This window comes from Malania oleifera, chromosome 3 (assembly GCF_029873635.1).
Source record: "Malania oleifera isolate guangnan ecotype guangnan chromosome 3, ASM2987363v1, whole genome shotgun sequence".
NCBI classification, from domain to species: Eukaryota; Viridiplantae; Streptophyta; class Magnoliopsida; order Santalales; family Ximeniaceae; genus Malania; species Malania oleifera.
This window is the reverse complement of record NC_080419.1, coordinates 119839916-119912004: the sequence shown is the minus strand read 5'-3', so window position 1 is coordinate 119912004 and position 72089 is coordinate 119839916. Positions and strand designations below refer to the sequence as shown.

General features: G+C 37.0%; 4 protein-coding genes and 1 long non-coding RNA gene across 7 annotated transcripts in view; 2 read left to right on the top strand and 3 right to left on the bottom strand.

Moving 5' to 3' along the window:
• Nucleotides 1-11880, bottom strand: part of LOC131151134 (uncharacterized) — a 22136-nt gene extending 10256 nt beyond the window's left edge. Inside the window, exons 1-3 of one of the 2 annotated variants that reach the window (XM_058102373.1) lie at nt 11698-11880; nt 10099-10217; nt 9223-9305 (exon numbers count right to left, since the gene is read on the bottom strand). In XM_058102373.1, the coding sequence (XP_057958356.1) occupies nt 9223-9305; nt 10099-10217; nt 11698-11767 (272 nt within the window). In that variant the 5' untranslated portion in view covers nt 11768-11880. The remainder of the gene's footprint in view (nt 1-9222; nt 9306-10098; nt 10218-11697) is intronic. The other variant, XM_058102374.1, reaches the window with a different exon arrangement.
• Nucleotides 11881-17205: 5325 nt separating this feature from the next.
• LOC131151132 (ATP-dependent zinc metalloprotease FTSH 4, mitochondrial) lies at nt 17206-49674 on the bottom strand. 2 transcript variants are annotated; one of them, XM_058102371.1, is made up of 7 exons: nt 49366-49674; nt 48133-48220; nt 21937-22200; nt 20238-20486; nt 20010-20134; nt 19263-19739; nt 17206-18424 (listed from the first exon to the last, which is right to left on the bottom strand). In XM_058102371.1, the coding sequence occupies exons 1-7, from the start codon at nt 49390-49392 to the stop codon at nt 17489-17491; spliced, it is 2166 nt and encodes a 721-aa protein (XP_057958354.1). In that variant the 5' UTR covers nt 49393-49674; the 3' UTR covers nt 17206-17488. The 2 variants fall into 2 exon arrangements, with proteins under 2 accessions (XP_057958354.1, XP_057958355.1); XM_058102372.1 differs by having other exon boundaries at nt 20238-20477; nt 49366-49608.
• On the top strand, nt 31758-38722 carry LOC131151131 (uncharacterized). Its single transcript, XM_058102370.1, has 4 exons — nt 31758-32002; nt 32082-32145; nt 33217-33278; nt 33982-38722. The coding sequence occupies exon 4, from the start codon at nt 33983-33985 to the stop codon at nt 36401-36403; it is 2421 nt and encodes an 806-aa protein (XP_057958353.1). The 5' UTR covers nt 31758-32002; nt 32082-32145; nt 33217-33278; nt 33982; the 3' UTR covers nt 36404-38722.
• LOC131151133 (uncharacterized) lies at nt 38835-40532 on the top strand. The gene is made up of 3 exons (XR_009135696.1): nt 38835-39091; nt 39171-39234; nt 40307-40532. It is a non-coding gene; the product is annotated as an uncharacterized LOC131151133 (long non-coding RNA).
• Nucleotides 49675-67942: 18268 nt separating the features above from the next.
• LOC131151528 (ricin-like) lies at nt 67943-69808 on the bottom strand. Its single transcript, XM_058102768.1, has one exon. It carries the CDS (start codon nt 69806-69808, stop codon nt 67943-67945), a length of 1866 nt encoding a protein of 621 aa, XP_057958751.1.
• Nucleotides 69809-72089: the final 2281 nt, after the last annotated feature.

Genomic DNA, 72089 nt, shown 5'->3' with positions numbered 1-72089 from the left:
TACTCGGCCTACCAACAACTTAACCTCAGGAAGCTACAGCCTACCCCGGTCACATTGTGTCTTGCTGATCGATCCATAAAGAAAACCCGGGATGTGATAGAGGATGTAGTAGTCAAGATGGAGGAATTCCATTACCCTACTGATTTTGTTATCTTAGACATAGAACCATCCACGAATCCAATTCATGTCCTACTGGGTCATCCATTCTTAGCCACGTCTAATGCCTACATTCAATGCAGGGCAGGGCAGGGATCATGGGCATCTCCCTTGACCATAGGCAACAACGACTGAACATATTTCATGCTTCCCAACATTGATTGATAAAAATGTTGGGGGAGTGGATCCTTTACTTCTATGGAGGGACCCTTTGGAGAGAACACTTCGGCTTGAAAACCTTGCCACCTCTGAACTGGAGGACCTCTATGAGCAACCTTCTGCAAACCATGATTCAGACTCCAATCTAGAGGAAAAGTTGGGGGTATGCAACACAAGGTGTGATGAGGAAATGAGGGAAGAAACCATGAGTTTCGAACCAGGGTGAGTTCAATATGGGCTTTGGTGCGTCCGGCTGAAGATAGTAAACTGAGCGCTTCCGGAAGGCAACCCGAGAATTTTTCTTTATTTTTGAGTCCTTAGATTGTGTATTGTAGGGTAATTAGGATTTAGAGTCTTTAGAATAAGTTTTAGGTAAAGTTGGGGGTGAGGCTAGAGGGGCGACCAGCACACGCACGGGCGACCTGGTCCAGTCCCTGAAATCTGCTGAAATTTGAATTATCGAGAGGTTCAACAATGTCGGCGACTAGCATTGCCGGCTAGGCGTGATCTGTCCGAGAGTAATGTTTCCCTATTAAAGCAAATCGGTGCGACCACGTGCGACTAGCACAAGAGCTGGTGCGCTCAGGTTGAGAAGGTCCAACGTCATTTAAATTCCTGCTTTGCACATGACTCTTCAACTCCCGCCCTCATCGCCTCTTGGTCGACTCTCGTTGTCCTCTCCTCACCCTCGTCGCCAGGGCCCCACGCACCATTTCTGCTTCGTTGAGCTCCCTCAATAATGTCTTCTCCACCTGACTCATCTCGAGAATCGTCTTAAGCATCATCTCAACCTGCTGCCAAATAGCTGCGGCTTCGAGCCGTGCCAAGACGAGGTTCCTCGTCAATAGGTCGGCCGACTTCATGGGCACAAGGAGAGGCCTCGAACGTGGTAAGTGTAGAGACCCGAATAATTATAGTAATTAAATAATAAAAGAAATAAGAGAAAATAATTTTTCAGAAGGGATTTCAGCAGGGTCTTGTCAACAAGTGAAGAAGTGCTCGTCAACGAGCAGGGCTCTTCGGCTCGTCGACGGGAACTCGTGCCTCATCGAGGAGAAAGTACCGAGAGAACTTCTTCCAAAACCTGAAACTCATCGATGAGAAGAAGGTGTTTGTCAACGAGACTATCGCTTGGACTCGTCGACGAAGAGATGTGACTCGTCGACGAGGCCACGTGGATTAGCATCTTATAAAAAGTCAAGAATCCATTTTTCCTACGAGAAACATGCAGGAATTCTCTCTCTCTCTCTCTCTCTCTAACTCCGACCCCCTCTGCCTTCTCTCTTGGTTTTTGGCCCGATTGTTCGCCGGTTCGACGATCCAAAGCCACCACGTTACTCTTGCGAAGATTCTCTACAAATTTGCTAAAGTTATTTGTTGGTTAGGCCAACTTGGGCACCATCCCCAAAAATTGGGTAAGTTGATTATTTTAAGTTTTATTAAGGTAGTTGGTATTTCTGGACTGAAAAGTATTAGATGGCTTTATACCGAAATTTTGTTGGGGGAAATGTAAATTTCAAAGTGTTGAGCTGGGAACACCACAGGTGTAATTTTGGAGTAATTTGTGAGCTTTTCAATAAACCAAGTAAGGGGATAAACTAAGTCAGTGTTTTTCATGAAATTATTTACAATATTACAGCATTTATTTTCAGAAATTATGTATGCATTAGCATAGTGTTTGGGAATATTGCAGTTGAACAGGAAAATGGATATAATGTTATTTATCAGGAAATATGATTTCATATCAGGTTTTATGCTTGAAACATTATTTATAATTGTGTGGCATGAGTATAATTTTCATGAAATTATGTTATATCAGAATATTATGATTTCCTCAGAATAAATATGTTTTTCTCAGTTTTCAGGAAAATTAATAAACAGTACAGAAACCATGTTTTACAGATATTATGTAAATCAGTACAAGAATTCCATGTTTAGTATGTTATGATACGCCGGCGCAGATGCCGTGATTTTCATGTTATGATATACCGGCACAGATGTCGTGATTCATGTTGGCTCAGATGCCGCTATTATGTATGAGATGCAAGATTTCTTGAAATATTAACATGTCAGGCATTATTATGATTATGAAACAATTATGTACCAGTTTATGAAACGTACTATATGTTATCAGAACCCAGATGGTCTAGTTTAGATTTCACGAGCATAGTACCGTAGCTACAAGTTCAAGTTCAAGTTCAAGTTCAAGTACAAGTTCATGATAGTGCTACCACACATCTTAAGTAGAGTGTGGGAGATGGCAGTCGATGTGGCTTCATAGTAGTGCAAGCGCTCCCTTGGCAGTCCGGACCAGGTGGAGCAAGCTTATCGTACTAACAGATTCACGTTTGACTTAGCGTGGTCGACCAGCCATTACTAGGTCCTGCCTTCGAGCCGCACAATCCAGTCATGTGGGGGTAATACATGACATCAGCTAACTATCCATCCTAGGTATTATTCATGTATTATACAGTTATATAAGATGATTTTCATGTACAGTAATTTAGTACGCTATATCATGTTATGAGGTATCATGTTTTATTCAGATACGATATCAACAGTTTTTACCAAGTATGATTTATAACTGATATTATGTATAACATGAAAATACTCATGTTGCCACACACTGACGTTAGTTTATTTCCCTTACTGAGAGGTGTCTCGTCCCAACTTACAAAACATTTCAAGAAATCCAGCTAAAAAGGCAAACCGAACTCCGCGTCAGTAGAGGCAGTTTATACTACCCCGGTGGGAGGGTGAGTTACTGAGCTAGGGTCAGATGATTTTTGGACTATAATCCTAGATTTATCTTTTTGGTTTTTTGAGATGTATATATATATATATATATATATATATATATTTGACAAATTAGTAGTACTCTGGTGTTGTAACTGTTGCAAGATATGTATGCAATTTATGTTTTCCGCTGCTTAGGTATTAGAAATTTATGACAGGTATATCCCTGGTACCCATGGGTCCAGGTTGATCATAATTATGTCAGTTTAGCAGATTATGAGGATCATTGCATGTGTTTTTTTTTTTTTTTTAAATTTGGTAAATAGGTAGGTCATTACAATAAGGGCTCCGCGTGTATGGCTATGGCAACTATCGTGACGGGGTTCGGCACCGCGGCCAGGAAGTTCAGCACTGTCCTTGAGGATGCCATGGGCGCCAAATGCGGACTTACAGTTGCATCCACCGCTTTCTGCGGAACCTCCTCCTATCAACTAGCCCCAATATCTTTCCCCCAGGTTTCAGGAGGTTAGGTTTCCCCAGCCACTAACGTTCCACACATTCAACTCAACCTTGCTATATGATCCTATCACGAGGCCTCTAGGGCCCATGCCTGACCAGCCAGCCCCATTCCTAGTCCTCCAGCCGCATCGATCACGTCCTCCTCTCTCCCCTACTCGGCTTCAGTATCTGAGGGAAACGGAGCCTGCCCGTGACACTGTGTTGGTCGTACCATTGATATTCTCGGATTCTGACATAGACTCCAACTACAATCAGCTTGGTCGCCCTTATGATCATGTCACTCACTATTGGACTTTGTCTAGGTTGTGCTTCTATGGCACACTTTCTTGTTCTTCTATTTTATTTTCTTTGCTGGGAATTTTCTAGTATGCGCTAAACCATGTTTGTGATGACCGTCCAATGCTTGTAATGATCCCGACTTCTTGTACTGTCTTTGACATTAATGCAATTCTCATGACGTTTTTGTTGAAGTCTTTTGTGCTACAGTGTATTATTGCATGCATGCGGTTTCTGGATTCTATATATTTGATGCAGGCACACTAATTGCTATTCATTGCACCATACAATGTCCTCTCCCATTCCCAGGTTCTGTTATTTCTTTCCACACTTCAGTGAGGACACTGAAGTCTTAAGTTGGGGTAGAGGGGTAGGTGAACACTGCATGGCAAATATTTCAAACGCAAAAGCAAATATTTCAGGCACAAAAACTGACAAACTTTAAAAGACAAACTTTAAAATTTTCAAACTTTTAATGAACATTGTTTATCTTATGTCATGCTAGCACCATTTACACTCTTCACATACTTTTATATCACTTACATGTTACATGCACAGGTTTAGCCATTATATGATTTTATTATGCTCACTAACGAAGTAGTGAGTTACTTGAGTGTTAGTCTTACATAATGTGGTCCATATATGCTATGAAACTCTGGTATAGTTGACTAATGATTCTTTCGTGTTAATATGATGGTGTAACAGGTGATATTTAGATGGTATCTCACGTGGCCAGAATGCACTTACACGTGATTTGTCACTTGGGGTTCCTTGAGAGCACTGAGAGAACAACTGTGGAGACTATGACACCTTGTGAGGTACTGTTGAGCCATACGTTCATTTCCTGAGTTGTTGATGTCAAAACTCTGAGTTTTTGAAACTCAACTTTCCTTTTTCTGGATATTCTTTGTATACTAGTCATTATTCTTGCATTTGCTAGCCTAGAGGTGACATCAAGTGGGAAGATAGAAACTTAGGTCATGTAACCTACTCAAGATGTGAAAACTGAGTCACCCCTAGAGATAGACATAGTTTGCGGACTCCTATTCGAGTTTAATTCCCATTGATGATATGAAGACAACAAGAAGATTGTAATGATTGTCCTAACTGACCATAAAAAGAAAGAAAATGAAGAATGAACAAAAGAAAAGAAAAAAGAAAAAAGATACAAAATAATGAAATACACCTGCTCTAAATGAATGTTAAAAAGGTCAAGATAGGGGCACAACACCACACCATTACACGTATGAAGAGTCTTCAGCTGACCTATGCGCTTGCTGTATTCACGCCAAAGTCTATGAACAAGTTGATCTAGGCTGGTCTTGGTTGGGTGTGGCGAGTAGGTGAGAAGATGCTAGGATGAAGGACCCGACACCTCATGTATAGGCTGGATTCCTTCCGAGACTAGTTCACTCCATATTTTTAGCGTCTGTTCCGTAAAGTATGTGGGATGTTTGATCATGACACTCCTCACATATGACGAGTGAACCCATCTTCTTGAGTGTTCTAAGGATATACCAATGAGGCTGAGTCAAAACAACTGTTCTGTAGGTGTACAAGGGTATCTTGACTGTGACAAATCATGCACCTTACACATTTCTTGTGAAATTACCTATCTATACTTGGATTTACATGACTATATTAACTCTGAATTGAAATTGCTGGTTGACTATTAGTGACTTGTGCTTTTCCTGAGGATAATATTGTATTAAGACTTACATGGGTGATTTTTTTTGGAATTGTGTGTTTAGTGGAGTCCTGTGTGACAGAGCCTGTGTGTAAATATGTGATATATTTGTATATGAAAGCGTGTGATAGGGCTGCATGTGTTTCTGTTGTTCATAGGAACTGGTGTTTGTGGGTATCGCCCTAGAAACCCTCATGAGATTACAACTCGTCCACTAGGGTCAACCTAGGGGTTTAAAGTCTTGTTACATATGGTAATGCAACTGTGTTTCCCACGAAAGAGGAGGTAAATAGGATTCGATAGTTTTCTTAGTTTTTGCTTTGCTCGAGAACTAGCAAAGTGTAAGTTGGGGGTTGTGATGAGTCCTAAAATGCATGATTTTAGACCCTCATTTACCTCTGTTTATCCTTGTTTTATTATGTATTTACCCAGTGTTATCATCGTTCGGAGCTATGCAAGGTTTGTTGGTCTTTTTAAGAAAAACAGGTTAAAACCGAGGAGTTAGGCGTACGAGAAGCTAAAGGAGAATTTGGGAACACGCAAAGCTCAAATCAAATGCTCAGCCAAACTCTTGAAACTCCATATTATCAAAGGAAAAGAAGGTTTTGCTCGACCAAGTGGTGCGACCAACATCACAAGGGGCTACCAAGTCCTCATCAGCAAATTCCAAGGTTCAGACTGAGGAAGAATTGCTGCAAGGTTCGACCAAGTCCTCAACCAAGTGACTCTTCAGGGCGACAATGTCAAGACACTGAGGCAAAACTGAAACCAGAATTATCGAGAGCTTCAACGGAGTGCTCGAGTAGAGAAACCATGAAGGGCGACTATGTCAAGTTCTTGAGATTCCCTGAAGTTCGAGATCTTGCAAGCCTCGACCATCAACTCGACTAGCAAGACACGATGGCGCAATTGAGTCGACGATGCTGAAAATTCAAATCCCTGTTTTCCCGAGAGAATGGACCAGGGGGCGATCAAAGGAAGCATAAGGTCGACTTGGTCGACAGTGTCGATCTTCTACGCGAGATTTGCTGCAAACTTTCCTAAAAACAAACTTTGTAAACCCTAGAGCCTATAAGTATTCACTATGAACATGAGCTATGGGTTCCTTTTTGGCCTCTCTTAGGTTAGTAAGAGACCTAAGACGTCATTGAGAACCAAGTTAGAGTAGGAGTAGATTAGATTTCAATTCCTGTTTTTGCCCTGTGCATGAAGTGCTCGACGGCCTGTGACAACCGGCGGCGTTTATGTGCTTTCTGTGTATATTACACGATCATTCTCTTGTAACTTCTGGCGTTAGTGACAGACGTTCTGAATACTAAAGGGATGATCTTTTTACTTGCTTTCTCCTTTACTGCTTTCAATTTACTGCTTTCCATTTACTTGTTTTGATTTATTGTTGTGTGTGAGATGAAAGGCTGCATATAAAGATAAGCACTACTACGTTGCAATCAGAGGGAAATAGTCGGCTACGGATTTGCGGAGGTGTCCATGATCGTAGAGACAGCGTATACACCGGTTCCCGACCGTGCTCCGGACGGTTGGTGCACCCTTGCTACCCTGTGCCCTCGAATGACCCTCTCCCACTTTGGCCTGAGATTCTTGGGTTAGTACTTCTACGAAGTCTTAAGGAGCATAGTCAGAGGCATGGCGTCCAACGTCTGATTCAAACCTCAACATCGCTTTGTAGGAGTAGGGTAATATAGATTTTATTTTCTTTCTTTTACATGCTTTCCAGTAGATTGTTAGAATACATCCATTACAAAAATACCACCTTTTACTTCTTTTAACACAATGCTATAATAAATTAATTTGAAAGTGGTCTAATAATTGCGCTTTAAGTCTCCGTGGATCGACACCCGACTTCTCCCACTTTCTATTGAACTTGGAATTAGTTAGGTTTTATAAATTTTATCTTTGGTAGTTAAGTACCCAAGCCTTGGCGAGCCTACCAAATATTAAGTTTGTCCCACAAACCATTCAAAGTGCTATAATATTCATAGATGTCCTATATTCTTAGTCATATTTGAAAAACTTCTTACACAGGTTAAAAACAAGAGTTTGATTTCTATCTTGTGAGAGATTCTATGAAACATCATGTTCACAATAATTCGCGGCTCCATGTTATTCCATGTCCTCACAAGAAATATGTCATTTCTTTCATTGAATTTCATGATTCTTGGAGTCCGGAGATGGAGGACAACGTAGCACATAATTGGACTACACTTTCACATTAGTATAAACATACACTACTTGTAACCATATCAAGTAGTTGGAGGATCCAATCATATCAGTGATTTGTCTGTTAACGATATCTGTAGAGGCCATTACAACCATCTCTGATACACCACAATCAGCACACAATAGTGTCAGGGATGAACAACAAACAACAATGCAGAATCAAGCAACACACACTAGCATACAACACTCCAAAACTTCAAAGGGCAAGAACTTCAAGAGGCAGCTACAACACAACTAAAGTTACAGCATCCTAGAAGAATCACAAACATAAATAATCTCTAATTCATGCTGCCAAAGTTCTCTTTGACCATACAAAATAGAGAAAACCACACTTCAACCACACAAAACAGAGAGACCACAACAATGCATCGCAACCACTTAAACAGCAATGCAAACACTCAATGAACAACCTGGCAGCAGCTAGAAGCATATACGGCATGAAAATAGCAATCACATCATAACAGTACATCACTCAACCACCAGTCAGACAAACCATCAAAACAGCGTCAGCTAGAAAAGTAGGTTGTTGTATTTAGATAAGCAAACTACCATGAGCCACACAACACCCACAAGAGTGGCTCACAGTTGACAAGAGAAGGATATGGAATAGGCGACTCCCAATTAGAAAAGTTTAAAGTTGAAAAGTTAGAAAATGAGAGAGGAAGAGAAGGTCAATATCAGATTAATCAAGTTCAGAGAAGTTCAGTACTCTGATATCATGTTGTAAATCTGAAATAAATTGAAGATTCAATGGAGAGAGGGTTAGAGAAGGAGAAAAGAAGATGGGAGGAAGAGAACAAAGGCAGCTGTCTCCTCTCCTAGAGCATATATACAGCTCCAAGACAACCCACTTATGTATTGATAATCACACCATCTAATTACTAAAAGAACATATTCTTTTCTAACATTACCCATCAAAGCCACCAATAGATCCTGCACAAATTTTAGACAATTTTTGGTACTTCAGGTTTTGTTCAATTTAAATCCAGCCAACCTAGAACTGACAGAAACTGTCTAAATAATATGAAATTATTTAATTTATAATGTAAATTATATATAAACTGATAACTGCTGCAGAAAATACCTGTTACTTTACATTTTTTTAAATAGTAATAATGATAATTATTTATAAATTCTACATGTAATTTAACCCTGCAATATTGTTGGTTTGAGCTACAGGATTCCCAAGGAATGTCATGGTGTACCATCATGTCACTTTTCAGCCCCAAAACAAAATAAGAATAAAATACAATAGACATCACTTCCAGGAATGAAAGAATTCTATGAATAAAACACCACCTAAATTGTTTAATTTGTGCAAATAGATCAACCTAAAATAAGAACCAATTTCAATTTTGGAAGACACAGATGGTTTGAGTCCAAAGTTTTCGCAAAATTGTCTGAACCCAATTTAACCGAGTTTGGTGCGCTTCAGGGTACAAGTAGCTCACCCATTTCCAGCAAAGTCAAAGTGGAAAGCACTGATCCCTTGTTTCTCTAATGCAGCAGCAAGGTTTGCCATAGGCTTGCGTTCCTAGAGATGAGGAGGAAACAGTGAAATCAATTTCATCCAAAATTTTCAATTGAAGAAAGAAAAGAAAAAAAAAAGGAAAAAGAGAAAAATAAAAAAATAATGATATATGCAAGATGGGAATATGGACATTGCAAGCTATGAAAAAGATAACATGCTGCTGCCAGTTGACAATGCAAAGCATATATATAAAGTCAAAATGTTCCAGCTATAGCTAACTTGAGCTCAATACATGCATACTCTATTCCCCTAAGGGACTTTAAAGACTATGGATGGAATAAATGAAGAAGAATTGCACGAGTATGGTGGTATTAGACTGAATAAAGAAAATTGACATCATACAAATGTCACAGATAATTCATTTCCAGGACACAAAATGTGCATCATTTTGCTTCTATTATATATATATATGATGAGGAACCCCAACCCACCAAAGAACAAGCAGCTAAACTCCACTTGCTGGCTCTACAAATCCCTACCAGCAACCAAGTAATGGGACTGTATTCAAACCCTTGACCATTGTTACATTGTCAATAAATTTGCCAGCAGGCTCGCCCACTGGGAATCCTAGAACTTCAAAATATCAGACTTTAGCGAATGGAAAATTGTGGAGATTCTATGTTTTATATATCATTCCTCTTGAACACTCAGTGCAGAGTGCAAACACAATAGCACCATCTCACACACACAAACTCCATGGCAATGGCTTGAAAGTGTCAGGCACAATATGTTTGCCAGTGAAAACAGCATTAATACAGTTATAATACAAAATAAAGCTGAGAATGTTTTGGCCAACCTTGGAGGATCCAAATCCATGACACAAGATTACAAGCTCCTCACAACCTGTTTCGTGCAAGATCCCGACAAGCCCTTCACCATGCTTGTTCTGTACTATGACTCTCTGCTGTTGAATCACTGTAAAGTGATGAAGGAAAAATAAATAAATAAATCTTGTAATGCATATATATTACTTAAAAAATTGACATGATGATCCTGAATGAAACAGCATGCAAAAAATACAGGCAGGCATATGTTAAAAGTGTATCTGAAAGGTTTTGCAGACAGCAAGGTAAATGAATAATCCATACATCTCAGATGTTAACCCAAAAAAAAACACAGGCCTTAAAGGGGGAAAAGGCAGTAAAAAGAAATCAATGAAGCACACACTTATTGACAATTTACATGGTTTGGCAATTCACAACATCCAAGATGCGGATTACAGCCCTAGAACCTCGAATGGGCTCCAGATTTGAACATAGTGTTGAATGTACTAATCTAAAGCTAAAGACATTCAGCCTTCAAGAGCTTGGCTCAATTTGGATCCTTCACACCCCCTAGAGTGAGATCAAATCCACTAAAAAAGGGCGTCCCCGGGCCACAAGGCTCCCCGCTTCATGAGGGTAAGGGGAGGGTACGCAACCTTATCCCTACTTTTGTGTAAAGAGGCTGTTTCCTTAGACTCGAACCCATGACCAACCGGTCACAAGGATTTACAAATAACTCTCCACCTGTCCACTCAACCAAATGACAAAACTAGCAACCCCATAATTTTGTTCTGAAAAACTATTAAAATGACCCAAAATTTTTCACCTGAGGACCTTGGTGCATGGTGCATATCAAGTTAACAACTGTACAAACCAGATTATATACAATTAAATTGAGACAAAAAGCCTTTTTTTGTTTTTTTCTGGGCTCGTAAGAATAAATTAACCTTATGGACCAGCATGCCCAAGGAAGTAACAAATTATTTAAAGGGGCAATGCAACCAATGCAACCAAATGCTTATGAAGAAAATCCTTAATGCTGTGTTTGGGAGCATAAAGTTCGGGCCTTGGATTTGAATTTAAGTAGATTTGGACAAATTACAATATAATTTTATATTACATCTTATCCAACTCCAATGCAAATCCAAATCCAAGGCCTTTCCGGTAAGTTATTTCTTAGCAGGAACAATTAGCTTCAAAACTATAGCAACACTAACAACAACGAGTTCTTAAAAAAATTTTAGAAAAAAAAAATAGAGGAGAAAGTAAACCATAGATTTTCGTTAAACGAACAACAATTGTGAAGCTGAATTTAAGTGATAAAAAACCCATTAACCATAAACTCGAATAGCCCACGCACAATCGATCAATTTCGAATAACAAAAAGAACATACAAAATGGCCGAAAAATATACATGTATAATAATGATCAAGCTGCAATTGTTCTCGTGTTTTGATTAGGAACCCCAACAAGGAACGGGCGCGAACGTCGTTGGATCATCAAAAAGGTAATTCATTTCAGAATGCTGTTCAAATGGGTATTGGCAGATTTCATCCATTTTCTCAATCAAACTCGTAAAATTACAGAGAAAGACTCGAGTATGGATTCTGGGCTTTGATTGTATCGCTTACCAGGGACATTGTTGCTGTGGAGGGTGTGTTGAACTGCTTGCTCTCCTTCAACAGGCCTCGACCGCGTCATGGAAAGCTCAACTCGCGCGTTTCAACTCCGAAGAGAGAAGCTTACACGTTGCAGGCGAGGCAGCCGAGCAAACTTCTGTTATGATTTTGAAAGATACCTTTTGGATGGTTTTCAAGCATTTTAATATAGAGTTGAAAAATATTTAAGTACTCTTTCAACCCAACAAATATTTTTGAAGTAAAAAATACAAATTTATTTCAACAATTCAAATTTATTAACAATTAAAATATAAAATATAAAATATAAATAAATTTTTGCTTTAAAAAAAATGTAATTCAACTTTTCGAATAGATGTATTTTATTTTACATTTTACTTTCTAATATGAAATAACCAATAAAATTCATAAAATTAAAGTATTTAAATTAGCAAAAGGATATAAATTTTAAATATAAAATTTGCATTTAAATCCTTTAAAATTCTTTTTGGTTAAAAAAAATTACTCAAATAGAATTTACGGCTAGAAGAGCTTGAACTAAGACAACTTATGTAATAATTAATATTATATACTTAAAATTTAATTAAATTTAAAATTTGCATTTTTGGATAGGATTCCAAAAGCACTTATTAATGTCTTTGATATCCAAATAAATATTTCTTCGTTTGGATAAAAAAAATTTACAATATTCAAGGTCAAACAATTGCATATTAAATGGGACAATATGTCTAAAATAAAAGACTTAACTAATATTTAAAGGTGTTGTTGAATTGTGGCTAATAGTTAAATATTTAAATAAATAAGAAATTTTATAAAACAAGCAAATTAACATTTAGATAATTAGAGTATTCAATTAGAATAATACCAAATATAGTAATTAGTAAGTATTGTTAAACCTTCAATTTACATTACATCGAACTAATTTTTAAAATTAATTAATTTCATGAAAATTGATTGTTTTTATAAAATTTATTGTGTAGAACTAATTATTAATTAGAAACAATTAGCAAAATATAAATACTATTTAAAAGGAATATTTAAGTAAAGTTAAATAGTTTTTAATTAAAATATTCACATAAAAATAAATTATTTGTTTATTTTTCTAACTACACATGTTTCTTTTTGCTCAAAAATTAAATTAATATTTAATTTTAGGAAATAATAGGAGAATAATGTAGGAACGAGCAAGTGTTTTACCAAACTAGCTCGAGAGTCCTCACTACTTCTTACCGTAAAGTCATGCCAAAGTTAATTGACACAAAGAAATCAAACTTCTTGTGATTGTGAGATGTCTGGGCTTGAAGATGTAGAGAAGAAAAACTTGTTACGATCTCACTTTGAATTTGAATTTAAAAGGTTATACTTGTCAATATTTAAGGGGTTAAAATATAACACTTCAGTCTAAATTTTAAAACAATTGAGAAAGAACTAAGACAAGAGAAGGACCTATTTAAATTGTTGACTCCAGCTTAGAATAAACTTTCAATTGATCAAAAAGAAAATATATCGTACTTTTGTCGTGCTAAAATTGTTATACTTAGTATTAAAAGTCGTCTTGGAGTATGAGATGAGTGCTACATAGAAGAGTGACCCTTTAAGGATTGAAGATTTTTGTCCCAATTTTACATCAAATACTTACCCTATACATCTTAGGAATTAAGATCATCCTTCAACATTGATGGGTATCTTTTTTGGAACAAATTCATATAGTCGAATAGGTTGCTTTTTGATAATCTCTCAAAGTTTTTATTTTGCACACTTGCACTCATATTCTTAAAAAGGTGCAATTTTGATGGGAGTAAAATCTAACAATACTCTTAGAATTTTTTGAACATGCTACTCCATCCACTCAGTTTTTAAAAATTATGAAAAAAAATTTCTAAAATTAAATTTTATTAATAAAGTAAAGTGTTAGTCGACAACTAATCAGCTATTATATTTATCTAAAAATACAAATTTTATTCTTAATGATGTGACATTTTCCCTCTTCTATTGTGATAGGGTTGAGAAAATTGTTAATTAAGTATAATCTTTGGGAATTCAAACTAGTAAGTGAATCGAAACCTTGATTTTCGAATTGATTGAACCAAACTGGTCAAAAATGGTTTGATTTAACCTGTTGACATTTAACATGAGAACATAAATCTATATTATTTCAAAAAAAAATTTAGATACTTGAAAAAATTAAGAATTACTAATAAATCATAAAAAAAAAAATACATAATAATTGTAACACTATAAAATATTCGTTGATCAAATTGGGAGTTGTGCTGGGATGGGGGAATGTCATATCTTGTAACATAATAATCCTAATAAAATTAAGAAAAAATGGTGAAGTAACCAATCAATTCGAATAAATCAGCTCAAATTGTAGGATCAATCAATTAATATGAATTTGTTTATTAATTTATTATATAACTTTTATACCAGAAGAACAAAAGTTCATTTTTTTAATATAAATTTCAAAATTTTGAATTTTGAATTTATATATATTTTTCTAGCATTATGTTTGATAAGTTATTACAACTTAAAATATTGAACTATATTTATTTATTTTTGAGAAATATTTAATCACTTAATTTGCATAAAAATTGAACGTAAGAAAAATTTCGAACAATATAATTATCTAAGTTTTTTTTTATTACTTACTAGTATTTTTCATTAATTTTTCTTTTTTACATATTTTTAAATTTTTTTAAAACAATAACATAATTATTTTGTCATACTTATGTTAACTAACTTACTCGAATCAAGATTAGAGTTGAACTAATCAATTTGAAAATTAATTAGATGTACAATTAGCTTACGAGTTCAATTTTCAGAATATTGTACTTAATTGATCAAATACCCAATTTAATTGATTAAATTGATGTAATTTCCTAATTTATCTTAAGGCAATTGAGTGAAAGGGTAAATTTTTCATTTTATTAAGATAAAAAGTTTTTTCACGTGAACTTAACGATTGACTGATTTTTTGTTAAATCATTTTTGAAAATAGTCGTGGAATTCAAAGGATTTTGTTTTTGTTTTTTTATTTTTTTTGCTAGAGCACTCAAAAGGAGGCCATTTAAGTGTCATATTATAACTACACTTTCCAAGAGAATAATGTATGTATTAATTTTCGAAAATATGCTTGCTTATACTCTTGAATTATGATCTCAAACTTTTAAACATAAAATTTACATTCACATAAGAAAGAGAGTTTAGACATAACGATAAAGTTGTAATTGTGTGATAAAGGTCACGAGTTCGAGGTATGGAAATAGTCTCTTACAAAAATGTAAGGCAAGACCATACTATAAACTGATTGTAGTCTGCTCCTTTCCCGAACACCGCATATGCAAGAACTTTGTGCATCAAACTGATCTTTTTATATCTTTCAAGTTACAAAGAAAGAACAAAATCAAGCAAGAACCATTAATAACTTTTTTTTAAAGACAATCACTATGTTATCTCTATCAAACAAAGCAAAAGTAAATGTTTGGTTTTTTTTTTTTTTAACCACAACATAATCAAGAAGAACTTATAAGTTAGATATAGTAGTGGTTCCATTTATTTTCACTTCAACTACGTTTCTACAAAAATTTTGAAAATTGAAGCTTAACATTTCTATGTTTATTATGGGCTTAAGGTCTGTTTAGGGGTTGGAAAATGTGAAGGAAAGAAAAACAAAATATGGAGAAAAGTGATAAAGAAAACAAAAAATATTCCAAATCAATGAATAAAATTCTAATTTCAAATCTCATCAAAATCTTTGATCCAAACAAACCTCTAAGAAAATTACATAATTAAAAGCAATGCCTACTAGCTAAGCTAAGACGGTCTACACAAGAGATAGAACTACATTTAAAATTCTTATTTATGTTTTAGGGTTTTTTTATTTTTTTGTTAAGCGTTGGCAAAAATCACTATTTTCAAATTCTATAATTGTATTAAGATTGTATATGAAAGTATAAATTTCAAGTCATGAATTTGAATAAAATGCAACACATGATTGTATTGAGTTGTGTTTAGATTTAAATGAATCAAAAGAACAACTTAACGGGTACATCAATACACACTTTTAATATAAGGTCAAAGTCAATTAAAAAATTCGCTAACTTTTTATCAATAACAAATCAGTCTGCTCATTTTAACTCAGTGCAAAAAGACACTAATTTTTACAATTAATTTTGTAAATTATTCTATCAAAAAAAAATGTTAAAAAAATAACAAGAAAAACACATAAAATTCACTAACTTGTTTCTTTTATATTTGAGTTAACTTATTTTAACATTGATTCAATTTTATGATCTTACTACTTATTAATAATCTTGTTTTACAATTTTATCTTTTTTAAGATGATAATTCTTTATGACTTTATCAAATATTTATTTAAACACATTGACATATATTAAAATTTTATTTTCTTATTTATAAATAACTTATAATAAAGAGTTATTATTCATCATATGAAAGTATCACAAAATGATGTGTCACCAATTAATTAACTTTTTCTTACTGAATAAATTCTAATAAATCTCATAATATCACACGTAATTTTTTTTTTCCTTGTGATAAATAAAATTTTCTTACGTCCAAGGCATGTTTAATGAGATTTGGTTTAAAAATAAAAACATATTTCTCTTCAGATTTTTTTTTTTTAAAAAAAAAAAAGGTAAAAGAAAGAAAACAAAGACCTACCTAAAGGTTTCAAAACTCCTATGAAATTCACTTTGAGATTTCAAATTTTTCATAAACCTCCTCTAAGTGTCCTAAAAATCAAATGTTACAAACATTTTGTAAAATTTTAAAAATCTCCAAGAAGGTTCATAAATTTTTAAAATCTTAAAGGAGATTTCTCATCTTTTTATCAAACTCGAAGGAAAGTTTGTGTCCTTTAACTCGATAGGAGGATATACTCAGAAGTAAAATGAAATTAAAAATATCATTTATTTTAACCACTATCTGTAGCTTCGGGCGGGGCGTGGAGGGGAGGGGGCATTCACAATCAAACCAATCTTTGAGTCCCCACTAGGTGAGATCTACCTTCGTCAATTTATGTGATCATAAACAATTTCCTTCAACAAATTCAAGACTATTAAAATCCATACTATTTCTAGCAACCCCTTCTACTGCCCCTTACAATACCTAATTTACTTTTCCTCACTAATGCACTATTTGGTCTACATTTCAAGTGCACTCTTTTGCATGCTATAAGGGACAAAAGAAAAAAGTAAAAATTTCAATTTTCGACAAAAAAATAGAAGAAAATGAACCTTTGCATGCCTCCATGACGAATCAATCTAAAAGATTATTTTCGACAATAAGCAACAAAATGCATATAATTGAAACAATACCAAATTCATAGTATCTTTGATAGGTGGTACTTCTAATGTTCTATTGTGGATCTTCCTAAAATTATGACTCCAAAAAAAAATGTGCAAAAAGGGGAATAGAACAATTTAAATTAAGAGATTACAGAGAGATGGGGAGGTAAAATTCAATGAAAGAAAAAAATGAAAACAATAAAATGAAAAGACATTTTTTTTTTTAAATGTATAATGAAAAGTGAAAAATAAACAAAAAAGGGGGCAGAAGGTGTTTCCCCAAGAGCCTTAATTATAATAGCTACACTTGACATGTCACTGCCATAGATCATCTACAGCATGCTGTTAATACCAAACTCAAGGTGATACAGAGAAGGAATCCTATTGACTGCAATCAAACTACAATGCCCAAAAAATAAACAGACTGGAGGTAAAGTACTATATGTGCACATTAAATCAGAAAAGCACCTTTCCTGCTAAGATCCCACAGGAGCAATGCCTTTGGCCTTGGCTGCTGCAGTTGCTGCTGCAGCTGCTGCCGCTGCCGCTGCGGCAGCAGAAGCTGCTGCATTAGGTGGTGAAGGCGGCACGGCAGTGGGCTGTGAACTGCTCTGTTGGGTGACGGTTGGTTGTTGCTGTTGCTGCTGCTGGTGCTGCTGAGAGTTTACCTGTGCAAGAAGAGCCTTTATCTGACCTCCCGTAAGCGTCTCATGCTCGAGCAAAGCATTAGCAAGAGCATGAAGCTCCCTACCGTGGGTGGTGAGAATAGTTTTAGCATTATTGTAAGCCCTCTCCAAGAACTCCTTCACCTCCTTCTCAATAAGAAGCCTGGTTTCCGTGCTCATACTTTTTCCATTGTCATTATAATTGTGAGCGACAAGCCCAACTTGTTTGCTCATACCATACTTTGTTACCATTGCTCTTGCAAGAGATGTTGCTTGCTGGAGATCAGAAGAAGCACCAGATGTAACTTCACTTTCACCAAATATGAGCTCTTCAGCAACACGACCTCCCATGCAAACATCGAGGCGGGCAAGCATCTGTTTACGAGAGATACTTGTCTCATCCTTGTCAGGCAGTTGGGAAACCATGCCAAGAGACATTCCACGAGGAACAATTGTTGCCTTATGAACTGGAAGAGCCCCATCAGTATGGATAGCCACGAGAGCATGACCACCCTCATGGAAAGCTGTGAGCTTTCTTGACTCATCGGAGATAACAGCAGATTTACGCTCACTGCCCATCATGATCTTGTCCTTTGCATACTCGAGATCAGTCATGCTAACTGCTTTAGCACCGTCCATTGCTGCCTTGAGAGCAGCAATGTTGACCAAGTTCGCAAGATCAGCACCAGAGAAACCAGGAGTTCCTCTAGCAATGATCATCAGATCAACATCATCTGCCTTCAAAACCTATAGGGAAGTAGTGTTTAGATCCACAAAGTTAAAGTCAGCTTCGAGTCAATACTCTACTGCACAAGAATGATGTAATTTCAAATATTTTTCACACAAAATCCCAAGTGTCCAACAACATAACATGCAAACACAGACAATAAGATTATGAATGCCTTCAACTGGTGTTGGCGAGTGATCTCCCAGCATATAAGGCTCATCCCAGCTTGCATTGAACACAGTTCAAGCCTCATTATCCAACCAACCCCACCCCCCAACTCAAAACACATTAACAAAAAATATGAGAAGGTTCCTGCAGCACCGGCTGAGATTATTACAATTCAAAGAAATATCATCAAACGCAGTGAAAATTACTATATAAAAGGCCAACAGCTTCACGAAATGTAAAATAATTTTTGAAATAATAAATTAACAGGTTCCCTAAGGGTACGTGTTAGCAAAATCTTAATACAAATGCAACTCTTAAAACCCATTGCATGACAGCACCAATGTGTTGATCAACATTAACCACCACTCCCCACACCCCCGCCCCCCAAAATGGGAAAAAAGCAGCCAAGTGAAAGCAGGTTTCTGTTAGGGCAATGCATGTTCATACATGACCATATTTCGCAGCTGACTGATCCAAGTTGTTAAGTACCATAAAGGCTCAGATCCCACACCCCAGCTAAATTCTGTATGTCGAGCATTAATGACACAGCCATAGATTAAAAGGAGAGTTTATTCCAGCATTCCTTTACATAGATCAGTCCAAAATCATTTCCAAGATGAGAGAGAGAGAGAGAGAGAGAGAGAGAGATTACAAATGCAACATAATTTCCTTCTTAAAAAGTAGTGATACCTTAGACATATGGGATTCCATTATCTGCCTCCTTCCTTCAACATCTGGATTAGGAACAACAATGTGACGATCAAATCGACCTGGTCTCACCAGTGCCTTGTCCAATGATTCAGGGAAATTAGTAGCAGCAATCACAATAATCCCCTCATTTTGTTTGAAGCCATCCAGCTCAACAAGCAACTGATTCAGGGTCATTTTCATGTACTGCTGGTCCTTCGGGTTTCGGCTTCCTCCTATTGCATCTATTTCATCAATAAATATTATACAAGGTGACCGTTTCTTCGCAGCTGCAAAAAGATCCCTCACCCTTCGGGCCCCAACACCAACAAACATCTCTTCGAACTCACTGCCACTGCATGAAAAGAAAGGCACCCCAGCTTCTCCAGCAATAGCTCTTGCTAACATAGTCTTCCCAGTGCCAGGAGGACCAACAAGCAAAACACCTTTTGGAAGCTTGCCACCAAGACGAGTGAAGCGCTGTAACCAGATAAAGCTAAATGAGAAAATTTCAAACCTTTCCCCACACATTTATAACAAATAATCTGCCTTAATTGCAGCATTTTGACAGCTTAACTATCAACTAGGATGGGAGCTAATCAGATTCAGATTCATTTGCTCAAAACTCTGCAGAATGCAAAACCCCACATGCTATTGCATGTGTAAAGATGCATATGCATGCTCTCTCCACCTGTCCATGCCCGCAGCCACATACAGAATAATTAAAGATATATCCAATAATGCGTTTACCTTGGGATCTCGAAGATAATGAACAATTTCTTCTAGCTCAGCCTTCGCTTCATCAACCCCCTTCACATCATTAAATTTTGTGTTAGATTCCATGCTAGGTTGCACCTCTTCATTTAGACCAAGTCCTGAAGGACGGAAAACAGCAGTATTAACAGAAAAGATTCATCTATTTTAAAAAAAACATGAAATAAATTACAGAGCACCTGAACGCTAAAGACGTGACCATACCTTTACTGATTCCTCTATCTTCAATTAAAGCACCCACACCAGAAATCAAAAGAAAAGCCAGTGCAATGGTGCGGAATGTACGCCACAACTGCTCTTTGAAATGCCCTCCTTCTGTAGCCACCATATGAATAGGAGCACTAGCAGTTCCAAGAACAGCACCATCTTTTGCAGGTTTCCCTACATTTCTAAGTGCTGCAAGACCTCCAATGCTTTCTTCCTCTGTAGCATAGTTTGCAGTGCCTGCAATTCCTGTACAAAGCTCCATTTAAGCCTATCCCTTCTGTCAAATTAAATTTTGTTACATCTTTTCCTACCACCTTGACCCTTGCTCTTCTCGGTCCTCATCTTGGGGAAGACCAATTATAAAAAGGGGCAGCCCGGTGCACAAAGCTCCCGCGTATGCCGGGTCTGGGGAAGGGGCGGACCACAATGGGTCTATAGTAAGTAGCCTTACCTCCAGGTCACACGGTGCCTAAGCTCCCCTTCGGGGAAGACCAATTATAAATAAATAAATAAATTTCTAGATAAACAAAAGAGACTGCACTATGTTTAAAGAGAGAGAGAGAGAGAGAGAGAGAGAGATGCAGTGTTTTTAATAAAAAATCTACATTCTGGAATTTGCGAAACAATAGGTTGAGCGCCCTTGTCAAGGAAATATAAAATAACAGAAATATTTAAATTAGTTTTATTTTTTATTTTTATTGGATCATAAAAACCTACCTATTTCTTAATTTAATCTAGATTCTGGATTTTAGGATAAAGTATACAGTTGAAATCATCCAAAACTATGCCTACAACTTTCAAGGAAAAAAAAATTGAGAAAAGAAGTGATAACTGTGAAATTAAGGTTCATTTATAAAAAAAAGTTAGCAGCCTGCTGGGTTTTTCTGAAGAGGATTCAACAAGGCTCAATTATTTTTACATCAAATAGAAATTGAGGTCCTTAAGCAGCCCCTAAGTTCCAAAATTATATTCTGACGGACAATCCTGTATCTGAATTTGGCAAATGCCTAATTTTCAGAGAACGTAATAATAGATTAATATAAGCATGGGTACTGACAATCAGGCATCCAGTCTTTTCTTCCTAAGTAGACGTTCATCATGAAAGCATCTCACATATGTTAGCTTCAATTCTGCAACCTCTTTTAAGTATGCACAATGCATATTAAAATTCTATTAGAGTCATTTTCTTTCATAGGGAGTTACTGTAATACTTTTACCATTTTAAAACACAAATTTCAACTTTAGAAATGGAAACTATTTCCCTTCGAGCAAAAAGGGATATAGCATTTGACAATGTGAAAGTTTTTCTCTTGATTTATAAGGACATAATACAGAAAGGGATCACAAGATTATACATTTTTAATATAAAAGAAAATTAAACATAAGATGACAGGCTTTCATTCTCATAAAAGGTTTTCAAATCAACCACAATATTTTGAAATCAAACCTCTTAAAAAATCTGACTTCAAACATTTTTTAGAATTGTATCTTAATCAATTAAATTTCAAATATCCATCACTTTTTTTTTTCTAATTATAGACAAATTGATGCAAGAAACAATATAACCTAGTTCTTTCCCAAGCCTAAATGTTACAATTTTAAACTCGTACACCAAAAGGAGGATGAATAATGGACGCAACAATGAACAAACAGGATAAATATGCAACCAAAGGAGCAACTTCATTCCTACACCCACCTCTCTGCAACGTCCTGAGCAACTCACTTCCGTCCAACCGCTCAACTTTCACTAATGCTTTAACATATTCAGAAAGAGCTGAAGGATTAGAATGCAATGATGGCTGACTTTCAAATAATCTTATCACTGCTTCTGGATCATTTCGATGGTAAAGCTCTTTAAGATGGGCAACCTCACTGGCTTCATCTGCATCCCGTACTCTGCGAGTAAAACTGCCAACATAGCTTGATTGAAATCTTTCTTGAGCGCGTGAAATCCTGTTACCTGCAGAAGACATTAAAAAATGATGAAGAAATTTCCACCCAAGTTCAAATTAAATGAAAAGAGATCATTTGTCTTCCACATAATGTCTCACAAAAGAGACACTAAAAATAAGAACTGTGATTAAAAGAAAAGATTCATAGCAGCATATTTTCAATTTCATGTCAACTACCTATAATAGATTAAATAAATATTGACTCATATCTGAAATATTTGTACAAAAAGATCCAATTGGAAGGCAGCATCAAGTGCCAGCTGAAGATGAAAGGTTCAGATACCCCAACAGGCAAACAAAGGAAAAAAAAGCAAAAAAAAAAAAAAAAGAAACAAAAACAAAAACAAAAACAAAAGAACATCAATGCTCTGATTTTTCCTTTTCTTTTTACCCAATTTTCAAAGATTATGAGGGTCTCTTATCGTCCTCTTTTTTGTATTATTTTGGTTCTCTCTTATCCTTCACAAGTCTCTTCTTTCATCAAGGGCAAAAATGCCATGGAATTGTCTTGTCTTCATGATTATCTTCACTAGAAAAGATACATCTGCTTCTTGGGATGGTTACAAAAATTAGCATTCTGCTCAACAGTTGCAGACATTTTGGATCTTAAAGAACATGTAACATGTAACGGATGCCACTTCCATAAATTTGCTTATGGCATTAGACATATATCTTAAATGATTTCTACCAAAAATTTAAACCAAGTTACACATAATATCACACTTATTCAACATTCCATTGGTATTTCGTTGCTAAAAGAAGAAAAGCCTCATAGCTGTTCTATTTACTTTTGTATCGAATATAAATCTAACCTAAACTAAGAAATTATGAAATGATGAAACATAAATGATGAATATATTTATATTTCATATTTCACAGCATAATCACTCTACCACATTAGTATCTAGTTAAGGGGTAAGATAATGGAGCAAAGAGACTACCTGCATTCATATTTAAGTTCTACTTGATTATTTTAGAAATTGAAGGATGTCAATGCATTTTATTAAAATAATTTATAATCAGTAGGGAAAAAAACTTCCAAAATATGATTTTTGCTCTCCCACGCAGTAAACAGTTTGTTTACCTTCACTTAATTTGTGTTTTATTCTCCAACCATGTCTCTTATCCAAATCTCTTAATCATCTACTCTTTTATTTCAAATTCTCCAGCCCATGGGAATATCCATCAACAACATGCACTTGAGTTTGGCTAATTTCTCTGTGGACTCAGCATTTACATAGGGAAAGGTTCTTCTTGCTGTGAATATTGCTTTTCTTCCAAATGATTTTACTCCTCTTTCCCAACTCTAACTAATCATTTTAATTTTGTTCATAATTTTTTGTACTTAATACTGATAAACTGATTCTTTTTCACTATCTCAGGATTATGCATAGGATCAAAATAATGGGTTTATAAATACAAATCTCACTTAGTTAACTAAACTTTATTCTGGAGAAATGGATAAAAGTGCAGTTCTCTTGATTTTTTTTTTTTTTTTTTTACTTCATCACTATGAGGAATTATAAAATACCTCATGGAGAATTGTCACTGAAATCATCTTTTTTTTTCATGTAATAGTAACCATTTTAAAGTTAAAGTTATGACAGGATCAATTCAGTTAGTTGGATTGAGCAGGAACAGGGTATATTTTGCCCCTTCTTTAAGTTTTCGTCAGTCTTCCAAGAGAGAGGAAATTTCTTTAGGATCGATTATCTTATAAGGCATTTTTAAAGCGCGTCTCTCCCTTTTACCAGTCTTTCTCAGAGCCAAATGGGGCTAAATGCCTATATATTTGCGTAATTCACATATCTTACCATCATTGAGGCAATATAATTCATAAATTAAGAGTAAGAGTCCATAATATTTCACAAAGAATGAGTGTTTGTCCTCTGGATTTTGAAATTGGTTGAAAATGCAGTACTTCTGACTAATGTCATAATTATATCTTGGCATTTCCATGCCATCAATATTTGAAGCAAGAGTCTGAAATGAGCTAAAAGGTACAAGAATTTTCTTGTACAAGATACAAGGCTGATTGTCCAATTTTTTAAAAGGTAACACAAATTCTAATAAGATTTCAGCTTCTTCTTTTTTTTTAAGAAGGTAAGAAGAATATATTAGTTCACGAGGAAAACAGAAAAAGAGGCTTCAAAGCCTTCATGAGAATTACACCAATAAATCTCATCCTAAGATCGAGCAAAAAAATATGCTTTGACTGCATGGCTAGCAAGCAAAGGAGAGGTGCAAAAATATCACGATTTTTATAGCATTTCGTATCTCGTAAATGATTGCACCCCATACCAGCTTGCAAATGACATTTTGATGTCTGCTTCCTAGAGAAGATAACCAATAGAGATCAGAATCCCAACAATTAAAAGTTTTTGGAACATTGAGACAGGTTAAGACCTTCAAATATGAATTTAGTAGAGCTGCAACCAGAAAATAGGTGATCCTATCTTCAGTAGTCTCATTGCAAAGAAGATAAGAAGGAGAATTAGCTTCACCCGAACAAAACAGTATTATCCATAGCAGAAAGCCTATTCAGAATGGCCAACCAACAAATGAATGAGTGCATAGGAATATGACATTTAAATCAAACGACTGAAACCCAGTTAACGCCACCTTCTTTGCTCCTTCAAGGATTTGAGGAAGAATCAAAAGAAAAAGAACCAGAGAGGAGTTGAAAAAAGTGTCAGCAGCAGAGCTCTTTGGAAAGAAGCCCATCATTTCTTTTTAATTCATTAACCTTACTTGAGATTCATCTTGGCCAAGTTCAAGTATTACCAAACAACCTCAGACACTTTAGCATTGATGGGTAGCCTGAATTCAAAAGATATATGAGGTCCATAAGTTTCAAAGAAGGGTCTTCACAGAAGGATTTCAACATTTTAACCTAATAAGAAGTGAGTATATTTTGATTCTGTTTTATAAATAGGAGAATTATAGATTTGTTCTGTTTGAGAGATTTTCTTTGGTCAAGGGTAGGAGGTTTTAGGGATCTTTTGGTGAGTTGGGAGGTAGTATGTAGGTCTAAACAAGAAAGTGGTTTAGATCTTGGAAATTTGGTGTCTAAAAGCATGGCTCTCTTGGCCAAATGGCTTTGACAGTTCCCTTTAGAGGATTCTTCTTTGTGGCATGAAGTTATTAAAAGCAAGTTTGGACTTGACGAGAATGGTTGGGATACCAATCTGGTTTCTAGATATTCTTTAAAACATCTGTGGAGAGCCATTTCTCATATTTACCCTCTCTTTATTCGCCATACTAAATTTGTGTTGGGTAAGGGGTGTAATATTCATTTTTGGAAAATCTTTGCTTGGGGAATATTCTTGTCCGCCTCTTTTCCTCGCCTATTTTGATTGAGCTTAGGATAAAATGATTCCATTTCCTCTTTCCTTGTATTCCATTTCCCCTTTCCTTCAAAATTTTCATTTTAGGAGAGATCCTTGAACAATAGGAAACAAATAATTTATCTTCATTATTGGTCCTGTTAAATAATTGTTGGGTATCCTCGGAAGCTGATAGCCAATCTTGGCTGTTGGATTCCTCAGGGGTCTATTCTTGCAAATCATTTTTGTGAATTCTTGGTTAGCATAGACTTTTCCTTCCTTCTCTAGAAAATTATTTGGAAGACCAAAATCCCCCTAAAATCAAAGCTTTCACTTGGTTGGTTGTGCTTAATAGGATAAATACTAATAACTTGCTGCAAAATAGGAGGCATTTAAAGACTCTATCTGCAGATACATGCGTGTTTCTTTTTAACTACTCCAGATCCGCTTCACATCTTTTCTTTGTAATTTTGTATTGAAGGTTAGGAATAAGTTACTCTGTTATTTGGAGAAAGCTGAGTGTCTCCAAGGACAATGGAGGAGTTTTTTGCAATACCTTTTTTAGGTTTTGGTAGGAAGAAGGAAGAAAAAGCACTAGGATTAGTGCTTTATTTGCAGTATTTTGGAGTTTGTGGAAGGAACAAAATTTATGTGTTTTTTAGGGAAGAATTTAGCATTTTATTGATGTGGGAGAAATTTCATTTTTTGGCTTCTCTGTGGATAATGGTAATTTCAAGGGGATACGCTTCTCAAATATTTGACAGGGTTGGCATTCTTAGTTAACTACTTAAGTTGTGCTGTTTTTTTTGTTTTTTGGACTGTTTTTTCACACTTTTTGGTTTTCTTATCTTGTTTTCCTCGTGGTTTCCCAGACTTTGTTATGGAGATGTCTTTTCTCCTGATTGTACATTCTTATTCTATATAATGAATATCTTTTTCTATAAAAAAATTTGTTTATTTTGCCAATTAACCAACCAAGTATTACTCTTATACAAGTTACTTCTACACAACAAAACCAATCCTCCCATGTGTTTTTTTTCTTATGGTCTTGTTACAATGGTGTAAGGCTATTTGAGAACCATTTATCTTGAAGTTGTTTGTCAAGTACATAGTTTATAGTTAGAGGATTTAAATTATAGAAACTAAAATATTTTATATTTTGAGTTCATAAAAGAGATGGTTAGAACATGATCAGATATCCTAGTCCCATATTTAGAGATGTAAGCGGGACAGACTTGAAGCCAAAGGGGCATAACCTGAATCCATACTACCTAGTACCCACCAATAATGACTTGCCAAGTCTACCGCCCTGAATCCTCCTTGGAGCATCATAAGTATCCTCATCCCACCTCATTAGGGGATCCAACTCCTACTAGGGATTCAAATCTGCTCTGCCAACTATAAAAAATTCATATGAATTTTTTTTTTTTGGGGGGGGGGGGTGGGACAATACTTACTTTCTATGAAATTTTCCAGATGAAGGTGCCGGGTGTCGAGTGACCCCATTTATCATCATAGTCAAAAGCGTGCCTAAGGCGTGAGGTGCAGTGGGGCGACGAGGCTAGCACCTCATCAAGGCTAAAGCGAGGCAACCTTCAAGAGGTGCAATGAAGCACACTAAAGCGCTAGGTGTCATGGGCCAAATATTTCACACCTTCGTGAAAAGACCATGCGGCGCTAGCTGAAGCACTCTTGTTTATGCGGTCACAAGCATGCATAATGCCTTGAACAAGCTCGGCTCATGACGCTCCCCCACTTATGTGGTCAGCGTCCTCGTAGACTTTGACACTAGATACTCTTCAACTTTGTCCACGAGAACGGTTGCATGTCTTTCACAAAAATCCAGCTTATTTCTTCGTTGCCAAGACCCTTCCATCTTCACTAAGAACTCCTACCACTTATTCCTCGAGGATGTGAACTCTCTGTCTACAAGCATGCCTTCAACTTCTCATCTTTCAAGTTGCACTGTCTTCAATTCTACTCTGGTTGATTGATTTCTGCTTGGATCTTCGGTGTCGGTGTTGAACAGCTTGAGCAGCTAACGTGAAACACAAGATGCACTTTTATCCAAGCCAGAGGGTCAATTTTGTAAGAGGTCTTCCCAACTTTGGCCAATATGGGAACTAGTCCTTCATATTTCAATGTAGTCTCCTATCTTGTCCCCGTAGTGACCTAATCTATTCAAGATTGAACTTAACAAGCACCAAGTCACCTATGTTCAAGTGTTGCGGTCTTCTCCCCTAATCTGCCCACTTCTTCATCCACTTAGAAGCTTTCTCCACGTAGGCTTGAGCAATCACAGCATTCTGTCTCCATTCTTTGATACCAGGTGTCATAAGTCAAATATTTCACACCTTTGTGAAAGGGTCGTGCGGCGCTAGCTAAAGCACTCTTAATTAACTAGCCAGCCTAGCGTTTACCACAATTCACCAACAAAACACTTTCATTGTCATTCAAGCAAATATAAGCGGAGCAATAAGCAACTTATGAAAGCAAGTAAACATTGAAGCAATGTAATTCATTATCAACACGTCCGTTAACAACGTGTGTCTGGCGAGAGAAGCAAGTACGCAAAACACGTTTACAATAGCTAGTGAGTTTTATGAGTTGATGAACACTCACCCTCCCCTAAAGAGCTTTCTATGCTATTCTCACTCTGGCACTAGGAAACATCAATATGACCAAGGAATCATACTCCCCTTTTTAACCTATTAAACACTATCTCTGAAAGATAACCCTACACTAATATTTACATGATAAAAACTCATCCCAAATGCACAAGACAAGCAGCCACAGCCAGCATAAATCCCTAAACAAGCTCAACTCCAATTTTGGTCCCAAATATTTGGGGTTGCTTTTTCCAATAAACATTGGTTACATTTCTTTATGTTATTTGTACCAGTGACCAGTTTATGGATGAGTGCTCTTGGAGTAGTTGTTCTGGATCTAACCTATGTGCCTATGAGTTTGTTTACCAGGAAATCTATGTAGCAAAAGATTGAGAATTTGAAATTTTCCACACCAAAAATATTCTTTTAAACGAAGGTATTCATGCTTGGATGGCGGCTCAAGATCAGCCTCATGAAAACCTTATCTTCCCTAAGGAGGTTCTACCCCGTGGAAATGAATTTTAATGGAACTTCTAGCTTTAGCTGGTACCAAGAAACTATCGGTTTCGCTTGGTGGGCTGAGAATACCAAACTTATTAATTTATCTAGTAAACTACTCAGGGCTCATGTAGCTCATGTTGAATTAATTGTATTCTGGGCCGGAGCAATGAACCTATTTGAAGTGGCTCATTTCGTACCGAAGAAGCTCATGTATGAATAAGGATTAATTTTACTTCCCCACCCAACTACACTTTGTATTGGGCGGTAGGTCCTAGTAGGGAAGTTATACACACTTTTCCATACTTTGTATTAGATTCCATTTGTATACTTGGTGGAATCTGACATATCTTAACCAAAACCTTTGCATGGGCTCGTCATGCACTTGTATGGTCTGGAGAAGCTTACTTGTCTTATAGTTTAGGTGCTCTATCTGTCTTTGGTTTCACTGCTTGTTGCTTTGCCTGGTTCAATAATACTACTTATCCTAGTGAGTTTTACGAGCCCATTGGACCAAAAGTTTCTCAAGCTCAAGCATTTACCTTTTTAATTAGAGACTAGTGCCTTGGGGCTAACATAGGATCCACTCAATGACTGAATGGTTTTGGTAAATATCTAATGCATTCCCCAACTGGAGAACTATGCATTTTTGGGATCTACAAGCTCCTTGGTTAGAACCTCTAAGGCATCCCAATGGTTTGGACTTGAGTAGCTAAAAAAAGACATACAACCTTGGCAAGAACGACGTTTTCTGCAAAATGTATGACTCATGCTCCTTTAGGTTCTTTAAATTTCGTGGATGGCATAGCTACCGAGATCAATGTAGTCAATTATGTCTCTCCTCGAAGTTGGTTAGCTACCACTCATTTTGTTCTAGGATTCTTTCTATTTGTAGGTCATTTGTGACATGCGGGAAGGGCTCGTGCAACTACAACAAGATTTGAAAAAGGAATCGATCATGATTTGGAACCTGTTCTTTACATGACCCCTCTTAACTGAGCCAGGAGAGCCAATACTTGAAGTAAGAATCAAATTGATTCAATCATCCATATTGGAAGGTAATACTTAAAAAGTATTCCTATTTCCTTTCTTTTTATTTATCTTTTTATTTTTTATTTTTTATTTTTTTCATCTCATTTTTTTACATCGAATCTCTTCTTCTTTTTTTTCTTTTTTTGGTTTGTCTATCCTAACCAGTCGAGCCATTCTCTTTTATCGCTTTTATGATACTGAACTGAACAAAATCAATAAAGAAACAAATCTACTCAACAAGCACAAGGAGAGAGAGAGAGAGAGAGAGAGAGATTCAAACCCTCGATAGTTATGAACAAAGAACTATATCGGTTTTCAAGACAGGAACTATCAACCACTCAGCCATCTCTCCAAAAGAGAACTTCTATTTTCTTTTTATTCCCCTGAATAGGACATGGTCATATGAGTTGATACTATCACTATTAGTAGCTAAAATATCAAGTGTGAATCTATTCAGTGAATAAATATGTATGTTATATATAGATATATGCATGATCCAGCATGTACATTTGTGAAGTAAAAAAAATTCTCCTTGACTACATGGTCCCAATAAAATGGTAAATCATATAGAATCAACGAATTCATAGTAAAATTCCTATATTCCTATATGATGCATTTTATTAAAATTTTTTGACAAAGGGATCAAATGGTATAGTTCACTTGTTGGTAGCTTAAAGGATTACTAGTATGACTATTGCTTTCCAATTGACTGTTTTTGCATTAATTGCTACTTCATCAATCTTACTAATTAGTCTACTCGTTGTATTTGCCTCTCCCAACAGTTGGTCAAGTAACAAAAATGTTGTATTTTCCAGTACCTCATTATGGATTGGGTTAGTCTTTTTGGTTGGTATCCTTAATTCCCTCATCTCTTAAACCTACTTGTCTCAAAAATAATTCCCCACCCCACCCCCCCCCCCAACACACACACACACACACACACACACACACACACACACACACAATTCTTTTGGGTTGTAAGACACATTCAATTCAAATTCAATACAAGTCTCAAAAGTGCAAATAAAATTAGCAAGAGGGGTTAACTTATTAACTTCTTGAATTTGAATGAAAAAAATTCAAATTTATATTTTATATTTCTTCTATTTATTTCCATTTATAAATATAAATTTATAATTGTTAATATTCTTTTTACTTTTTTATTACTATTAATTTTTTACATTTACAATTTGTATAAACAGTTTGGCTTAGTGAGCTAACCTAAATGAGCTAGGCGCAATGAAGCGCATTGAGATGCCAGGCACAATGAGCTAAATTAAATGAGCTAGGCATAGTGAGTCATGCCTAGAGATTTATGACTTTTAACTTCATTTTTTTTAAAACCTTTTAAGAAAGAAAACATAGCCAACTCCAGAGCCAATGCTTTCGAAACAGCCCTAGCCAGAGGCTTCAACTCGAACCAGCAGGAGCCCTTCGTCTTCTAGCCTTCGAACTAACACAAAACCAGCAGGAGCCCTTCGATTTCGAGGTTCAAGCCTTCGAACCAGCACAATGTTCGTCCTCAAGCCTTTGAACCAACTCAAAACACCTTCATCTTCACATCTTCGGTCTTCGAGCCTTCACCAACAAGAAAGCCTATGCAAGAAGAGTCCTTTGTCTTCAAGGTTCGAGCCTTCGAACTAGCACAACCTTCATCTTGGAGTCTTTAAGCCTCCCACCAGCAAGAGAGTAGCCCTTCGTCTTCGAGCTTTCGAATCAACACAAAACCAGCAGAAGCCCTTCGTTTTCGAGGTTCAAGCCTTGGAACCAACACAATGTTCGTCCTTAAGCCTTTGAACCAACTCAAAACACCTTCATCTTCACGTCTTCGGTCTTCAAGCCTTCACCAACAAGAAAGCCTTTGCAAGAGCCCTTTGTCTTTAAGGTTCAAGCCTTCGAACCAACACAACCTTCGTCTTCGAGTCTTTGTGTAGTAACCCGACCCAAAAAAAAAAAAAAAAAAGAAGATATTTTGGAGAAGATATTTTGAGATATTTATATATAAATATCTTGGAGGAGATATTTATTTAGATTACTTAAGGGCTAAGTAAAGATTTATTCTATAAATTCTCTTATCCTCTCTCATTCTCTCATTCTCTCATTCTCTCTCTCTCTCTCTCTCTCTCTCTCTCTCTCTCACAAGGATTTATTCTATAAATTCTCTTATTCTCTTTCATTCTCTCTCTCTCTCACATTTTCTCTCTCTCTCTCTCTCTAAGATCCTTCGCCGTTCGTCATCCGTTTCCAAAAACGGAGGGTACTGCGTGGATCAGAAGAGAAAACTCTACACTTTTAGTGGATCGGATCGTCGTTTCGGAGAGTTTCGGGTTTTCCCAAGAATCGAGGTAGGAATCTGATCCTAATTTTGATTGGATATTTGGATAGCAGTAGAAAACATAGTAAGGTTATGTTCTGTGGTTTTAGGTTTTCGGGATCTTGAGTTGTCGTTTTGGACCGTTTTCGTACGAAGTTTCATTTTGAATATAAGGTAAGGGGAATTTGATTACAACAGTTATTTTGGAAAACTAAACCGCTAAAAAGCTAGTTTACGTTATTATGTATGATTTAACTGCTTATTTGTGAAATTCTACCGAGTAGAAATGCCGGTTTGACGATTTTACGATTTTTGGTAAAAACGAGGATTTCGACGTATGATCTCCAAATTTTACAAACATCTTTATTTGTGTTTATACTATAGTAGGAGAGACTCGATTCCTTTATTTATTTAGTTAAACTATGTATATTGAATTTCTATCATTTAGCGGGTTTTTGTATTAAACTTGTGTGATATATGTTGAAATGGAAATGAATGTATTTTCTATACTACTGATATAGAATATGGGAATGAAATTCCAATTTGTTATACTGACAATGTGATAAACAGAGGCTGGTGATAAACCGAGCCGCATCAGTAAACAAAGAGGGGTAAACCAGGTGGAAAGACGCCGGTTTGAACCCGTTGGAATTATTTCTATACTATTGATATAGATTATGGGAAATAAATCTTATCATATTTGTATAAATTGAATTTATGATACACGGAACCACAGCTTGAGAGTCCCGGGAGGGTTGAAAAATACTTTCTTTGCAGGGTGAAATGAAACCACTGTTATATGATACGGCACGATATCGTAGCTAGATGTACACGTGCAACCACACGTACTAAACGATGTGGGTACCAAGATGGTCGGCTAGCAGGGTGAAACCATTGGCTGATATTGGGCCAATGGAGGCAGTCGGATCGTATGTAGGTACTCGGCAGTGTCTGCACGAACAGGGCATTGGACGAGTACCAGTGCACAACCCGAGCCACGGGGTAAAACTGGTTATAGGGATATTTTGCTGTTGGTCATCTGATAAATCATTAAATGGTCGAAAGACAGATGTGGGAATTTTGTAATATGAATAATGATATACCTGATGCATTACTGTATTGAAAATATTTGATTTATATTCCAGATGTTGAATGAAAATATGCATGTATGCAGTCACACACTGTTGTAACTCCTTCTTCCTTACTGAGAGGTGTCTCACCCTATCTTACAACCTTTGTTTTCAGGTCCATCCGTGCGTCGGTCCTAGTAGATAAAAGGACTAGGGAGGTTATTTTGGTTAGCTTACGTAAGCATCTAAATTTTTGTACTAAACTTGATGAAAGTCCTTTTTGGAGGGTTGTAATATGACGATTACTCTAAGTCCGAATGTATGTAAATTATGGATGTATTAGTGAACTCTGGTATAAGGCTAGTAGTAATCCCAATGGATGTTTATGTTTTTCCGCGACATTTACATCATGATTATGTATGTTTTACACCCGTATGTCCCTGTTTAGGGCGGGTTGTTTCCATATCTTGAACAGGTATAGGTATTTGATGTATGTGAGTGACACCTGAGTCCGTGTAAAGGGCCGGGTCGTTACAGTTGGTATCAGAGCCCGTAGCCAGTCGGAAGTATGATTTGATTCATGCTGCCTGGTTAGGGATATGTGCTAAACTAAGAAGTTGCTAGTTGTTACAGTCTAGAATATACCAGGGTATAGGACATGGATATGACCTTGAGTTTTGTTTTGTATACCTGGAGATGAAAACAATTGGCAGACTTCTGTGTTTTTCTGGATCATTCGAAGGGTTCAGAAAATCATGGCAATCTATTGATGGTGTTGTTTCCAAGTGGAAGAGCAGAACTTGAGTTAGAATGATGATGTTAAATTAATGGAGTACATCGATATTCAGGATGTGGATTTAAGGAACTGAGTCTATAGTATGATAGTGTTAGTTGATGCTTAGGCTATTACCTTCTAATGAATTCTCGTAAATGTTTTCAGGATGGAATCCAGGGATATCACTGCCAATATAGGTGGCAGTAGTAGTGAGGGTGCCGGCCCCGAGGCTGGTAACGACTCTACTAGTGTGTTACGTGAATTCACACAGCAGCTTATGGCTGAGGTAGTGCGTACGAATAGAGGGCAGGATCGTCCTATGACTGAGTTGGGTTGCTCTATTGAGCAGTTCACCAGATTGAAGCCCTCTGCTTTTGTGGGCGGTACAGATCCAGTTCGTGCTGAGAATTGGATCCAGGAGATCGAGAAGATCTTAGGTGTGTTAAACTGCACTGAAAAGCAGAAAGTCACCTTCGCCACGTTCAAGTTGGCAGGGGAGGCTGAGAGATGGTGGGGGTCGGTAAAGCAGATGGAGGAGCACCGACCGATACCGATAGTGTTGACATGGGCCCGATTCAAAGAGCTCTTCTTTGAACGTTATTTTCCGGCCACAATGAGAAATGCGAAAATGGAGGAATTTATGAATTTGACGCAGGGTTCACTGACAGTGCAGCAGTACGCTGCCAAGTTCCAGGAGCTGTCTCGATTTGCTCCATTCGTGATTCCTGATGAAGCAAAGAAGGCTTGGAAGTTTCAGAGGGGTCTGAGGAGCGAGATCCGTAAGCAGACAGCGATTCTGCAGTTACAGGATTTTGCTACGTTGGTTGATAAAGCCACGGTAGCAGAGGAGTGTTTACTAGAGGATGCAGAGGTTCAGGTTACGAAGAAGAGGCCAGCGCCTCCTAATTATTCATCGGGGGCAGGACAGAGTAAATGGAAGAAAAATAGTAGTGGCACGTCCCAGAATGCCGCAAGTGTTCCACATTGCTCTTTATGTGGTAAGAAACACCAGGGGCGGTGTTGGTTGTCTACGGGAGCCTGTATGCGATGTGGTAGACAAGGACATCAGATGAGAGACTGTCCGAGGCAGAGGAATGATGGAGTCACACAGAAGCAATACAGAGGGAATGCTCCGACACAGCGTGGTGGTCAGCAGGGGGGTACTGCCCAGGCTAGGGTATATTCTCTGACTCCTGGTGACGCTGAGAACGCTGGTGACGTGGTCACAGGTACTATTTATGTGTTTTTTCATGAAGCTATAGTACTTTTTGATTCTGGAGCTACGCATTCTTTTATTTCCCGTAATTTTGTTAAATTATGTGGTTTGGAGGTGCAACTGTTGGATTATGAATTGGTAGTGACTACGCCGTCTGGGTCTGCAGTCGGGTGTAGTAAGTTAGTCCATAACTTCCCTGTGGAAATTCAGGGAAGAATACTACCAGTTAACCTAGTGGTCTATGACATGCATGGTTTTGATATCATCCTTGGGATGGACTGGTTGTCGGCCAGTTATGCTAGTATTGATTGCCGCAGGCGAGAGGTGTTGTTTAAACCACCAGGGGAGCAGGAATTCAAATTCCAGGGGTCGTGTGTGCGTTCTACACCACAAATTCTTTCAGCTTTGCAAGCTAGGAGGCTACTCCTAGATGGCTGCCAAGGGTATCTGGCGTTTGTGAAAGATACGCCGGTTGAAAAAAATAAGTTGGAAACAATTGCTGTAGTGTGCGAGTTCCCTGACGTGTTTCCAGAGGACTTGCCAGGGTTACCTCCAGATAGGGAAGTGGAATTCGCGATAGAGCTAGTTCCAGGTACGGCGCCGATATCGAAAGCTCCGTACCGTATGGCTCCAGCTGAATTGAAAGAACTAAAGGAACAACTTCAAGAGCTCCTAGACAAGGGGTACATTCGTCCTAGTATTTCTCCTTGGGGAGCGCCCGTTTTGTTTGTTAAGAAGAAGGATGGGTCGATGAGGATGTGCATCGACTACAGAGAACTGAACAAGGTGACGATAAAGAATAAATATCCGCTACCTCGAATCGATGATCTGTTTGACCAGCTTCAAGGCACGCAGATCTACTCTAAGATTGATCTACGATCTGGGTATCACCAGCTGAAGGTGAAAGTGGAAGACATTCCTAAGACGGCATTTCGAACTCGGTATGGCCATTATGAATTTATGGTTATGCCTTTTGGTTTGACTAATGCACCTGCAGCGTTTATGGATTTGATGAACAGGGTCTTTCACGAATATTTAGACCGGTTCGTCGTGGTATTTATCGACGACATCCTAGTGTATTCTAGGAGCGCTGCAGAGCATGAGGGGCATTTGAGGCTTGTCTTGCAAATGCTTAGGAATAAGAAATTGTATGCTAAATTGAAGAAGTGTGAGTTCTGGCTAGAGCAGATTGCGTTTCTTGGTCACGTCGTGTCCAAGGAAGGTGTATCTGTGGACCCGAGTAAGATTGAAGCAGTAGTGAACTGGGCGAGACCGAAGAATGTTCAGGAAGTAAGAAGCTTTTTAGGTCTTGCAGGTTACTACCGTCGTTTTGTAGAAGGGTTCTCCAGTTTAGCAGGTCCTTTGACGTGACTCACGAGGAAGAACGTGAGGTACGTTTGGACTGAGGAATGTGAGTTGAGTTTCCAGGAGCTGAAACGGCGACTGGTTACTGCTCCAATCCTGACCATTCCTTCAGGGGATGGTGGATTCGTTATTTATAGTGACGCCTCTAAGAAGGGTCTTGGTTGTGTTCTAATGCAGCAGAGCAGAGTAATTGCTTACGCTTCTCGGCAACTTAAAGAGTACGAGAAGAACTACCCGACACATGATATGGAATTAGCAGCGGTAGTATTTGCATTAAAAATTTGGAGGCATTACTTGTATGGTGAAAAGTGCGAGATTTTTACTGACCATAAAAGTCTTAAATACTTTTTCACCCAGAAGGAGCTGAACATGAGACAACGCAGGTGGCTAGAGTTGATTAAAGACTACGACTGTGTTATTAGCTATCACCCAGGAAAGGCTAATGTGGTAGCTGATGCTCTGAGTCGGAAGTCTGTTGATGCGTCTGTTTCAGCGATTAGAGTTCAGCACCAAATTTGTATGGACTTGGAAAGGTTGGGCTTGGAAGTGGTAGAAGAAAATCATCAGGCTGTCCTTGCCAGCTTGGTGGTGCAACCGACCTTACAAGAGAGGATCCGCGTAGCGCAAAAAGAGGATCCAAAGTTAGTTGAGGTTATAGAAGGAGTTCGGAATGGTTTAAAGCCGGACTTCAGTATTTCTGGTGATGGGATACTGAGATTCCGCAGCAGGGTTTGCGTTCCGAATGATGCCGTGATTAAACGGGTTATTCTAGAGGAGGCACACCGTTCGCTCTACACTGTACATCCTGGTAGTACGAAAATGTACCGGGATTTGAGGGAATCTTTCTGGTGGTCTAATATGAAAAGAGAGATCGCCCAATTTGTAGAACAGTGCCTGACATGTCAGCAGATTAAAGCAGAACATCAGAAGCCGGCAGGACCACTTCAACCACTCGACGTCCCTGAGTGGAAGTGGGAACATGTCTCAATGGATTTTGTGACGGGTTTACCTGCGGCGATGCATGGGCAGAATGCCATATGGGTTATAGTAGATCGGTTGACAAAGACTGCACACTTCATTCCAATCAGAGTCAGCTACTCTTTGAATAAGCTGGCAGAACTTTATGTACAGGAGGTAGTACGACTCCATGGTGTTCCTATATCTATTGTTTCAGATCGAGATCCGCGTTTTACATCTCGTTTCTGGAAAAGTTTACAAGATGCCTTGGGATCGCGATTGATGTTCAGTACGTCTTTTCACCCACAAACGGATGGACAGTCGGAGAGAACTATTCAAACGTTAGAAGATATGTTGCGGGCTTGTATACTAGATTTTGGTAATATTTGGATACAATATCTACCGCTTGTTGAATTTGCATATAACAACAGTTACCAGGCGAGCATAGAGATGGCACCTTATGAGGCTTTGTACGGTCGTCGGTGTCGATCTCCGTTGTACTGGGATCAGGTAGGTGAGCGGCAGATACTAGGTCCAGAACTGATTCAGCAGACCTCTGCAAAGGTTGCATTGATCAGGGAAAGAATTAAAGCAGCTCAGAGTCGACAAAAGAGTTATGCTGATACTCGTCGGCGAGAGTTGGAATTTGAAATAGGAGATATGGTATTCTTGAGAATCGCTCCGATGAAAGGGGTGATGAGATTCGGGAAGAAGGGGAAGCTAAGTCCTCGGTATGTCGGGCCTTTTGAAATCCTTGAAAGGATAGGTTCGGTTGCTTATCGAGTGGCTTTACCTCCAGCATTATCCCGAGTTCATGATGTATTTCACGTGTCTGTACTGAGGAAGTATATACCAGATCCATCACATGTACTGAGTTACGAACCTCTAGAGATCAGTGAGACTTTATCATATGAGGAGGTACCAGTACTGATATTAGGTCGGAAAGTTCAGCAGTTACGGACTAGGGAAATACCGCTAGTGAATGTATTATGGCGTAACCATACAGTGGAGGAAGCTTCATGGGAGTTAGAGTCAGAAATACGCCAGAAGTACCCGCAGTTATTTTCGGAAGGTATGTAATTATGTATAGTAGTATAGGTGGTATGGTCTTCGGGAGAGTTTTGTGTGTGTAATCTTCCGAAGCATCACATTGTAACCACGGTATTCCTCCGCCATAAGCGAGGGTAGATAATAACTTCGCGCCGAAGCTGCTTTGAGGGTGGCTGCCGACTCTTCTGTAGGTCTCTGACGTAAGGTTGAGTACGTTTGGTATCAGTTGGTGAATTTCGGGGACAAAATTCTTATAAGGAGGGGAGATTGTAGTAACCCGACCCAAAAAAAAAAAAAAAAAAAAGATATTTTGGAGAAGATATTTTGAGATATTTATATATAAATATCTTGGAGGAGATATTTATTTAGATTACTTAAGGGCTAAGTAAAGATTTATTCTATAAATTCTCTTATCCTCTCTCATTCTCTCATTCTCTCATTCTCTCTCTCTCTCTCTCTCTCTCTCTCTCTCTCTCTCTCACAAGGATTTATTCTATAAATTCTCTTATTCTCTTTCATTCTCTCTCTCTCTCACATTTTCTCTCTCTCTCTCTCTCTAAGATCCTTCGCCGTTCGTCATCCGTTTCCAAAAACGGAGGGTACTGCGTGGATCAGAAGAGAAAACTCTACACTTTTAGTGGATCGGATCGTCGTTTCGGAGAGTTTCGGGTTTTCCCAAGAATCGAGGTAGGAATCTGATCCTAATTTTGATTGGATATTTGGATAGCAGTAGAAAACATAGTAAGGTTATGTTCTGTGGTTTTAGGTTTTCGGGATCTTGAGTTGTCGTTTTGGACCGTTTTCGTACGAAGTTTCATTTTGAATATAAGGTAAGGGGAATTTGATTACAACAGTTATTTTGGAAAACTAAACCGCTAAAAAGCTAGTTTACGTTATTATGTATGATTTAACTGCTTATTTGTGAAATTCTACCGAGTAGAAATGCCGGTTTGACGATTTTACGATTTTTGGTAAAAACGAGGATTTCGACGTATGATCTCCAAATTTTACAAACATCTTTATTTGTGTTTATACTATAGTAGGAGAGACTCGATTCCTTTATTTATTTAGTTAAACTATGTATATTGAATTTCTATCATTTAGCGGGTTTTTGTATTAAACTTGTGTGATATATGTTGAAATGGAAATGAATGTATTTTCTATACTACTGATATAGAATATGGGAATGAAATTCCAATTTGTTATACTGACAATGTGATAAACAGAGGCTGGTGATAAACCGAGCCGCATCAGTAAACAAAGAGGGGTAAACCAGGTGGAAAGACGCCGGTTTGAACCCGTTGGAATTATTTCTATACTATTGATATAGATTATGGGAAATAAAATCTTATCATATTTGTATAAATTGAATTTATGATACACGGAACCACAGCTTGAGAGTCCCGGGAGGGTTGAAAAATACTTTCTTTGCAGGGTGAAATGAAACCACTGTTATATGATACGGCACGATATCGTAGCTAGATGTACACGTGCAACCACACGTACTAAACGATGTGGGTACCAAGATGGTCGGCTAGCAGGGTGAAACCATTGGCTGATATTGGGCCAATGGAGGCAGTCGGATCGTATGTAGGTACTCGGCAGTGTCTGCACGAACAGGGCATTGGACGAGTACCAGTGCACAACCCGAGCCACGGGGTAAAACTGGTTATAGGGATATTTTGCTGTTGGTCATCTGATAAATCATTAAATGGTCGAAAGACAGATGTGGGAATTTTGTAATATGAATAATGATATACCTGATGCATTACTGTATTGAAAATATTTGATTTATATTCCAGATGTTGAATGAAAATATGCATGTATGCAGTCACACACTGTTGTAACTCCTTCTTCCTTACTGAGAGGTGTCTCACCCTATCTTACAACCTTTGTTTTCAGGTCCATCCGTGCGTCGGTCCTAGTAGATAAAAGGACTAGGGAGGTTATTTTGGTTAGCTTACGTAAGCATCTAAATTTTTGTACTAAACTTGATGAAAGTCCTTTTTGGAGGGTTGTAATATGACGATTACTCTAAGTCCGAATGTATGTAAATTATGGATGTATTAGTGAACTCTGGTATAAGGCTAGTAGTAATCCCAATGGATGTTTATGTTTTTCCGCGACATTTACATCATGATTATGTATGTTTTACACCCGTATGTCCCTGTTTAGGGCGGGTTGTTTCCATATCTTGAACAGGTATAGGTATTTGATGTATGTGAGTGACACCTGAGTCCGTGTAAAGGGCCGGGTCGTTACACTTTGAGCCTTCCGCCAGCAAGAGAGCCTTCGCCAAAGCCTTTGAACAAGCGAGACACTTCGAGCCAATAAACCATCATCGCCAGTCTTCGTGAGTTGTCAAGCTGCTTAAATTACATAGCCAAAGCTGCTTCTCTTCTTCTTCTTGTTGCACGACCTTCATCTTCGAGTCTTTGAGCCTGCTGCCAGCAAGAAGAGAGCCTTCGCCAGAACCTTCGAACAAGCGAGAGGCTTCGAGCCAATGAGCCATCATCGCCAGTCTTCAATTCCAGAGCCAGTGAGCCTTCTTCATCTTCAAGCGAGAGGCTTCAAGCCAGTGAGCCATCATCGCCAATCTTCAATTCCAGAGCTAATGAGCCATCTTCTTCTTCTTCCTCTTCAAGCGAGAGGCTTCGAGCCAGTGAGCCATCATCACCAATCTTCAATTCCAAAGCCAATGAGCCATCTAGCCATCATCGCCAGTATTCAATTCCAGAGCCAGTGAGCCATCTTCTTCTTCTTCTTCTTCAAGTGAGTGGCTTTGAGCCAGTGAGCCATCATCGCCAGTCTTCAATTCCAAAGCCAGTGAGCCTTCTTCTTCTTCAAGCGAGAGGCTTCAAGCCAGTGAACCATCATCGCCAGTCTTCAATTCCAAAGCTAGTGAGCCATCTTCTTCTTCTTTCTCTTCAAGCGAAAGGATTCGAGCCAATGAGCCATCATCGCCAGTCTTCAATTCCAGAGGCCATGAGCCATCTAGCCATCATCGCTAGTCTTCAATTCCTTCAAGCGAGAGGCTTCAAGCCACCTAACCATCATCGCTAGTCTTCGACTCCAGAGCCAGTGAGCCATCTTCTTCTTCTTCTTCAAGCGATAGGCTTCGAGCCAGTGAGCCATCATTGCCAGTCTTCGATTCTAGAGCCAGTGAGCCATTTTCTTCTTCTTCTTCTTCAAGCGAGAGTCTTCGAGCCAGTGATCCATCATCACCAGTCTTCAATTCCAGAGCCAATGAGCCATCTAGCCATCATCACCCGTCTTCAATTCCAGAGCTAGTGAGCTATCTCCTTCTTCTTCTTCTTCAAGCGAGAGGCTTCGAGCCAATGAGCCATCATCGCCAGTCTTCAATTCCATAGCCAAAATGAGCCTTCTTCTTCTTCTTCTTATTTTGCAGCTGCTGCCTGCTGGCGGCTGGCATTCTGCCCTGCTCATGGCAAGTTATAGATTAACTTGCATTAAGCCACTAGGTTAATATTATATAATATGTAATTAATTATGTAGTTAGTGCTCAAGGCTCAGTAATTAGCACTTTGCTGCTGCTGCCTGCTAGTGGCTGGCATTCTGCCCTGCTCTTGGCAAGTTATAGATTAACTTGCATTAAGCCACTAAGTTAATATTATATAATATGTAATTAATTGTGTAGTTAGTGCAAGAATATAATTGATACATAACATTTTTTACTGAATTTAGCTGCTGTTTTGTTTGAAAATACAGTATACAAACCATACATTTTTCTAAAATATACATTGCTTTTGCATTTAGTATAATAGGTCTTAAATCTTAAATGGATTCTGGAAGTGGAAACTCTGGCTCTGCAAAGAAAGTTCCTACATGGAAGTATGCACATTTGAATGATTAAAAAAATAGAAATAATTTGACTCGCAATTCTTGTGGCAAAGTCACAAATAGAGGAATATTTCGGGCAAAAAAAACATATCGTCGGAGGATTTCGAAATGCAAAAGAATGCTCTAAATGTCTGCTTATGTTCATGAGAAGATTAGGAAGTATATGTTGAAGAAAGATATAAAGACGGAGGAAAATGAGTAATTACTTAAATTTGATGACATACATTGTTATGGTGAAGAATAGGAGGATGAAGTTCAAATTGACTCTCATGGCAAGAGAGTGCTTAGTAGTGGAAGTGGAAGTCATAGTTCATACCAATCAACCTTGAAGAAATCAAAATAGAAGGGGCCTATAGATTTGTTTTTTACTCCTGATCCAAAGAAAGCCGTTCAATCTAGGAAATAAGGAAAGATGAAGCAAACATCAATAAATGAGGTGTGCAAGAAAGAGTTAAGACAAAAGGCAAAGATGGGTTTTGCTAAGTTGATGTATGATGTTGGAATACCATTTAATGTTGTACGTTTGGACAACTTTACAGTGGCACTTGACTTGATTAGGCAATATGTCCTGGAATAAACCCGCTTAGTTATCATGAAGTGAGAGTTCCTTTCCTAAAGAGGGAAGTTAGTCGAACGAAAGAGTTGATGAAGGTCCATAAGGAGGAATGGGCAAAATATGGATCCTTGATTATGTCCTAGGTTTGGAGAGATTTGGTTGCTAATAAGGACATAATAAACTTCTTAGTGAACTCTCCAAGGGGATCAATGTTCATCAAGTCTATTGATCCCTCTAATATTGTCAACAATGCAAATAAAATGAACAAATTACTTGATGAGATGGAGAAGGAAATTGGAAAATCAAATGTGATTCAATTAGTAACTAATAATGTTTCAAACTATGTTGCAACAGGTAAGAGCTTATTTCTAGAACTACATTCTATAGTGTATATATTGTTTATTTTAATATTTTAATGGCTTCACTCCTTGATTTTTGAATAGGAAGATTGTTGGAAGAAGAGGCCACATTTTTATTGGACACCGGGTGCAGCGCATTGCCTTCGATTTAATATTGGAGGATATTGGGAAAATGCCTACAATTCATACAACTTTTAAAAGGGCAATATTTTTGAATGGCTATATTTATCACTGTGTTGGTGTGGTGAACTTGATGAGACAGTTCACTAGGCGAAAGGAGTTACTAAGGCCTGTAGTTACAAGATTTGCAGCTGCCTTCATCACTCTTCATTCAGTCCACTTTGAAAAGAACAACTTGAGGAAGATGTTTACTTCTAAAAATTGGAATACTATTAAACAGACAAAGGATGCAGCTAGTATTGTTTTGATGCCTACCTTTTGGAGTACAATTGTCTATGCTCTTAAATTGACAGGCCCACTTGTCCATGTACTCCGTTTAGTTGATGGGGCAAAGAAACCTGCAATGGGATATATTTATGAAGCAATGGATAGAGCTAAGGAAGCCATAGCTAAGGGTTTCAATGATAAAGAGGATAAATTCAAGGAGGCATTTGAAATTATAAGGTGGGGATGTCAACTCCATCAACCTTTGCATGCAGCTGCACACTACTTGAACTCGAAAAATTTCTATTCAAACCCCCACATTTTGCAAGATGAAGATATCATGGCGGGTTTGTACAAATGCATTACAAGGTTGGCGCCAATCCATGAATTGCAAGATAAAGTTTTACATGAGTTGGAAAATTAAACTAGTGCTAGTGGCCTCTTTGGAATTGATTTGGCAGGTGACATTTTTACTACCTCTTTCTATCTAGAATTATTTTTCTATTTAGCGAGTAGGTATTCATTTAAAATTTATTTTCTAATAGCGCAATGGTAGATATCATTTGGATCACTCCAAACTTGCAAAAGTTTACTACGAAAATCCTTAGCCTCACATGTAGTGCTACCAGCTGCGAAAGAAATTGAAGCATATTCCATGTAAGTCATTAGGATATCGTGGATTAAAGAACATGAACTACCAAGCTACTACTTTTTAGAATCATTATTTAATATATTACTTTAAACTTCTTGCAGCTTCATAGCAAAAGGAGAAATAGGCTAGCCCAACAACGCTTGAATGATTTGATATTTGTGAAATATAATCGAACTTTGAGGCATCGATACAACAAGCATGACACCATTGATCCCATCATTCTAAAGGACATCGATGATAGTAATGAGTGGTTGATTGGTAGGATGGATGGCGATTCCGATGAAGATGGACTTGTGTTTGAAGATGATCTTTTGACTTGGGGTTCTATTGCCAGAGTTGTTGGAGTAAATAACCCCCTGCATCATACTAGATCAAGAATAAGTGCGAATATGTCATCATCTTCTAGAGGAAGAGCTTCATCTATCAGTGCTAGGGACCGGACTACAATGTTAGAACTTATAGATGATGAGATCTAAGTGGATAGTGCAGAGGAGACAGAAGAGGAAGAAGATGTTGGAGAAGAAAATTATGATGATGAAGAGGGAGATGATGATCTCTTGGCAGACTTAGTTGATGATGAGTGATGGCTAATGATTGAGGGGATTTTTAGATTTCAAACTTTTAAATATTTTACTGTACTCTTTTCTTTTAATATTGAACTATGTTGATGCCTTTGGGCCTTCAGCCTGGCAATTTCATTTCATGTCTAATTTGATGCATGAACTCTTGCATCCGCAATTACTTATGTTGAACTATGTTTGTTTCACTTAAAACTTGGTACTTGGTTGTCATAATTTCAATGCATTTATGTTTTGGTATTGAATATTTTGGCATTTTAAATTCTCATATTACTATTGATGTGTTCATATATAAACTACTCACTAAATAAACATTGTACACAATTTTAATAATTGTGCCTCTCACCTTCATGAGGTGTGCGACTTCGCCTCACACCTTGCGCCTCAGCTCCAAGTACCCTTTGCGCCTCCGTGCGCCTTGCGCCTTTGACTACCATGTCGTTTATGGAAACCACATTTATTGGGCATCTTCCATCAATGATGATTTTGCAAACATTTTCTCCACACTTCAGAAAGGTGTGAAAAGGCTTGAAATTGTGCCCAAAGTATGATAAACGAATCCTTTTTCCAATAATTTGTCACCATGTTGCAATAATATATTGCCAAAGACCATCAAACAAGTTGCTCAATCTATTCTTGAAAACCACAAATCTGATTCACAATGTTCATGAATTATCCTCAATTCACATGTAGTCCAGAGTCCATGCAAAAATTAAACAAATTCACAAAGAAAACCCACAACCACAGTGATGCAAACTCATTTTTATTGCTGGCAGTAACAAATCCACACTCCAAAGTACTGATGGCACACTAATTCTTCAATTTCTACCCTTTTATATCAAAATATCTCCCTTGCAAAAGATCATGTCCAGAACCAATATTTCATGCTGCAGATTAAAATATCAAAGGAAAAACCCAAATTCTCAAGGCTGGAATCAATTTCTCATGAGTTTGCTAGTTGCACGACAGAGGGAAAAAATTCCACACGTGCAACGAAACTTGGGGTGAAGGGAGATCGGGGGATGGGGATTGCAGTGGTGGTGCTGGTGTGATGAGAAAAGAGCAGGAAGTTTGGGATTTTGAGGGGCCTCTGGCTGGAGAATGTTTCGCTGGCACATGGGAGCCCTCCAGTGTTCAGACGATGACGAAATTTTAGGGGAAGGGGTTTCAGGGGGTTATGATCATGGTGTGAAAGGTTTTGTAAAAAACTCCCAGGAGTGAGGTGTTCAAAAAAATGGGGACACAAATGGAATTTTAAAAGAAGTTCAGAACTGTCTCACTTTCTTTTACTGAAATTTCAGGGCAGAGAATAAGAAATCAGAATAAGAGAAAGAGAGAGAGAATGAAGCAAGAGAAACAGAGAGGGGAAGGTATTTCAGGGTGTTCTGATCATGATGGTGTGAAAGGTTTTGTGAAAATCTCCCAGGAATGAGGTGTTTAAAAAATTGGAGACAAAACTGGAATTTTAAAAGAAGTTCAGAACTGTCTCACTTTTTTTTACTGAAATTCCAGGGCAGAGAATAAAAAATCAGAATAAGAGAAAGAGAGAGAGAGAATGAAGCAAGAGAAACAGAATAAGGGAGAAGGGGAGAGACCTGCAGAGATGGAAATAGAAATGAGAGAAGAAGAAGAAGAAGAAGAGGAATGAGGTGTTCAAAAAATTGGGGACACAACTGGAATTTTAAAAGAAGTTCAGAACTGTCACACTTTTTTTTTACTGAAATTTCAGGGTAGAGAATAAGAAATCAGAATAAGAGAAAGAGAAAGAGAAAGAGAATGAAGCAAGAGAAACAGAGAGAGAAGAAGACAAGAAGAAGGAAGAATAAGGAGGAAGGGAAGAGACCTGCAGAGATGGAAATAGAAATGAGAGAAGAAGAAGAAGGGAAACAAGAGAGACGGGAAGGGGGAGATGAGGAATGGAAGAATGGAGATCAATTTCGGGCTCTGATACCAAATGATGCAGTGGCAGCATCAATGATCTGCAGCCATGAGTGATAGAACGGAGGAAAGGGGAAGAAGGACGAGGGAAGACGGGTGGAAAGGAAATACATGGGGAAAACACGCGTTCAGTTTCTCAATTCAAACACAACAACCAACTTCTGCATGGCTTTCACACAATATTTTACAAGAAAGCCTCTAATACATGAAATTACACATGTACTCCTAAAATTACATAAAATTACAAACCCTTAAAATACACAAATATTACAAACAATCCTCTAAATACACATAATCCTATACTAATTAAGCTAAACACACAATTAACTACTAACTAAACCCAACAATGCCTTGATCCCGTTCCTCTTATTATCCTTCAACAAGGATCTTCCAAGGTCTTACTTCTTGTCCTACATCACACCATCATCAAGTACTAGATGATCACAAGGGCTTACTTTCTTGAACGAGAACTCGCAAGCATCCATCAAGCACAAAAAATATACATAGTATAAATATAGACAAGGACATTATGAGATACACCTTGTTGCTCCAACACTGTCATAGTGTCATGGCAAAAATATTTAAGATGTATCCACTTCCTTGGAAATTTTCTAATGAATGTATTTTTAAATGCATTTATTCGTTTTGTAATAGTCAAATTAAGAATATTTTTATCCCAGAATTTTGTATATTTTGCTTCCATTACTCGCACATTATGGCTAGATTCATATTATGATAGTGTAATAAAGCCTTCAAAATTTTAATGTTGCCAAAAAAATCTTCAGTTGCAAGTGATTGACACACTGATAAAAGTCCTATCATCACCAATGCCAACAAACCTTTAATTTAGTTACAAAAAATGAGCAGTTACTGCTTTCAAATTCCCAGGAAAATCAAGTGGGGTAAATTTTCATCATTAACATATTGATTCAAGCAGAAAAAATATTGAAAGTGATGGAAAACAATTTGGTGACCCCAGAAGTCCCCTATTATTAAGCTAGTACATTCAAATTAAGCATTAAAAAAGTTTCTTACCCAGAGGATCCATTCCAAATTTCCAGTGGCCTCATCAACACTCAAGCTGATAATAAAAGGTGCACCTATAGGACATCGTAACGACCCAAATCCAGCAGGTTTATATCTAAAAAATAAATAAAACATGCATAGCAAAGGCAATCGAGAATGCAAATTACGGAAGCAAACAAGATACTACCCATATCAAATGCATTCAAGCTAAACATTAGTCATTCAATACCAATGAACAACATAATAACTAAATTTATCAGGCTTCACTAATTGGAAATGTTATAATTAAACTTTAAAGGAAAGCTAACCTATAGGTATCATAATGAAAATTTAAGAGTATACAAACTGGTAATGTCAAGAACAGAGCATCATACCTCCATGGTTTCCCAATTTTTGGAAAGGCAGATAATTTCTTAAAAACAAATTTTTGAGTTGTCCCAACTGTGATTCTTGCCTCGCAACCTGTTGCACCAGAAACAAACTATAATATAAGAAGAAATTCAGTATTCCATTTCAATTTAAGTCAAACAAACACATTTCAGCTGCACAAAAGCAGCTAATTCTGTGTCTTACTCTCAATTAAGCCTTTATCCTATGCCTTATGGGACCATATGCTTGTCTAGGCAACAAAAAAAAAAAAGGGATTTGGAAAAGTTTCGGGTATTTTCTTGCAAATTATTTTATTCCCATCTCATTCATTTGATCATTCCTCTACTTCCCTCTTGATTGTTTGAAAATTCAAAGTTCCTCAGAGGAAGAAGCTTAAATTTGGTTGGCCACCCTTAATCAAATTGAGACCTCCGATTCGCTACAGAGGAAGAGGTTGCAGAAGGCTTTATCTCCATGTGTGTGTGTGTGTGTGTGTTCCAGTGCTGAGCCGCAATTTCATTTTTTCTTACAATTTCAAATTTCTTTGTTGGCAATGTTCAGATGGTTGGAATGTTAGGAAAAGTTATTTGGACTGTTTGGTGAGGGTTGGGTGTTCCCCGAAGCTTTCACGTTGATTTCCTTCAAATGTCTTGGAAGGCGTAAGGATGCCAGCAGATTGAGATTCTGTAAGGTTTAGGGTGTTTTGGGTATATTTTGTTTACTTGCTTCCGTACAAGATTATCTTTCCTGCTTCCCCAAGAACATTTTCCTCCCATTGTTTAAGGGGATTTGCTTCCCAGACTTTCACCGGGATTGTGTACCTTTCTTATTTTGAGTTCTTTGTTATCTCTTTGACTTCTCTCCTCCTTCTGTATATATTATTTCTTTTTAGCATTTTTTGATCCATCTCAATGTACTCTTAAACTACAGAAGGAACAAACTTAAAACAAAAATTCATCAAAAAACAGAGCAACGAGCTAGACGCAACAGAAAATACAAGTATAATCTTGTTCAAAACCCTAATACAACCCTAAAAGCATCTTTCAAAGGATTCAGGCACCACCGAATATGGTCAAATAATAAAGGTTGTACTAACTTAAGCGATCCTCCCTGCAGAATCGACAATTACTACAGATTCATCATCGAAAAACCCTAGAAGACATCGAGATGAAGGCTTGCGGGGGTAATCATCGAAGTATGTCAAAACGCAAATGAGAGAGATCGAAGACTGAACCGACCTGCGTTATGAGGCGCCTCCAGGCCATCGGGTCTTCGGAAAGCAACGAGCTCCGATCTGTTCGCCTCCCCCCAGAAGTCTGTCTTCTCTCCCTGGGAGTCTCTGGTTCTCTATGCAATGGGGTCTTCGTGGACCTAGGATAAAACGGTGCAGAGAGACGATGGGATTAGCGAAGGAGAGAGAGGAAGCGCTTCAACGCTGGAGAATATAATATCCCCGTTTAGGGGCTGTAAGGAATTATCTTGACGAGTGTACTTATTTTGAGTGTTTTTATAGTGACGTTGCTGCTTTTATGCATATATTAAAATTTATTTATATTTAATATAATTTTAAATTAAATAAGATTCAAGATAAGTAATTTTAATCTTTGATTTTATAAAGACAATTTCTGCACTTTTGTCATCTTTCAAAAATATCAAATTTATCCCTACAATTATTCATAATTATTCTAAATTATCCCAAAAAATATTTTTAATTATATAAACAAAATTTTCTAAAAACTACTCATAATTATTTGATATGTCAAATTTATTCCTAAAAACTACTCATAATTATCTCAAAATATCCTTATAACTACTTACAGTTATCTCAGAATGTCTTTATACTATTTAACTTTTTTATAATTTTTTTAAAAAAAGTACATTTTACGTATATTTTGCCATTTTGGACTACTTTAACATTGAAAGCTTTGCATTGGAAACTTAAGAATGGTGAGAAGAGTGCCACATGAAAGATGCACTATATATATTATCTTGGTCAAGCATATGCTTGTTATTTGTAATAAAAAATAATAGGAAATTTGCAAATAAGTGTCTCATTTATGAGATTGATACATTGTAAGTGATAATTGCATTTTGAGTAAAATATTAAAATGTTGCCATAAATATTTCTCATCCACAAAATATCCCTTAAAATTTAGAACATCATTTGTTTTGAGACAATTAGGCACATAATAAATCCCAAACGACATTTTTGTGGATCAAGAGCCTTAATAAACTTTCTTTCTTACTAATTATCCATTGGCAACTTGCCTACCTCTCTCTCTTTCAGTCTTTCTTTGCGCTCAAGTTAATCTTTATCTAAGTCTTATATACTTATTATCTTATTATTCGATCTTTATCTTTAATTTTTAGTTGCTTAGAGGTCAACACAAGGTTCGAACTAAACAACGATAAGTACACCATTTTCTATCCCTTTCCACCTCTCCTTGAACTTCAATTTAATACTTCCAAAATACGGAAATCTTGAGCTTTAACTTAAAATGTCTTTTAGGTGAGACTTCATTTTTTGTCTCTTGCATATTCTTCTTCATTATAACTACCTTTTATGAGTCCCTTCTAGGCAATTGAAAAATAATTGAGACAATAATTTATAAATGCGTAGTTATCTTGAATATATTAACCATTTTTTAGGGATAGAGGGACTTGAACCCTTACAATCTCTAAAGTCACCCCATCCCCCCTTTTTTTAGTTGATGACATTTTTGAAAAATGAACTTCATTGATACAAAACATCTGTTCCTCAATAGTATTTATCAATACTTTCAAAGTCAAGTTAAAAGAAAGAAAAAAATCATTCAATTTCTTGTATGACACAATTATTCTATGTAGTATTTAAAAATCATCTATCAAGAAATGTAATATTAATATTTGTGTCCATTAAACTAGTGTAAATAAAGATGCACGTGATTAAGATCCACATTGAAGTAAATGTATAAGTTTATATAAGTGTGTGTGTGTGTGTGTGAATAGATTTAATCTACATATTGCGCACACATAGTTGGTTTTCTTGCGCGCTTCAGTTTGTTATGAACAACATGCTTTCCATCACTTGAACCATTGCGCTAGCCTCTACTATGCTTTTCAACCACTCATCACACACCACCGCCTCAATTCACTTAACCTATAACGCCACAACATGGGTTTGTCAGGAAGCACTGCGTCTCTCCTCCTCCACCTGGACCAGACAATAGGGGGCGGGCCTTATCGTACTAATAACTGGCCCCACAAATCAACACGTGTCATTTTTAGTGTGTTTTGTCCTCACTCACACACTTCCTGAGAAAACTTCCCAGGTGGTCACCCATCCCAAGATTGCTCCAAGCCAAGCATGCTTAACTATGGAGTTTTTATGGGAAAGCTCCCGAAAAGAAATGTGCACCTTGTTGATATGGGTAATAACATCTAATCTTTTAAGTCTTTCATCCATGAGGTATCACATTCTCCCCCACTTATAGAACACAACGTCCTCATTGCGAATCCACATTTCCAAACCCAGGCGATGTGAATATCATCACACTTCCAGCTGTGTGTTGGCTCTGATACCATTTTAACGCCCCGAACCCTTAAACTCGAGTCCGGTGCGTTATACCTGATAAATTCCCTGATAAATCATGATCCATAACATATGCAGCGGAAAATAATAACAGAATTTCCATATAACATAATACCAGAATTTACTAATTTCTATCTATAATCCAAAGTATCTATCCAACACCTACATTTCCATATATACATACATCTCCAAAAGCATTTCAGTATTTTCACAACCATTCCATTCTCAACAGGCTTAAAACATAAAAACTTAAAACATAAATATTTACATTCCCCCAAAGTATATAAAAATATACCATTTCTCTTTATACAATCCTCAGAAGGCTAAAAACCCTCGAACTCTCTAAGTCCGACCTCGAGGATGTCTTGAAAAAGAAATAATCATTTTTGGATGAGACACATCTTAGTAAGGGAAGAAACAATATATTAAAACAGCGTGTAGCCAACATGAGATAAAAAGATATCATTTTTATTTCATTTGCAAATCATCATATAACATTGAAATCGTTTTTTGAACCTAAACAATCACACGCAAATATTTAACTCACGAGATTACCCAAGAATAGGGGTAATTATCAGCCCATACAAGTAGCACCCCTCTGCTCTGATACTTAGGTAACCCTAAGGTCACAATTAAAACCTACCAGAACACTCACCTTACTCAGTAAGCCCTCAAGTGTAAGATTAATCTTGTACCCACACAGTTCAACAATAGTTTACCGACAAAGGCCTTAAGGATAGGGAAATCTACCCACTCATACAAGTAGGTTCTCTCTGCCCTAGTACGTTATGCAGCTACTACCACATTTGTAACTATTAGTGCACTCGCCTTACTCAGTAAGCCCTCAGGCGAAAGGTACGCCTCGCCCAATCATAACATATTTTACGTACGTACATATTTCTAATATCATAATACATCATTCTTTCTATCTTTATTCAATCATTCACATCATTTCATATTCATAACTTAACATTTCCTTGTGTTTCACTTTAAGTGACTCTTTCCCATTTGTATCATTCACGTGTCACATTTCATTTCATTGCATTATCATTCCTTGTCATTTCATTTCATAACATTTTCATTTCATTCCTTTGTACTACAGCCGCTATTTAACCGTCATTTGTTAGTCCACATAGAAATGCGCTAGAATCTACTACAGTTAGTCCACATAGAAATACGCAAGAATCTACTAACCCGGTTTTCAGCTGTTATACCTTTACGTGGTTGCATTTAACATACACATGCAACATTATCCATATCATATTTTATTCTCGTTGCTTTACTTAATTAGCCTGCATCTCATACATTTAACATATATTTGCACAAAATCTCATATCACACAATTTAGTAGTAAAATTCATACATATTTCTTATAGAATAAGCCAACCCACATTTAACATTTATATGCTCAAAATACATTTTATTTCTTATTTAATTCATCAAAAAAAAATTTTCACTTCCATTCATTCACTTTCACATATATATAACTATATCGACAATTTTAAGCTTAGAAAACATAAATTTCATGGCTAGCATTTTAATAATTCACACCAAAACATACATATAATATAACATAAATTATTGTCTTTAATTTCATAAAATCTGATTTAATATATAATTTTCCCTTACCTGAATTCTCAAACTACACTGACAGGGACTCCGAAAAAATACCTGCGACGCTCACCCGGACTTGGGTTTAAGGGTTCGGGGCGTTACATAACCTCATTGATGTTTTTGAACCACCTCCGAAATGGGTTGTACATTACTAAAAAAGATGAATTTCGAGGAGATCTAGCTATTATATGGAATCTATGGCATAAGAGACGCATTTGGCCACACCAGTGTCGCTATCACTAACATCGCCAAAAACAATGAACACCCCCGCCCTTATTGATGCTAGAATTGTAAAGTGGGTTGTAGAGGCCTAAAAAATGGAGTTATGAAGGGTCATCGATGTTGGCTAAAATTGGTAGTGATTGGGATTGCTTCATGCTACCCCCTCTACGTACTCTTATGAATTCTAGAAGTAAGGGAGTCCATGACAATGCCTCCAACCTCATCGACGTTGAAAACAATGGGTAGATTGCATATTGGTAGGAGAAAAATGGAGTTAAGGAGGTCTTGCTAGTTTGCTGGAATATTAATGGTGGAGGGATTGCCTCCATGCCTTCTCCGCCCATGTGGAAATCAAAAATAGATGGTGGGTTGTACATTTCATAATAGAGGGAGTTTAGGGCAAAATCAGTGGAGTGGGTGTTGTTCACAAGAATCACAACAAAGCATATAAGAAAACCACCTACTTGCAATGCGTACTTCCGTCGTATATGCACCATGCATAAATCAACATTTCCTAACATGGCTTTAGAACCAAGTTTTTATTGCTTAATTTCTATTTTAATATTAAAATTTTCTCATCAATATTTTTAATATTTCTAATCAACAAGTTAACTAATAGTTTATGTTAATATATTTTTTATTTCCATTTTAATATTCATTAATTAAAATTTTAACTTATTTTCTAATTAAAAGTTGATTAAATTTTTAAGTAATTGCAAATTTTAATTTTAATTATTAGAAAATATTTGTAATTGACATTTTAAAATTGAATGTTTAGAATTTTATTAAGAATCAATTAAATTTGTTATTTAATTATTAGAAAATATTTTTGATTGACAATTAGAAATTTAAAATTAAATTATAAGAAAATATTCGTGGTCTTAGTGTGATTTAAAGGAGTTGAGAAAACAATTCATCTATCAGTGCCATTGCCGTTACACTTCACTCGGTTTCATAAATCCCTAGAATTAATGAAGTCATTTTTTAAGCTTTGAGTTCAAAAATTATTTTAGTTAGAGAGTTCAAAATTATTTGTTTGTGTAAAAGGTGTCCCAGAATCATTATATACCATGAAGCCAATAGCCATAGACAGGGACAGAGGATGACGACGGGGCCACGTTGGGGTGGAACATTTGAACAAGCAATGAAGGAGGTGCCTTCTTTGTTGGACCTAATTTTCTTTTCGCTTACTTCTATTTGCTATTATATATATCTATCTATGACTAATTGAACTTTAATAAATTATTCTAGACTTAATTTATTATTATTATATATATATGTTTATAACTCGGGGCTTCAGTTATCATCGTGTCACTTTCGACAATATAGGTACCAAACTCGGGAGGTGAAAGTCACTTGTCTATTAACGAACCTCTGGTAATTCACTGGCGTAATATCTCAAGGGAGAATGAAACCCGTGACCCTGGAGTTACTAAAGTCACAAGTCGCCCTTACCATAGTGATTAAATGTCGGGTATTCGATTTATATTTTTGGTAGAAATTTCTTAGTTTTTGCTTAGTTATTTTAATATACATTTTTCCTTTAAGGCAGACTTGATAGTGCATAAGAGGTTAATCTTTTTGTTGAGAACTTTGTTCAAATGTCATGTTGAGCATTTTGTTCAAATATTGTCTTGATTTCTTGTTGTTCTTGCGATTTCAACAATCGGCATAAAAGAACCAACAAAAATCAAGGAGATCCATTCTCTTATAATGAAACTATTTTATTGGTGATAAAATAAGCCTTTATAGTAATTTTCTTCTATATTTGTGCTTATTTATATTTTCGTGTTCATGGGTTATATTTTAAGAGGTCATTCTTTTGGCTTGTGGTATTTTTCAAGATTCTTAGGAATGTAATGCTTATTCCCGCGTCTATTTGTGAATGAGAATCTAAAGTGGTGGGAATATTCACATTCTTGAGAATGACAAGGGTCAGTTTCATGGAAATCTCATCTATGAGAATTGTACTTTTCCAGACCAAGTTTTTGGGTAATAAGGCCCCAATAATAAATATAATCTAATCTAAAAATTTTTAGAGAGTTTGCTTGGGTTGATCCCAGATTATTTTATTGATAAATATTATTTTGGGATAACTTATTTGAGCTTGTATTGTTACAAGTATTCAAAGACTCGTTCTTGTGCTCTGTGAAATATTTTTCAAACAAGTTTGATTTCGAATATCTCTTGTGTTAGAATCTTGAGAAAATCATCTTAGAGATATTTTGATTACATTCTTTGAAAATCTTTGAAACACTATTTGTGGTTGATATATATCTATATATAGTTTCAAAGATAGATTGCAAACACACTCTCACACTTGGATTGACTAGTGACATTATCTTGAGAGTTGTAGTATTATCTGCACTGAGCTTGTAATTATTATATTATTGATGTGCATTGATTGATTGATTATACTGTTCTTAGTGGTACATAATCTACTTAGTGTAAGAAGCATTTCCGTGTATGCAAAAATTTATACACATTTGTTGTATTCCAGGCACGGGCCTGAAGAGGGAGACTAGTCTTGTTGAATAGTCCCAAATTGGCTTAAACCCAGTTAGGAAAGTTAGGTGCGCCATCCTAGTAAGGCGTGTTAGTTGAGGTTAGCCCCTTGAATTGACCTAATTGTAACCGGTGCTACTCCACCCGTTAAGTGAGCATTAGTGGAATCCTCGAGCTTGCGAGTTAGAGGCGGGGACGTAGGCATAGTTGGCCGAACCCTGATAACATATCATGTGTTCATTTTAGTTTTCCATAATTTATTTATCACACGTGTATGTTATATTGTGAATGTCGCGCATGATTTAATTTTCGAACGTTATATTTATCTACGCATTTGGAACTGTATAGACAAACCTTAGGTTGCGAATATACTACTGTTAGATTAGCTAAACTTAAGAATAAATTTTAAAATTCCAATTCACCCTCCCTCTTAGGAATACACCAAAACTAACAATTGGTATCAGAGCCTCGTTGCACTAGACTTAAACGTTTTTGCAAAAGATCGCAATGGCTCGCATTGGTGTATCCCCATTCGGAGAGGGATGGTCAGTCACCAATCCTCTAGTGTTTTGTGGTGTAAATTATGCCCATTGGAAAATTAGAATGAACATATTTTTAAAATCTATAGAATGGAGGATCTAACTTGTGACTGCTAAGGGAAGATGTGCACAAATAAATGAAAATGATTGTGATATGATTAATTCACATGCTATGGATTTATTGTACTGTGCTTTAGATACTGATATTCTTCATGAGATTATGGCATGTAGTAGTGCACAGGAGATCTGGGTTGAGCTGGAAAAGAGATATGGAGAGATCCAGGAAAAAGAGATTGTCACTCTAGAAGCTCCAAGATTAGATGATCTGGTAGTGGCAAATCATGAGCTAGTAATCAACGAGGAGGTATATGAATCACCTTCTGTTTCAGTTTGTTATGCAATTGATGATTCTTATATTGATTGTTGCAAAATATCATGTGGAGAATCATCTGTGGATCTTTGTGAAAATAATGTTGTTCTTGCATGCAAAAATTCATGTGGAAATTATTGTGTTAATTCGTTTGATGAATCATTTGACATTCCTTGTGATAATCCTATTGACAAAACATGCAATGATTTATGTAATAATTATAATATATCCTGTAATGAATCATTTGATGAGATGTCTTCATATGGAAAACTAGAAAAGACTTCATTTAAAATGCATAGAATTCTAGTTGAGATATCAAAGAAGAAAACATTTTTGAAAAATGAAAATGAAAAGGTGGCAAAGCACTTAATTGATTTGGAAGAATATGAAGCCACTCTAGAAAGGAGAAAAATTTAGAAGGTTTTGAAATTCATTTGCTTAGAAAGAAAAATTTAAAATTATTCTAAAATATTTTTCAAATACTTAAGTGAGAAAGATAACCTAAACAACCCCTTTGGGCTTAAAAAGGAAATTCTTTTAAAAAAGGATTCAGGTTGTTTGCGTAAAACCAATAGTCTAGCCTCACTGAAGAAAAATAGAATAAATAAGCACAATCTTTTATGTATATTCAATACCTGCTTATTTTACAAAACTATGTGGCACGTATGGTTTATAATTGCTTGCTTAGATGTGCCAGAGGCTTAGAAAAGGAAATGAAATGGATAATTAGCAAAGCAAACCCCATAGGACTTAAGGAAAAACAAATTCAAATTAAAATTATCTTCTAGTTAATTCTTCCTTAGTTCCTAGGTTTAGGGGTTGTGCTCACTATAGGCTTAGGAAGTGGTTTGTGTTTAAAACGAAAATTCTTAGTATATGTGTTCACTATGCACTTTTGCCATACTAAGAATCATAAGATTAGCAAGTTGATTCAAAAATTGGATAAATTTCACTTCCAAATGGACTAGGCATCTTTGTTAGGTAAATATTTCCAAATGCTTAACCCATGTTTAAATATAATACTTTAAGTTAAGCCACAATTGTCGATTGCACAAAATTAAGTGTTAGGGTTCCATCTTATATCATATATCACTATACTCTAAACTCACTTTTGAATATGAAAAGCCTAAATCAAAATCATGTCATCACTCTAAGCTTAAAGCACTATTGATAATAAATGACTAATATATATTGAGTGTTTCTCATAGCTATAACCAAATTAGAGGCATCCACTAGGGGATTGGTCCCTTTGAGTTTAAATTGTAAATCTTTTAATTTTGGTTTAATCCCTCCATAGGAAATCTTTACCAAACCACGATCATATCAGGTATAGATTCATCCTTTCTTTGGTTTGTATCCTTGTTCTAAATTGTGATAATATTTATTGGATACTTTCCATTCTCTGAAGAGCATTGTTCAAGAAAATTCAAATACTCATAAATGCTCTTTGCTTAAGCGATTGGACATATCCACTTCCATGAAAATATCTTGAGTCATGTCCACTTATATTGAATACTCTTCGAACTTAACAGAAATTATAATCCTTAAGAGTATTTAATCTACTTCACACGCATAGCTTTCAAAATGTTAAGTCATATCCTTTAGAGCTTCATAACCTTTGAAATGAGTTGAATGGGTAAGTTGGTTGCAGTAGGTCTTAATCTAGATGAACTCGAGCCTCTCGCTCGTTAGGATTCTTGAAGAAAAGAGGCAATGTAGGCTTAGTTCACTTAAAGAAATATCTATTGTGACTTTTTGGTCCTTTAAGACGAAAGCATTTAAAGTCAAGATATAATCATAGAAACTTAAAACTCTTGGCTAAAGAACTTGAATAATAAAAAAGGGCATAAAATGGATTAGTGCATAACTCAGGGGGAGCTTTTATCATTCATATTTATATAAATTAAAATGCTCTCCTTATCTCATAACATTTATGTCCATATGCCTTAATGAATAGCAATACTACACTAAACTTATAACTATCCACTGTTGTTTATTGTTCATATTATATCTTGATGGATAGTGATCTGTGATTATCTAGTATTGTGAATTGTTATTGAATAAATTGTTTGATAATACTCGATTGCATGGAACGCCAACTGCATGGCGAATGCAGTTGATGAGAATTGCATGATGGTAATGGATTATAGGTTCTTGCATGCTCAAACTGAATTATTTTGAATTGGTTGCTTGAATCTATCAGGTTTTGGTGCATGAAAAATTTGGGAAATGTCCGATTTACAGACGGCATGTTGCTGAAATTTCAACAGGAATTTTCCCAAACCAAAATCTTGTACATAGATGATTATAATAAAATTAATATTAAAATATTTTTGAAATGATAAGTGAAAACTTAAATAGGTAATTAAACTTCATCCTACCATAATCGTCAAACGTTTAGAAATGCTCAAATCTATCCCTATAGGAAGTGCATAAATGATCCATATGCATCACTTTCATCCACTGAATCCACTGAATTATTGAGGCTCTTATGAAATCCCTAAACATTATATCATGCGCTTGAAGTTTTATGATTTGATATGAAATGTTCTTGGGTCATGGACCACATAACAGGCCTTAATATATATTTTTTGATGCATCTATAGTCTATAGGGACAACTATACTAATCAAGTGACAAACACAATTGACAAATACTCAGTATAGTTGATTTTTAAGATTTGGATTGATGGCTTATACTACTAAGCATAATAAAATTAATCTTTGGTTAGTATAAGTAGTTAACGAATCTAAGCACGTGCTCAAATTGATAGGGGGAGCATCAAACATAAGTTCCTATTTTGTTTTGCTCACAAATATGTTTAGCTTATATCTGCTGTTGAATAAAGTGTGGCATGTGTTTAAATGAAATGCTTTATTAAAAATCATAAATTTGAAATATGTTGTTGTTGCTACAGTCACTTGATTTGCCATATGATCTTGCATGTGATTATTAAATTTTTAGGATCATTATGGTTGTGATTTTCTGGTTATATTTTAGTATGTGCTTAATTGACAAACTAGAAAATTTGTACTTGCTTGTTTTAAATTAAAACTTCTTTTTCAGCAAGCAACCCCCAACACCATTTTGCAAACATTAACAAGGGGATGTATATTATAATTATATACATATATATATATATTTATTTACATGTATTTTTGGCAAGATCAAATTTCAAAACAAACTCTTTTTCCTCTTGCCTCATTATTATTATATACATATATGTTTTTCAAAATTGCATAATTGGTTCAGTAACTTCATATGAAAATGCATACGAATTGGTTAGACTGTTTTTATGCTCAAACCCAATTTTTGGTATCATATGTCGTGTGCCTTTAACTCAAATCTTCCATGGGTCTTATGATATGTTTCAATTTCAATGATTTGTGTATGCTTATGGTCTAACCTTATTTTCATGTCATTTAAATCATTTAAATGACCAGTTATATTATTTGTGTGCTTAATTGTTGAGGTTATCTTTGTCATTCATTGTGCATAGTATGACTATTATATTTCTTGAATGACTGAAAATTATACCTTTATTTTATTTGTTGATCATACTAAACTGTTTTGAGTTAAGTAATCGTGGATATCTTGAAAATATTTTACTCAATCAGGTCAAATTATACAAGTATTTTTGGGAAAATGTTTTGTTTTCAAACGGCATGCTGTCAAATTTTCTAAAAAAAAAAAAACCTTTTCCCAAACATATCTTGTATTTAGATGATTATTTGTCTATGCACTTAAATGTTTATCTAGGCCATTTTTGCTGTTGCTAAAGGGGGAGAAGTAGACAAGTATTTGTCATCATCAAAAAGGGGAAGATTGTTGACCCTATGGGTCATATCCCGGCTTTGATAATGATAAATATTCAAGTATTTAATGATTATTTAGTTCATATGCAGGTTTATATTAACAGATACACTAATGGCACATGAAGTAAAGCTTGAAGACTCTGAAGATTATTTTTATTGTATTTCATTATTATTTAATTCGGGTCAGTAATATTTAAGTAGGAAAGGTCTGTAATATTTAATGCATATCATGCATGTAGGAACTACAAGCTCAAATACCTTAGAACGACTCTAGGTCCCTACACAAAATCATGACCTTAGAAAGACCTTAGGGATCACCCTTTGGTCGACCGATGCTGGATTTTTTCGGTATCCTAAAGAAGACCTAGATTGACCTTAGGACTCCCAATAATTTATAAAAATATGTCATATCTTCTTAAATTTAATCATCATTTGAATAGGGTTTATATACAAAGGGATTAGAACCGAAATGCGTTAAAAATGCATGTTCGGTCGACCAAACTTTCACAGTGTAAATCATTCGATTGACCGAATCGGTCACCAGGTCAACAGTTAACACGATCAACCGAACTCTCTCCAGGTCAAATGTTTGACCATACGGTCGACCGCACCTGATGATTAAGCCAACCACCTGGTCGACCGAATTCCCATGTGTGTTTGGCCAACTGCCTGATCAATCGAACTTCATAGTTCAAAATCACTTGGTCAACCAAACCGTGCAGAAATGGAAAATCGCCCTTGGGACACTAAGTCTGGTCGACCAAACTTTTAGTTCAAATTTCGCCCGATCGACTAAATTCAGTCACTTGGTCAACCGAACCTTGCGTTTGGTCGACCGGTGCTCTCGAGTTACCATATTATTTTTACCACAATTAAATTTTTTAAACGGGGTTAATAGGGTTAAAATGGTTTAAAACAGTACTAATAAACCCCTATGTATCCTAGATGGTTATAATCATGGGGTAGTTTATATATATCCCCTCATTTGAAAAAATTAGCAAGAGATTAGCAAAAGTGATTAGGAAAATTTCTCTTAAATATTTTATACCCTTTTTGCTATATACTCAACATTCCAAGCAAATTTTTACACACTCTCTTTGATTTTTCTTTGCAAAACCATCTTGGATAAATAAAGCATTTATTGTATCCTCTTCATTTGCATTATTGTTGCAACTTGAAGAGTGAATATATTTGTGTGTTTTCATACATTATTTTAAAGCTAGTATACTCTCTCATTTATTACTGTTGAAATTATTTTTAGAGAGTTTGCTTGAGTTGATCCCAGATTATTTCATTGATAAATATTATTTTGGGATACCTCATTTGAGCTTGTGAATCTTGCATTATTGTTGCAAGTATTCAAAGGCTGGTGCTTGTGCTTTGTGAAATATTTTTCAAACAAACTCGATTTCGAATATCTTTTATGTTAGAATCTTGAGAAAATCATCTTAGAGATATTTTGATTACATTCTCTAAAAATCTTTGAAACACTATTTGTGATTGATATATATCTATATATAGTTTCAAAGATAGATTGCAAACACACTCTCATACTTGGATTGACTAGTGACATTATCTTGAAAGTTGTAGTATTATATGCACTGAGTTTATAGTTCTTATATTATTGATGTACATTGATTGATTGATTATATTGTGCTTAGTGGTACATAATCTGCTTAGTGTAAGAAGCATTTTCGTGCACGCAAAAATTTATACACATTTGTCGTATTCCAGGCACGAGCCTGAAGAGGGAGACTAGCTCTATTGAATAGTCCCGGACTGATTTAGACCCGGTTAAGAAATCTAGGTGCGCCATCCTGGTAAGGCGTGTTGGTTGAGGCTAGCCTCTTGAATTGACTTGGTTGTAACCGATGTTGCTCCACCCGTTAAGTGAGCATTAGTGGAATCCTCGGACTTGCGAGCTAGAGGCGGGGATGTAGGCATAGTTGGCCAAACCCCAATAGCATATCGTGTGCATTTTAGTTTTTCATAATTTATTTATCGCACGTGTATGTTATATTGTGAATGCCACGTATGATTTAATTTCCAAACGTTATATTTATCTGCACATTTGGAACTGTATAGACAAACCCTAGGTTGCGAATACACTGTTGTTAGATTAGCTAAACCTAGGAATAAATTTTAAAATTTTAATTTACCCCCCTTTTGGGAATATAACAAAGCTAACAGACGACAAAGGTCGTTATTACTTTAAGAAATGGGAAAGAAGTTTCCTGACCTAAGATATCTAGTGAGAGACAAACAATTGCCTAGACACCTGAAGTTGTAATTGAGACATATGAAGTCAGAGAAAAATCAGAGGAAGGAAGCTCAGAACAGAAGAAAACAGTCAATGTGGAGGCCGAGACTAGTAAGGAGTAGTGACCTGTGGTACCTTATCCTCAGAGGTTGACAGCTGGCCAGAAGAACAAATATCACACTGAGATTCAAGAAATCTTCAAGCAGGTGAAATTTAAAATTCCTCTTTTGGATGTCATACATTAGGTTCCTTCGTATGCAAAATTTTTGGAGGACTTATGCGCAGTGAAGAGGAAACTGAATGTAAAGAAGAAGACTTTCTTGGCAGAGCAAGTCAGTGCATTGATATTGAGTGAAACTCCTTAGAAACACAGAGATCCTGGTTCTACCACCATCTCCATTATGATCGGTGAATCTCGCATTGGGAGAGCTCGACTTGATATGGGGAGTAGTGTGAACTTGCTACTATTCTCGATATATGAGCAGTTAGGGTTAGGTGAGCTGAAGAAGACCTTCATTATGCTATAGTTGGCTGACAGATCAGTGAAGGTAGTACGGGGTGTTATTGAGGATATATTGGTTCAAGTCGACAAATTTTACTACCCAGTGGAATTTGTTGTTTTGGATATACAGCAGCCTGTCTCCACCATTTCCCAGACACCTGTCATACTTGGATGATCATTCCTTGCTACCTCTAATGCGTTGATCAATTGTTGAAGTGGAGTATTGAAGCTCACATTCGGAAATATGACATTAGAGATGAATATGTTCAATGCCTACAAGATGCCGAGTGGTTGTGATGACTCTGAGGTACGTGCAGTTGATGTGATAGATGATTTTGATATTTCAGAGTTGTTATCAGTGTTTGATTCTGTCAGTGCATTTGAGAATGACCCTCCCAAGCAGCCTGATGTTTTTTATGAGATAGTTCCTTTGTCTAGAGAGTTGACAGAATGAGAGGGGCAATTCACAAAGATAGATGATTCCCCTTAGTTGTTAGATGCAGGTTATGAGTAGTCGGCATAAGCCAAATTTTGAATCTCTTGACTTACCAGAAGTCATGAAGTCATCGGAAGAAGAAATCCCTACTTTTGAGTTGAAGCCACTACTTGAGGACTTGAAGTATGTTTTTCTAGGCCGACCTGAGGGCACATTCCCAGTGGGAATTTCTTCTTATGTTACTTTGAAGCAGGAAACTAAGTTATTGTAGGTATTGTGGCAGCATCGAGGAGCAATAGGCTAGACTATTGCAAACATCAAAGGTATTGATCCCGCAATCTATACTCACAACATCTTTTTGGAAGGAGATGCAAGACTAGTTCTTGATGCTCGGCGAAGATTGAATCTAACCATGAAAGAAGTGGTAAAGAAAGAAGTGTTGAAATTATTAGCTACTGACATCATCTATCTTATCTCTGACAGCAAGTGGGTAAGCTCGATAGAGGTAGAACCTAAAAAATCTTGTTTGATTTTCATTGAAAATGCTAATGGGGAGTTGATTCCATCTAGGAAAGTAATGGGTTGGAGAATGTGCATTCATTATCGTAAGTTGAATTTGGTTAGCCGAAAAGATCACTTCCCATTACCCTTCCTAAATCAGATACTCGAAAAAGTAGCTAGTAATGCTTTCTATTTTTTTTGGATGGTTTTTCTGGGTAATATCAAATTGTCGTAGCACCAAAGGATCAAGGGAAGACCACCTTCACTTGCCCCTTTGGTTCTTACGCCTTTCGCAGAATGACATTCAGATTATGCAATGCACCCGCTACTTTCCAGTATTGCATGATAAGTATTTTCTCTAACATTTTAGATGATATGTGTGAAATTTTCATGGATGACTTCTTTGTGTTTGGTAAGTCTTTTGATATTTGTTTGAAAAATTTGACTGCTATTCTGAAAAGATGTGAAGAAAAGAACTTGTTCTTGAACTGGGGAATATGTTAGTTTATGGTAAGTAGTGGTTTGGTGCTTGATCAATTAGTTTCTGAGCGTGGTATAGAGATTAACAGAGCTAAGGTAGAGTTGATTTCCCAATTACCTATTGTAGTGACCTGAAGAATAATAGCATTTTAATAATAAGAGAGAGAGAAAATAGATACAGAAACAGAAAGGGGTCGTCACAATGCATTTTGGAGAATAAAATAATTTTAAGGAAATTGCCAGGCTTCGTCGACGAACACAGGGTTTCGTCAACGAAAGTTTAAAGAATTTCGTCGACGAATACAGGGCTTTGTCAACGAGAAAATACCAAGAGACGGATCCAAGCTGCTCTGAATTTCGTCGACGAATACAGGGACTCGTCGATGAATTTACTGAAAGACTCGTCGATGAGGTGACATGTCTCGTCGACAAATCTGGTAGTATAAATGGAGGGAAGCTGGGATATTTTATCATTTTTCACCGAGCTCTCTCTTTCCTCTCTCTCTCTCTACGCCACTCTCTCCCTTCTCTCTTCAATTCCGACCCCACCAGTCGCTGGATCGACAATTTGAAGCTACCACGACGCTTTTGGCGAAGTTCTCTGCAAATCTGCTGGAGCAGATCATTAGGAAAATAGAGTTGGATTTCATCCCAAATTCAGGGTAAGGCCTTTTAGTCTCTTTTTGGCCTCATGACAGTTATAAGAAAAAATGTAGGCAGGAAAATACTGATATTATGTTCTAACATGTGTTGATTTCAGGGTGTTTTGTAGGATGCCCTGCGGGTGTTAGGCTTGTATTCCCTAGGGGCTTTCTAGAAGTCAGGTAAGAGAAATATGCTATACTAGTTAAAGTAGAGATTTTTTTATCAATAAAATAAAGTATATGTTCATGGGTTTTCAGAGCAGGAATTTATACAGCTTGTAGAATTATGTTTAATGAATTTTAATTGTGTGGCATGAGAATACTGATATAGCACAAAATTTATACAGCTTTTTACAGAATTATGTTTTACAGCATTTAAACAGAATGATGTTTTACAGTATTTTCAAGATCATATTTACAGTACATACTGATAGAGAAATGTATTTACAGTTTTCATAGTACCATGATTATATAGTTTTACAGAACTATGACATACAGAAATACAGTTTATACAGAAATACAGTTTATACAGAAATATAGTTTATACAGAAATACAGTTGATACAGAAATATAGTTTATTACAGCGTCATGGTTAATATAGTTATATAGAATCATGGTAAAATAGATAGATTGTATATAGAAGTGTATTATATAGTATCAGACCCTGTTGGACCATACAGTTTACAGAACACGGTACCGTAGCTACATACAGTTTAAAGAGTGCAACCACTTATTTAGATAATACATGGTATAAAGGTCGATCGCATAGAGCCTACGAGTGGACAGGCTTCCAATCAGATATGGGTAGAGGAGGGCTGATCAGACCATGGAGTATAGTGATTTATTCCTGGTTGGCCAACCAGGATAAATCCTGCCTACGGGCCGCACAACCTAGTCATGAGGGGTTAAATCATGACACACAGTTATCCACAGGGGGAATTTACAGTTACTATTATGTTTATACAATTTTACAGAAACAGAAAATATGTACATGTATTAGCAGTATTTTGCATAGAAACCTAAAGTACAAAAATGTTAAGTAACAGGAAAAGATGAAGACTATATCTTTAGTATTGCGCTTTACAGATTCATTGATTCATGATTATATGAAAACAGATTTGCATAATATTATAGCTCATTTGCCACACACTAGTGATAGCATATTTTGTCTTACTGAGCTTTGGCTCACCCTAATGTTGAATCATTTTTCTGGTAATCCAGGTAGGCGAGCAGACCAAGCTTGCAGATAGAGGGGCTTCAGTAGTGCCCTGTCAGAAAGTGAGTATCATTTTTGGGAGCGTTTTTGTATCCCTCACTAGTTGAGGATATTTTGGGAAACAAGGTAGTACTCTAGTATTGGTTTTATATTGTATATAATAGTTATGGTTATGTTTATATGATTCGGCTTCTCGCTGCTTAGGTTATTGATGTGGTATCAGAGTATGTTGAATGTATGGTAAAAAAAAAAAAAAAATCAGTTAATTAGGCAGGTCATTACACCTGTCCCTACGACAGTGAGGGATATTCGTTCTTTCCTTGGCCATGCCGGCTTCTATAGACATTTCATTCAGAATTTCAGTAGTATTGCTAAACCACTGTATTCTTTATTACAAAATGAGACTGAATTTTAAGGACTGATGCATACCAAAATGATATAATTTTATGGAGAAATATTAGATACATCGGTGTATACACATTAGATCTAATATGATTTCACCATATATATATATATATATATATATATATATATATATATAAGTAAGTTATCCAATTTTTGTATACATGACAAAATCATATTAAATTAGGTATACCAAGTGTATACATTGAATTTAATATGATTTCACTATTTGTTTATATTTTTACTAAATTAGGTGATAGTAATGCTACACTTATCTACCAAACATCATACTTTTTCTTATTCACTATTTTAAATAATTGTACCATATACATACTACTGTTTTGTGGGTCTATATATATATATATATATATATATTAATTAAGAAAATATGGTATATTTAGTAGATAAATGTAGCATTTCTGATTAGGTAATTATAACTATCATATTGAATCACTCAAGTATACCTAATAATTTCTGCCTTAGACAATCCATTTCTCAATTACTGTCTCTTTAGTAACATGGTGGATCGTTTTGAGCATTTATAATTAATAATTTTCCTCCACAGTTGCACTTGATTCTACCAATCCCATATATCATACATGATCGAATGGGCAACCTCTTTTATTTAGGGTACGTACATATTTTATTAAGTTAGCTAGGTAGGTCGGCGTAAACAGGAAACTAAAGATATATATATTAATTAATAGTTCTGGCCAAAAGAGGTCGCTAGCAAACCAAATCAAGGCTGTAAATACCACTGCTGATTAGGATTTTCGTGGACCTGGTACATGATAATCTGATGTAGGTCTGGGTTAGATCGTCTCACGTCCATGGCCAATCTTCTTCCACGGTGGTCAATGTTTAAGATGGTTCCGTTACTTGCAAACACCCAGCGCTGGGAAGACGACGCAGGGTTGCAACTCAGAATTTTCACAAGTTTGTCGTCGGATTGATCATCAAAATCCAGGCAGTTCTCTCGGTTCTGCTGTGGCCATATGGATCCATCTGCATACACTGCCCATTTTTGTTCTGCTCTCCCGCTCCTGCACTCTGCTAACCTCGTGACCGTGTAGTTGTCTGTTTCCAAGCACATATCTTTCATCCCAACAATGGAGGTCACGTAAGGTTCTAGGTTATTCCCAGCAAGCCAGCATTGGCCGGAGGCCTTCACGTTTTCCCTCGTTCTGATCAGCACCGACAACGTTCCATCCTTCTCCAACTCTGCGCTCAAGACGAGCTTGTTTTTGGGATTCATGATGGTTCCATCCTCCCAGAGTTCCCAAAGGATCTCATCGCGATGAGTTGTCTGGCAATCGTAGATCATCAAGCGGCTTATCGGTAAGAAGGTCAAGCAGAACTCGCCATTCTTAGTCCGTATTGTCCCATCACTTCTCAAGCTCCATAAGTGGTTATTGGCCTTTTCGACGTCGGGTTTACACGGCCACAATATTACTGGTTGTTCATTGTGGAAGTATTCTCTTTGCACGTCAGCGCATAAACCATTCCAGCCGATGATGCGCACCGTAGGCTCTGGACGCGTGCAAGTTCCAGCCGGCGCGTACACGTCAACGCCGACGGATCTGACCCTGTCATGAGAAGACGCATGGTGAGAAGCCCCCCGGGCTGCGCAGAAGAACAGCATGATCCCAACCTCGTAAAGGAGGTCAGGGTAGTCCCGCACATGGGTAAGATTGACAAAGGAATTGCTAGACACGTCTAATCGAATCGGACTATGGCCGAAGGCTCCTTCGCGGTCGGCTTCCTGGATTGCTCTGGAGATGGAGCCCCAGTTGTTTTCGTAGCTAACAATGGGGTGCAAATCATCTGGAGCACTAACACGTCCCCAGTTTTCATAGGTTTTGGCCAGTACCCGCTCGATGTAACGGAATCGCGTTGCTTCCACGACCATATGAATGCAAACTAAAAGGAGGTGAGCCACTTCCTTGTTGTCGGAGGTGCGGGATAACCTCGAGATAGCATGTTGCAGTTGGCAGGCTCCCAAGGGAATATCTTCTCTACTTGCATTCGCAGCACGTTGGAGTGACGGGTAGCTTCCCGTGAAGGGGAGGATGATACGTTGCGATGTGTCAGCAAAAAGCACATGCACAGGCCTTGTTTCGTTGAAGAAGAAGGAATTATTTCCTGCACGGTAACCCACAGCATACAAATCGGTGACATCTATTGCTAATGTAATGCATTCACATGCGCCGTTACAGAGATCCACCAAAATAAACCTCTCAGAAGGGGTAGTGAAAGAGGACGGATCGCGCAGCACTAGGATGCCGTGCCTGGTGTCGTTGGTGTTCGCCAGTCGATTGTGCAGATCTCCGATGAACAACCTGTAGCTCATGGGGGTGGCGTCAGAGGCATCGAATTTGGGGTTGTCTCTTGGGGGATAGTGAGAGACATCGCTCCGAACTGTCATATGGTGAAGTGCGTCAATAGTATTAATATGGTGATGGTTATGGTCATCGGAGGGTAACCACGGGGCTAGCCGTGGCCATGGGCCGTTCACAGCTGTCCACCACAGCCATGCGGCCAAAATTATACCCCACAACTTCATGCTTCGTTTCATTAGCACCAAAGCTGTGCCAAACACACCCATCTCGCTCGATCTCAAACTCACTAACTTCCAGTTGATACTTAATTAGTTCGTGTTGAAAGTTGAAACTAGCTTCCAAGCCTTTATATACACATTCATGCGTGTGTGTGTGTAGACACACATTGAGCTGGGATCCATGTAAACATTGGAAAGGGGCGTGACGAGAGAGCTAGCTGGCTCCATGCCTGCATGATGACGCTAACAAAGTCAAATGGTTCTCTCTCTCTCTCTCACTCTCTCTCTCTCTCACACACACACACACACACACAGATACAAATATAATTAAAAGGAAAAACTTTCAATCAAATATGATGCAAAAATGAATAAATAAAAGGGCAAACAACAACCAACTCCTACCTCGCTGAGCAAAAAACCTGATTTACCTCCTGCTTCGCCGTGAGGCCAGATAGCATAGACGAGGGATTAGTCCGAGTACCATGTGACGCCACCAGTTTTCATACACCATGTAGCTAGATGAGCTAAGGGTGCCAAGACATCCAGCATAACAAAAAAAGAAAAAGAAAAGGTGTCCCAATGTGTGTATATCAGATCTAATAATATTTTCGTCATTATAAAATATCTGGTGTATATATTGAGATTCAAATTTTGCGGTTGCACATACTAATTAATAGGTGAAAAACAAAACCATATATCCTTATGATAAGAATTAACCCTGGTCAAGTATTTGTATATTGGAATAATCTATTAGTATTTGGAAATTCTTCTCTTGCTAATTTGATCAAGTCCTTACATACACAATATGTATACGCTTTTTATAGGCAACATTGATCCCTAATATTTAATATTTTTATATTAAAAGTTATTAATTTAAATTTTATAAATGAAAAAAAATGAGATATGGACAGATGGACCCCTTTATGTTATATAATTCAAACCCAATATAATTATCTTCCAAACAAGACGTGCATATATAAGCCACACACTCGTATTTGTTTAATTTCGTTACTGTGAGAAGTCAACACATATCAACATCAAAGAAAATAAGTTCTTTTGAAAATTTTAATGAGCATGACATGCTGGATATTTGTATATTGGAATAATCTATTAGTAATTGAAAATTTTTATCTATAGTAGGATAAAATCAGCGGGACTGCTCTTTCGACGTCCGTTGACCTGAAAAGGGAAAAGAAGAAAGACTTTGAGGACCCGGGGTGTACTCCGGGGGATCGCTCCGATGCCTAAGTAAGGGAAATGCTTTAAAGAGGCTAAATGTAATAGTAAGAATGGGTGTCGAATGACTTATCTTGGCCTCTTCCCTGCGTCTTTTCTTATAGGGGCTAGAGTTGACCCTTGAGTGATTTGTCTTTATGTTGTGGGGGCGTGAATTGCTCCCGGGTTATAAAGTGTGCGCTTGCATCACTCCGATTGTTTAAGGCGCCGACGTGGATCTCTCCTCCTCTTTATTGAGTTGGAGTTGATTGCTCTCACCAGCAGGTCGGACTTGGGGAGTGATGACTAGGAGTTGACTTCCTCTTATAAACTGATATATTTTGGGGCACATCAGTTGTCCCCACCTTAGTTTCAAATTTCTATAAGGAATTTTGATAGTTTCCGTGTCCTCTTCTCATACATACTAATCGTTCCTCCCTTATCTTCAAAAATAAATTTTTTTTGGAAGTATCTGCTGCTCGGCTGGCCTACTCCAACTTGGTTCGGCTTACCCGAGCAAACAGTGGGTTTTGAACAGCTTGCTGAGTCGAGGAGGGTGTGGTGCAGCGTTTTTGAGCCAAACCGAGGGAGGACGGTTGATCCGAGCCGTTAAGGGGGTTCAGATGGCTTATCAAGCCGGACCGAGGGAGGACGGCTGATCCGAGCTGTTAATGGGGTTCATATGACATATCGAGCCAGCCTCGACAGGGTTTTGGTAATTCGAACCATAGCGGCGAGCAACTTATGTCGATCTGGCTTTCTCCAAACTACCTTACTCGAGGACCTGTGCCGTGCATATATCCTTGAGCGACTCAGCTTGCTCGTTCGTGCCGAATGGATCGTCCTGACTGGATTCTACCAAGCTACTCTTCGGAGTGTTTTTGGCCAAGTCGCTGCTCGGACATTTTTGTTGAGTTGCTACTCGGGGAATTTTTTCTGAGCAGGTTCTGCCGACCTGCTCTATGGAGCAATTTTCGCCAAACTACTCTCTGGGGCAATCTTTACCGAGCTGCTCTCTGGAATAATTTTTGCTGAGCTATTGCTTCGAGGCTTATTTCCGAGCTGCTTTCTAGGGCAATATTTGTCGAACTATTGCTCCAAGGCTTTTTGCCGG

Excerpts from the sequence above, each read along its gene's own strand:
- LOC131151131 (XM_058102370.1), top strand. The coding sequence starts at position 33,983 with ATGGAATCCAGGGATATCACTGCCAATATAGGTGGCAGTAGTAGTGAG.
- LOC131151132 (XM_058102371.1), bottom strand. The coding sequence starts at position 49,392 with ATGGCCTGGAGGCGCCTCATAACGCAG. Across the intron at positions 20,487-21,936 it reads GCTCAGGACGTTGCAGAGAG|GAATTGCAGGCACTGCAAAC; the intron begins GTGGGTGTAGGA and ends AGCTTTGTACAG. Across the intron at positions 19,740-20,009 it reads ATTATCTTCGAGATCCCAAG|CGCTTCACTCGTCTTGGTGG; the intron begins GTAAACGCATTA and ends ATCTGGTTACAG.
- LOC131151528 (XM_058102768.1), bottom strand. The coding sequence starts at position 69,808 with ATGGGTGTGTTTGGCACAGCTTTGGTGCTAATGAAACGAAGCATGAAG.